The 72,089-nt window shown below is 42.4% G+C and overlaps 2 protein-coding genes across 2 annotated transcripts; both read left to right on the plus strand.

Annotated features, from left to right (window-relative positions):
• Positions 1–22,022: 22,022 nt before the first annotated feature.
• LOC139409635 (nuclear receptor subfamily 6 group A member 1-A-like) lies at positions 22,023–33,244 on the plus strand. Its single transcript, XM_071155056.1, has 9 exons — positions 22,023–22,059; positions 22,899–23,129; positions 26,695–26,750; positions 28,526–28,692; positions 29,459–29,686; positions 29,915–30,169; positions 30,435–30,556; positions 30,838–30,990; positions 31,498–33,244. Exons 1-9 carry the CDS (start codon positions 22,023–22,025, stop codon positions 31,632–31,634), a joined length of 1,386 nt encoding a protein of 461 aa, XP_071011157.1. The 3' UTR covers positions 31,635–33,244.
• Positions 33,245–49,812: 16,568 nt separating this feature from the next.
• LOC139409848 (nuclear receptor subfamily 5, group A, member 1b) lies at positions 49,813–66,341 on the plus strand. Its single transcript, XM_071155234.1, is given in 7 exon segments — positions 49,813–49,834; positions 51,794–51,912; positions 52,126–52,267; positions 53,115–53,797; positions 61,778–61,897; positions 62,084–62,231; positions 66,088–66,341. Coding segments are annotated over 7 exon segments (1,488 nt in total).
• The last annotated feature ends 5,748 nt before the right edge of the window (positions 66,342–72,089 follow it).

A 72,089-nucleotide genomic window follows, 5' to 3' on the forward strand; every position in this document is an offset into this window, starting at 1 on the left:
GACCAACGCTCCTAACCGCTAGGCCACCTGCCGCCCAAAACTCGTTGACGAATGTCAAAAAGATTACCGTTGTTTGACTTTGTGACATGTCCATTAGTCTTTTTGTTTAACATGAAAAACTTTGGTGGGTTGAATGACAGCATCTGTAAATTATTGCATTTTTGGCTTTAAATTACATTCTTGGCTTTACATTACATTACATTTTGGGCATAACATTACATTCTTGGCTTAGCAGCCTTCTAAATATCCATAGTACTGTAGTTTGGAGACATTAACTTACATATTTATGACTAAAGAAATGTTGTGAAAAGGAATCGAACCAAGACTATGCACGTCATGCACAATGGATTATTTTGGGAAATGCAGAATAAGCGGTTGTCTTTGTCACCAGTTCAAAACATTTTAGCCCCTTTCCTTCCCTTTCTTCTTGTTCTCCTCCTGAGCCTCTTTCTCTCTCTCTGCATTTTAATGGAAAGTCTTTCTTTTTCAAGGTTTTAATGTCAAGCACAGGGAAATGCCTTTCTTATCAGTGTGGCTGACTGGTGTATAGAAGTTCAAGACAGTAGGGTTGACAGTAACGTTGGGCTTTACCTACTGGAGAAGTGTCTCTGTGTGTTGATAGTAGTTCAACTCACATTTTATTGGTCACATACACATATTTAGCAGATGTTGTTGCGGGTGTAGTGAAATGCTTGTGTTCCTAGCTCCAGCAGTGCAGTCATGTCTAACCATTACAAGGATAGCTCTTGAATAACACTCTTTGTAGACGTACTTTACAATCTCACTTTGATTGGCCAAATACATTGGCAGGTTTAGTTGATATGTGTTTAGCAGAATTAGTTAATATGTGTTTAGCCGTCATTAAACTTAATTAAAAAGCTTTTTACACCTCATCATTGGATGTTGATCATTGTGTGTTCGCTAATGACTCAATGTGTTGATTGTTGGTCTCTAGTTTGGCCTAAAGTACTCACACATTTCCAAGCCCCCCTCTGAAGGTAAAAAGTGGAGGGTGGGAGGAGGAACGGGGGAAGGGAAAGGGAATTTGGGTGAAGGTGGGGCATTGTTCTAGAGAAAATAAGGTTTTCAATACCACTCAGATAACCAACTCCCCTCCTCTCTCTCTCTCAATTTTTTTAAGGGCTTTATTGGCATGGGAAGCATATGATAACATTGCCAAAGCAAGTGAAGTAGATAATAAACAAAACTGAAATAAACAATACAAATTATCTCTCTCACACACACACACACACACACACACACACGCGCACACACACACACACAAACCCCTCCTCAAAATAAATGCTGGAGTTTTGACCCAAGACATGACCCACTAGGGTCCACTAGGTCACATGACTAACTGGCCTGTAAACCTCCCCCACCACTCCCAACCACACCCCCTCCTCCTTTCGGGGCCGGCCTAGCTGCCGAGGCCAGGGGTGAGAAAGCCACAGAGACCTCAGAGAACTGATCAGAGAAGGACAGAGAGAGGGAAGGAGCAAGAAACAAAAAGAGAAAGCAAACAGAAAGAAATCGAGAGAGAGGAACAGAGAGAGAGGGATAGAGAGAGGGTAAAAGCACCTAGAGGAGTCATGAAGCCGAATCTGCCACGGAGGATGCAGTATCAACAGTGATATAGTGGCTTTATATATATTTCAAATATATTTGATACGGCACTACCAGTGTGGATGGTGGCCAGGAGACTCACTGGCAGACTAGGACCAGTATGAAATGGATACATGGGAAGGTATGTGTGTGTGTGTGTGTGTGTGTGTGTGTATATATGCATGTGTCTGTGTGTGTGTAGAGGGAGGGGGTAGACGTGTTGCTCTTCAGGAGATTGAGACTACAGGACATTAAACAGTAATGATTTAGCTTGTTTTGTGTTTGTATCTGATACCATTGCTGATTTTATCATGGCGTTCAGTGAACTTCGATCTGGTATTAGAGAATGGGCCTATAGTTGTCTGTAGGAAAACTGTGATTTGTTTCTTGTGAACTGTAGATTTGAACCAAATTCTTGGATTTAGATTTTTAGGATGGTCAGTCATTCCATTTTCCTAATCAAATTTGGAAATATAATGTAAAACTGTTGTTGTGGTAAGAGGATTTGTTAGAATTCTGTCAACATACCGGCAGCTTCCTCAGTAGTATTACTTTATCCGTGCGACAGTATGTCAGGATAAGAAAAGCCCCTTAGCGATGACTGTCAAAAGATTTGCAACTGCTGCTGTGGAGATTTTCTGCTGAGCTAAACAAAAGTGTGTGTTTGGGGGGTGGGGTTTGGCGCTGTGGAGATAGGAAGCTTTTGTGATTGTGTCTATAGTACATTTAACATTGGAGTCATTTAACAGATGCTCTTATCCACAGCGACTTACAGTAGTGAGTGCATACGTTTTCGTACTGGTCCACCGTGGGAATCAAACCGACAACCCTGGTGTTGCAAGCACCATGCTCTACCAACTGAGCCACACAGGACCTGCATTAGCTCATATTAACACACATGAATGTCAGACTTTTTTGAGAGCGAGAGAGAGAAGGACGGCAGAATACAGAGGGAGGAGAGAGGGCAGTTTATTTGCGGCCTGTGTCTGTGCAGCCCATCTGGAAAAGGTTTTTGTGCAGGCAACACAGGCAGTATTTACGTGGTGCTACCGTGTGTGTGTGTGCGGGGGTAGCCTGGGGTCATCCCGGCTCCACAGAGCCCTGTAAAATCCCCCGGGCCTTATCTAGGGACTCACAGCTGGGCCAACCTCTCAGTGCCCTCTCCTCAGAATACAGCCTTTCCCCTGTTTCACCACATTTGACCCCATGTTTTACCCTCAGTTGGTAGAGCATGCAGCTTGAAATGACAGGATAGTGGCTTGGTTTTCCTGGGACCACCCATACGTAAATAATATATCACACATGACTGGAATTCGCTTTGGATAAAAGTGTCTCCTAAAAGACATATATTATCAGGAGGAAATCATAAGGTCTTTCCTGTACATGGTGGACTTGCAAAAGTATCCCTGATCAATGCCCTGATTTGAATTTGATCTGGAGAAGAGTGTCCGCTAAATGGCTTCAATGTAAAAGCATAGAAGTACATCATGGATAGAAAATGGTAGCTCACCCATGCGATGCAGGCAGTTTTGGGGATCCTTCTTAGACCAGTGTTGGTCGAGCTTGTTGTGTAGTTTTTCCTTCTATAATATCTGCTGTATATTCCCTGTACCTTTCTTATTGGGTTGTAAGCACCCATGAGCTTATGGATAAGTGAATGACTAGTTTATATTCCTTATTTTTCTCCCTCTTCATCTGGCTGTCTCTTTCTGATGCACAGCTTCAATTTAAGTACTTCCTCTGTAAAGCACTTTGAAACAACGGCTAATTTAAAAATGTCTTTGCGCATACATTTGATTGATTTAATTGATCGATCTCTCTTTCCTCATGAAATACAATAATAATCTATCTCAAAGGAGTCGTATATCAGAATGGATTTGTTATGACAATCTGTTTCCATCGTTGTGTGTTTTAGGAGAGGGCCTCAGTGGCTGTAGTCTGGACGCTTGGTGGTGTTCATTTTCTGATGCAGAGAGCAATCAGTAACATGTTTTGGATTGGTTAAGTGGGTTGTTAGCATGCCACCATTTTGTTTCTGCCTAATGGTTACATCTCTGACTGATAGATAGTGCTTGGGTACATTTATTTCTCCATCCAGCCGTCCATCCATCCGTCCATCCATCCATTCTTTAATTCACTCCCACTCATTATCATAATCTCTTGACTCTTATCCTACCAAAGTGAAGCTCATTGCCTCCCATGCCTTTCTATCTGTTACAATCCCATCTTGTAGGTTCCTTCCTGACAGGGGCTAGCGTTTACAGGAGCTCCCTGTCCTAGAGCTATATTAAACAGAAAGTGAATGTGAGCTAAACTAACAACCATGATGGGGTTGCCATAAAAATAGAATCTAGATTGTAGATTATAATTCTCTGGAGGCATTGTGAAGTATTCTGATATCTCCCTCTCATTCCCCACTTTTTTTTATCTCTCTATTTCGGTCTTTCTCTGCTACTTTCTCTACCATTCTCTTTCTCTTCCTTTTTATTTCTATCTCTCTCCATTACTATCTCTTTCTGCCTTTCTCCTCTGTAGAATACCTTTCTCCCAGCAGCTTGCCAATGCAAGAGCTGCTTTTGTCAATGTGAGTAGGAGGGTTAATACAATGTAGTCTTTCATCTTAATCTTCTCTCTGCTGGGTATGGGAAGGTGCTGGGCTGGCTGACTCGGCTGTGTGTAAAGGGTTTTTTCTTTTGGAATTGGGGGGGGGGGGGGGGGGGGGTGTAATTAGGATTATGTGTAGATCAATAGCAGGGGTGGGGGCGAGGGTGAGGTGTATGGAGAGTTCAGAAGATTTCTAAATGTAGGCTCTAGTAAAATGTGATGTATTAGTGTAGGGTTAGCAGTTGTGGAGGTATTATTTTGGTTTAGCAACCAGCGTGTTTGTGTGTGTAGACAAAACTGTAGACCCAAGCTGTTGAACCAACACACACAAGCGCGCACACACATACACACACACAACCTCCCCCGACCACCACCACCCAACCGTCTTCACACAGAGAGCATCTGTCAACATGACAAAACAAAGGACTTGTTTTTTTAGAAGAAATCCTCACTCATCAATGTAGCCTATTGAACAGACAGTAGCACGAATATCAATGAATCATCCCATTGTCTTTGGCCTTTGAGAACCAATGAAGCAGTGTCCTTCATGCTACTGATAGAACTGTAAAAAACCTTGATCCTGGTGAACGCCTGATTTGACTCACACCTGCTTTGGCATAATCAGTCATAGGAAAGCATAATTATGAACGTTATTGGAACTTTTATCCCGGTGAGCTTTTGCTTTGGCGTAATCAATCAAACAATAGTCTAGTCTTCTACTTCGTGTTTTAAAGCATTAACCAAATGGTTGGGCTAACGTTTGGAGGAAAACCTGGGAATCGGAGCGAGACATGTTCCCTTTTCTCCTGTTGTTTCCTCAAGGACACACTGTCGAGGGAAATTCAATCATATTTCGGAATGTGGAATTTTCCTATTTTCTCAGTGGGAAATGGATGAGTGTGTGTGCATGTGTGATGGGTGCTGTTTCCTTTCCTGCTGGAGAGCAAAGAAGGGAGGATTCTAGAGGAGATAGGAAAGAGAAAATTGGCAACATACAAGAGTGACAATCAGTACTGACAAGATTTTGAATTGTCACATTTACACATTTAGTGCGTAGTACACTTGGAACTTCTACATTCTGGTGTGTGCACTCCCACATGAGGAAGTGTTAACCCTTAAGGGCCCTACACACCCTAGGCAAAACAGAGCGACAGGTGTACGGTCTGTTCCAAAATTTGAGCCGCACAAAAACAACGCTCCATCGCTGCGTTTGAGTAAAGTGTGTAGTGGCCTTTAGTGAGCGCTAACATGACTGTTTTTAAACAGCTTTTTCATGAAATTATTAGTATTTATTTGGGGATTGAGTGCAACTTCAGAAGGGAAAATTAAAGACTTTTCTGATGCTTTCGCAGAAGCGTGACTCGACTTCGGCTAAATACAAAACATAGGTATTATTTTGAGATGCATATTTCCTCTGAGCAACATTATTCTATGAAGTTGCATCTGCAGTACCAGTCAAAAGTTGGGACACACCTACTCATTCAAGGGTTTTTATTTATTTGTACTATTTTCTACATTGTAGAATAATAGTGAACACATAAAAATGATGACATAACACATGGAATCATGTAGTAAACATAAAAAGAGTTAAACAAATCAAAATATATTTTATATTAGAGATTCTTCAAAGTAGTCACCCTTTGCCTTGATGACAGCTTTGCACACTCTTGACATTCTCTCAACCAGCATCATGAGGTAGTTTTTTATGATTTGTTTAACACTTTTTTGGTTACTACGTGATTTCATATGTGTCTTCACTATTATTCTACAATGTCAAAACTAGTAAAAAATAAAGAAAAACCGTTGAATGAGTAGGTGTTCTAAAACCTTCGACTGGTACTGTATGCCTAAATGTATTGATCAAAACATATCTTTATTCACACAGACACATCTGTATTGATCAAAACATATCTTTATTCACACAGACACATCTGTATTGATCAAAACATATCTTTATTCACACAGACACATCTGTATTGATCAAAACATATCTTTATTCACACAGGCACATCTGTATTGATCGAAACATATCTTTATTCACACAGACACATCTGTATTGATCGAAACATATCTTTATTCACACAGACACATCTAATGAACACATTTGCAGCTGACCTATTGCTAATGACGTCAGGCTACAGGGACACACTTGGGATAATGTCTTAAGATCTGGGCTCTGTGGTCTTCCCAGGGGGTCCTGGGAGGGGGGTGGGGGGGGGGGGTCTTTGTTTCAGTGTGAGCTGAGAGCCAGGAGTACACCAGAGAGGATTACAGAGAGAGAAGATCGAGGGAAGAAAGAAAGACGGGCAGGACATTGGGTACTCTGATGTAGGAGGAAGTTAAAATACCTATGCAATGGTACTGTTTAATTACAGTATAAGCAAAAATAGTTAATTATGCATTGTGCACAGATTTTGTGTAATCAGTAATCACACATTATTTCTTTCAATTCACAAGAAATGTATAAACAAACTGAAATTAGTTATAGGAATGTCTTAAATCGGCTTATCTGTTTCACGATATCCAATCACTACTCATATTGGCTATGCGCAAGGCACTTATAGCCAATGAGCTTTGATGTATTGATTCATTGGTTGAACTGGCACAGTGTAGTATTGTTATAGTTCCCCTCATCTGTTTCTATGAAAACAATCCCTTTACAAGGGTGAGACTTTTTTCACAAACCAGAAAGAGAAAATAAAATGGAGGAGGAGAGAGAGAGAAAGACAGCGAGTGAGAGAGGGGCTGTGTTTTTTAAGAGGAACCTGTCCCATTGAGTCCCCCTTTAAAATGCCTGAGTTACATTTCTTGATTTGCTTTAAAGTTTGGAATGGCACCGGGGCTGACCTCGGCGGAAAACAATGTGGCCTTTAACGGAGCTCAAGGGGAGGGATGTGGGGGGGTAACCGTAAAACGACCATGGAGTTCAAGATGAGGTTGAGTGCTGGCCGGGGCATTGTGATCTCTTCTCACACCTCAGTGAAGTGATTTAACACAGCTGACCTCGCGGTGACCCCACCAACAGACCCCACAAACACACACACACACACTGATGCTCTCACATACGCACAAGTCAAATTGAAGAAAGAAAAAAATAGAGAAATAAAACGCACACACCACCCTTAGGCATCTAACGTAACACACCCCAAAGTAGCACAACGCAACGTCCCGCAACTTCCCGCCACATCATACTTCACGTCACAACCTATTTTTGAGTGGCTGTGAAGTGTGAGGACGTAAACTAAAGGCTTGGCATCAGTGGAATGTGAACCGTGCCATCAAAGCAGCCAGTCAGGCCATGTGTTCAGGCAGTAACAAGTAACAATCAATGATGGGAGCTGTTTAGAAGCCACCAAGCAGACATCTTAGGGTTTATACACATCATTGATCACAACCAATGATGTACAGTGCATTCAGACCCCTTGACTTTTTACACATTTTGTTAAGTTACAGCCTTATTCTAAAATGGATTAAATAAATATAAATTCATATCAATCTACACACAATACCCCATAATGACAAAGCGAAAACAGGTTTTTAGAAATGTTTGTTTTTTAATACATTTGCAGAAAAACCTTATTAACATAAGTGTTCAGACCCTTTGCTATGAGACTTGAAATTGAGGTCAGTTGCATCCTGTTTCCATTGATCATCCTTGAGATGTTTCTACAACTTGTTTGGAGTCCACCTGTGGTAAATTCAGTTGATTGGACATGATTTGGAAAGGCATACACCTGTCTATATAAGTTGACAGTGCATGTTAGTGCAAAAAACCAAGCCATGAGGTTGAATGAATTATCCGTAGAGCTCCCAGACAGGATTATGTCAAGGCACAGATCTGGGTAAGAGTACCAAAACATTTTTGAAGCATTGAAGGTCTCCAAGAACACTGTGGCCTCCATCATTCTTAAATGGACGGCATTTGGAACCACAAGACTCTTCCTAGTGCTGGCCGCCCGGCCAAACTGAGCAATCGGGCGAGAAGGGCCTCGGTCAGGGAGGTGGCCAAGAACCCGATGGTCACTCTGGCAGAGCTCCAGAGTTCCTCTGTAGAGATGTGAGAACCTTCCAGAAGGACAGCCATCTCTGCAGCACTCTACCAATCAGGCCTTTTATGGTAGAGTGGTCAGCTGGAAGCCACTCTGCAGTAAAAGGCAAATGACAGCCCTCTTGGGACTCTCAGACCTAGAGAAACAAGATTCTCTGTTCTGATGAAACCAATATTGAACTCTTAGGCCTGAATGCCAAGCGTCACATCTGGAGGAACCCTGGCACCATCCTTACGGTGAAGCATGATGGTGGCAGCATCATGCTGTGGGGATGTTTTTCTGGGACACTAGCCAGGATCGAGGGAAAGATGAACGGCGCAAAGTACAGAGAGATCCTTGTTGAAAACCTGCTCCAGAGTGCTCAGGACCTCAGACTGGGGGCGAAGGTTCACGTTCCAACAGGACAACGACCCTAAGCATACAGCCAAGACAATGCATGAGTGGCTTTGGGACAAGTCTCTGAATGTCCTTGTGTTGCCCAGACAGAGCCCTGACTTGAACCAGATCAAACATCTCTGGAGAGACCTGAAAATAGCTGTGCAGCGACGCTCCCCATCCAACCTGACAGAGCTTGAGAGGATCTGCAGAGAAAAATGGGAGAAACTCCCCAAATACAGGTGTGCCAAGCTTGTAGCATCATACCCAAGACTCAAGGCTGTATCGCTGCCAAAGGTGCTTCAACAAAGTACTGAGTAAAGGGTCTGAATACTTATGTAAATGTATATTTCCGTGTTTTATTTTTCATAAATTTGCAAACATTTCTAAAAACCTGTTTTTGCTTTGTCATTATTGGGTATTGTGTATAGATTGATGAGGGGGAAAAACAAGTAATTCAATTTTAAAATAAGGCTGTAACGTAACAAAATGTGGAATAAGTCAAGGGGTCTGAATACTTTACGAATGCACTGTATATTAACCCTGGATTGCTTATGCTATGTATTGGCCATTGAGAGGCTTTGAAGCTACCGGTCGGCCATGTTGGCACTCCTCAGAAAACAGTCCTCCATAGGAATTCATGGAATTCTACAGTATTTCATTTAAACGTTTCAAAGACAAAATTCATTTTTTAAGTATTTATTTATTTTGGTGGGGACAGTAACATTAGTACTTTCCCAAAAATGACTTTAAGGAAAATGTTGTAGTCTTTTTACATTTTAGATTTTTATGTTTAGCTCACATACTATAATTTAAAAGTATGCATTAAGGTGTCTGTAATATAATTAACAGGGTAAACTAATGTAGACATTAATACTTGCATTTCTATAATATTTTTTTGACATTTTAGAAATAGCCTACAAGTCAATTGGCACCTCTTTGTCAAAATGGAAAGACATTCACTTAACGTCAAAAGATTAAGAAGGAAGGAAAGAAAGACAGACAATTTCAAATCAAATCACATTTTATTGGTCGAATATACATATTTATCAGATGTTATTGCGGGTGTAGCGAAATGCTTGTGTTTCTGGCTCCAACCGTGCAGTTGTATCGAACAATACACACATCTAAAAGTAAAAGAATGGAATTAAGAAATATATGAATATTAGATTGAGCAATGTTGGAGTGGCATTGACTAAAATACAGTAGTATAGAATACAGCATGTGTGTGTGTGTGTGTGTGTATGTATGTATGTATATATATATATATATATATATACACACATACTGTATTCTATACTACTGTATTTTAGTCAATGCCACTCCAACATTGCTCAAGTTAATATTCATATATTTCTTAATTCCATTCTTTTACTTTTAGATGTGTGTATTGTTCGATACAACTGCACTGTTGGAGCCAGAAACACAAGCTCATCATGAGAAACACAAACTCATCATGAGATGAGTAAAGCCGTATTTAAACATTATTTAAACATTATTAAAATGAGAAGTGTTCCATTATTAAAGTGGCCAGTGATTCCAAGTCTATCTATATAGGGCAGCAGCCTCTAAGGTGCAGGATTACATAACCGGGTGGAAGACTGTTAGTGGAGGCTATATAACAGTCTGATGGCCTTGAGATAGAAGCTGTTTTTCAGTCTCTCGGTCCCTGCTTTGATGCACCTGTACTGACCTCGCCTTCTGGATGATAGCGGGGTGAACAGGCAGTGGATCTGATGGTTGTTGTCCTTGATTATCTTTTTGGCCTTCCTTTGATGTCGGGTGCTCTAGGTGTCCTGGAGGGCAGGTAGTTTGCCCCCGGTGATGCGTTAGGCAGACTGCACCACCCTCTGGAGAGCCCTGCGGTTGCGGGCAGTGCAGTTGCCGTACCAGGCGGTGATACAGCCAGACAGGATGCTCTCAATTGTGCATCTGTAAAAGTTTGAGAGGCTTTAGGGGCTACATTTCCTCAGTCTCCTGAGGTTGAAGAGGCACTGTTGCACCTTCTTCACCACACTGTCTGTGTGGGTGGACCATTTCAGATCGTCAGTGCTGTGTACGCCGAGGAACTTGTAGCTTTCCACCTTCTCCACTGCGGTCCTGTCGAAGTGGATAGGAGGGTGCTCCCTCTGCTGTTTCCTGAAGTTCACGATCAGCTCCATTATTTTGTTGATGTTGAGTGAGAGGTTGTTTTCCTGGCACCACACTCCCAGGGCCCTCACCTTCTCCCTGTAGGCTGTCTTGTAATTGTTGGTAATCAAGCCCACTACTGTTGTCGTCTCCAAACTAGATGATTGAGTTGGAGGCGTGCATGGCCACTCCATCATCGGTGAACAGGGAGTACAGGAGCGGGCTAAGCACGCACCCTTGTGGGGTCCCAGTGTTGAGCATCAGCAAAGTGGAGATGTTGTTTCCTACCTTCACCACCTGGGGGCAGCCCATCAGAAAGTTCTGGATCCAATTGCACAGGGTGGGGTTGAGACCCAGGGCCTCAAGCTTAATGATGAGCTTGGAGGGTACTACGCTGTTGAAGGCTGAGCTGTAGTCAATGAACAGCATTCTTACATAGGTATTCCTTTTGTCCAGATAGGATAGGACAAGGTGCAGTGCGATGGCGATTGCATCGACTGTGGATCTTTGGGACGGTATGCAAATTGAAGTGGGTCTAGGAGGGTGTCAGGTATGGGTAGAAGTGATATGATCCTTAATGGGTCTCTAAAAGCACTTTATGATGACAGAAGTGAGTGCTACGGAGCAATATTTAGTTCAGTTACCTTTGCTTTCTTGGGTACAGGAACAATGGTGGACAGCTTCAAGCATGTGGGGACAGCAGACTGGTATAGGGAGAGATTGAAGATGTCCGTAAACACTCCAGTAAGCTGGTCTGCGCATGCTCTGAGGACGCGGCTAGGGATGCCGTCTGGACCGGCAGCTTTGCGAGGGTTAACACGCTTAAATGTGTTATTCACGTTGGCCACGGAGAAGGAAAGCCCTCGGTCCTTGGTAGCGGCCTGCGTCGGTGGCACTGTGTGATCCTCAAAGCGGGCGAAGGTATTTAGCTTGTCCGGATGTAAGATGTTGGTGTCTGCAACGTGGCTGGGTTTCCCTTTGTAGTCTGTGATTGACTGTAGACCCTGCCACATACGTCTTGTATGTGAGCCGTTAAATTGCGACTCCACTTTGTCTCTGTACTGGCTTTTGCCTGTTTGGTTGCCTTACGGAAAGAATAACTACACTGCATGTATTCGGCCATATTCCAGTCACCTTGCCATGGTTCACGCTTTCAGTTTTGAGCGAATGCTGCCATCTATTCACGGTTTCTGGTTTGGGTAGGTTTCAATAGTCACAGTGGGTACAACATCTTCTATACACTTCCTGATGAACTCAGTCACTGTATCTGTGTATTTATCGATGATATTCTCGGAGGCTACCCTGAACAATTTCTCCTAAATAGTTCAACATTGCCTCCAGATGTACTAATCAAGGTCTGGATATGTCCATCCATGTCCAGAAAAGGATACATTAGTTTATTTTTCTATTAACCTTTATTTAACTAGGTCAGTAAAGATAAACATATATTATTTACAATGACACTGGGACAATTGTGCGCCGCCCTATGGGACTCCCAATCACGGCTGGTTGTGATACAGCCTGGAATCGAACCAGGGGGTCTGTAGTGACGCCTCAAGCACTGAGATGCAATGCCTTACACCACTGCACCACTCGAGAGCCCTATAAAACACAATTTATCCAAACCAACCCAATATTTATTTGAAGGATGAAAAATAGTGATATGTGTGTAAATGTAGCAACATCTGGTCAGTAGAAGACGAAAATCCTGGAAACTGGAGCAGGCTTCCTGTCTTATGTCGGGAATAGGACAGACAAGTAAATTATGAAATGTGGCAAGAATCAGTTCACCAAGCCAATGTTCATTGAATGTGCACCAAACATGCTGGGGAAAAATGCGAAGTGTCATGTGCTTGAAAAGTCAAATGCACACGCATTGGTGAAATTCAGTAACCTCTCTGTCCTTATTGTCATCGAAAGGTTAGCCCTGGCAAATCTAGTCCTTGACTTGGACTGCAAAAGGAGCCGGTACTCATTTTGGGTACCGGTACTTTTTATATTTAGGTGCAGGAGCTACACAATACTTTGAGCTAATATTCTGTCAGAGGAACAGGAGCTACACAATACTTTGAGCTAATATTATGTCAGAGGAACAGGAGCTACACAATACTTTGAGCTAATATTCTGTCAGAGGAACAGGAGCTACACAATACTTTGAGCTAATATTCTGTCAGAGGAACAGGAGCTACACAATACTTTGAGCTAATATTCTGTCAGAGGAACAGGAGCTACACAATACTTTGAGCTAATATTCTGTCAGAGGAACAGGAGCTACACAATACTTTGAGCTAATATTCTGTCAGAGGATCAGGAGCTACACAATACTTTGAGCAAATATTCTGTCAGAGGAACAGGAGCTCAAGCAGTAGAAAATTTGACGTGCCGGTACTCGGCTCCGATGAGCTCCTGCCCAAGTCCAGCACTGGACAAATCGGTGTGTGAAACTAACTAGCAAGTATAGCTATTGTTGTCGTACAGTATGGCCGCCCTTGCTCCTCAACCTCGCACCTCCCCCTTCCTCCCCACAAAGGACCAAACCTAAACCCAGTCAATTTAAATGGTAATACCTTTGGGGCTTTCAAAAAGCTCCTCTCTTCACTTTTTTTAACATATCTTTGAGAGGCTTTGCAGTCCACATTCCCACCATGCTAATAGCTTTTGGTACATGAACATAATGCCACTCTGGTGAGTCTCTCACTCTCCAGCTCGCTCCTTTCTCTTACATCCCCCTTTATTTCTCTCCCTCGCTGTCCCTCATTCGCTCGGTCTCTAGAATGTTCTTTTTCTCTTTCACTCTCACTCTCGCTCGCTTTCGCTCTCGCTCTCTCTTTCGCTCAGTCTCTAGAATTTAGAATTCTCTCTATCTATCTGACGTTCTCTCTTTCTCACTCATTCTTTCTATCCACCAGGTCCCAGTTACAATCCTTGGATTGTGGGGTAAAACGGTATGGAGTATATGTTGCCTTTCCTTGAGCATTGCAGCTCCTATTGATTACAATTGATGTAGCATTTGGATTTTGCCTTCCAAGGCCCATTCTCACTGCAAACACATACAACTTGATGGCAGAACAATGTTGCATTAGGCCCCTATACTTAGTGAATGGTGGGGATTGAGACCGAGGTCACAGGCCAGAGATTTCGCTGGGATGCCCTAAAAACACGCCACTTCAATACAAGTAACTTCATAACAGTATAAAAGCACATTTTCCTAATTATCTTAACCTGCTACATCAATTATCCTAACCTGCTACATCAATTCTCCTAACCTGCTACATCAATTCTCCTAACCTGCTGTGAAAAGTCGTAGCTGTATCAAAGTGACGTTTTTAGGGAGTCCCGCCTTCTCTCTCTAGCACCAGCAGTTGTCTTCCATGGTACTAAGGCATGGACCAAATGATGACTGGGGAGGTCATTGCTATCTGATCAGGAAGCTGCATTCCGGTGTAGGGGGCTTCACGCTGACATCCAACGCAAGAGAGATTACCAGAATGTTATAACACTTTATAATAGCATACATTTTTTTCAAGCGGTTTATAATAATAATTTATATACAATTAATTTATAATCCACTTTTCATTTAAAGTGCTACAGTGAGTGCATTTAAAATAATAAAAACAAGAGGAAGACAGAGGACACAACTAGACCGGGCTACTGACACAAAGAACGCATCTGACAAGGGACGGGGACAATAAGGAACGCAGGTAAATCAACTGTAGGCCTTCCTAAAGAGAAGAGTATTTAGACCAGTTTTTAAAGGAGCCCAGAGTCTGTGGTGCCTTCAGGTGGTCCAGGAGTATTTCCCAGAGGCTTATAAATGTTTTTTGTCCTTTGCGTTGGACATTAGCTAAAGAAACCCAGACTGACAGGGCAAACGGGAAAGAGCTATAAAAAAGACCATGATGTCGAAGATAGCTACCAACTTCAGCTTTCACAAAACACACACTTCAGCAAATTGTGTCTTTTTGTGTTTGCATGGGTGGATGTGCGTGTGTGTGCATGCGCTGTTGTGTGTGTGTGTGTGTGTGTGTGTGTAAAGTGGTTTTCCTCCCCATCACTGTGTTTCTATTAAGGCCATGCCATAGGACATAGTTCCGGGTGTGTTGGGCCCTTAGCAGTGCAGCTGAGGCCATGCCCATGTGTGTCTATCTCTACCTCTTTCCCCATCTCTGTCTATCGCTTTCTATCATGCCCCCCTCTGTCTATCTCTACCTCTTTCCCCATCTCTGTCTATCGCTACCTCTTTCACCATCTCTGTCTATCGCTACCTCTTTCACCATCTCTGTCTATCGCTACCTCTTTCACCATCTCTGTCTATCGCTACCTCTTTCACCATCTCTGTCTATCGCTACCTCTTTCACCATCTCTGTCTATCTCTACCTCTTTCCCCATCTCTGTCTATCTCTATCTCTTTCGTTCATTTCAGTTACCAGCCTCAGAAATTGCAGCGCAAATAAATGCTTCACAGAGTTCAAGTAACAGACCCATCACAACATCCACTGTTCAGAGGAGACTTTGTGAATCAGGCCTTCATGGATGAATATCTGCAAAGAAGCCACTACCAAAGGACACCAATAAGAGGAAGAGACTTGCTTGGGCCAAGAAACACGAGAAATGGGCATTAGACCGGTGAAAATCTGTCCTTTGGTCAGTCCAACTTGACCAAGAGTGCTGCATCAGATGACCTGGCCTCCACAATCACCCGACCTCAACCATATTGAAATGGTTTGGGATTAATTGGACCGTAGAGGGAAGGAAAAGCAGCCAACAAGTGCTCAGCATATGTGGGAACTCCAAGACTGTTAGAAAAGCATTCCAGGTGAAGCTGGTTGAGAGAATGCCAAGAGTGTGCAAAGCCGTCATCAAGGCAAAGGGCGGATACTTTGAAGAATCAAAAATATATTTTGAATTTTTGAACACTCTTTTGGTTACTATTTCATAGTTTTGATGTATTCACTACTATTCTACAATGTAGAAAAAAGTAAAAATAAAGAAAAACCCTTGAATGAGTAGGTGTGTCCAAACTTTTCATTGGTACTGTACATGCGTACGTGCGTGTGTGTGTGTGTTTTGGGGGTTGGTACTGTGGTGGATTTTTGACAGAGCTAATACTCCTGCCAGCCTGATGTGCCGGCAGAGAAGAAAGGGGCAGAAGGCCTGTGCTTAATTCCCCAGCCGTGCTCAGAGGATTTAGACGGTGGAGGAAGGTTGGGGGATTATGCCATTTAAGATTTTACAAGCGCATCTATTTCCTCCGCAACGGGCTTCCCCTCTCATCCCGAAGTGTGAACTGCTCCTCTCAGTTAATATGATGTGTGTGGCACAAACACACAGACACACACACACTTCACACATACTGTAGTTCACACAGCTCAGAGAGATCTCTAATATAAGTTGACTGACGCTTGAAGCCAACTAACACAACTATCTTTCCTGTCTATTTTATATTCTCTCAACCTGCTTCTCCTCCGCTTGTACATACAGTACTGTAAAATGGAGATCCATAGCTGGGTATCAGCTACAGATAGCAACAAAAAGTGGTAGGTGTTGAAGCTGATTGCGAATGGAGAGCAGTATATGCACACAAACATACGCACACACTCACACAAACAAAAAAACACACACACAGCCTCTTTGGTGAGTGGAGATTGCCAATGATGATGCGCACTGCAGCTAAATCACCCCTTATTTAGAAGACTAGAGGAGATTATCACAAACAGGCGCTGAATAGGAAAATGGCCCATTTTCAGACTTACAATGGAGCTTGTTTATTGGCGAATAAATATCAATACTTTGTTGTCGGTGTCGAAAAATAGACCCAAAATCAAAGTAACGTTGCTATACATTACGTTGTTTTGTCATCTCCATTGCTGTAGCTAGTAAATCTAGGTCAATGTGTTTACTTGTCCCTAGCATCTTGTAAATGCTTGTCAATGCACCTCATCCCATTACTGAAGCAGTGGGAACTATAATTGAGAAATGACTCCGATATGAAATCCTTCACAGCTGATTTTCAGGAACTTTTAAGTGTCATATTCTGTTTTTTCCCTCAGATCTCCTGATAGGGTGAAATGTCAGGCGATTTCAGGCTCAAACCATTCTATCTGGGTGGATGATGGTACTGAAGTGGTTTTGACCTGGTTGGAGGGACTCATGCTCGCTCTGAAAAACTCCAACAGAGGTTGGCACTGCCAGTGCCCCGTAGGATGCCAATACAGATAGAGGGTAGGGGTTCAAACTCCCAAGGAGCTTGACTCACTTTGTGGTCCCAGAAATATAGCAAAGACTTACTATCAACAGGATACCAGTTACAAACAACTTATCCTTAGGCCATTTATCCAAAGTGTCGGATTTAAATCTTAGTGGGGCGGGGGGGGGGGGGGGGGGGGGTCTGTGACAGATGCAAATACAGAATGGCACCCACTGAGTTTGAGACCCCTTCTGTGAAGAATCCTGTTTGGAGGTCTTTGCGAGGTAGTGTAGTTTAAGTTCGTTAACAGTTGAGACAAAATATTTTATATAGTATGTATAAGCTGGAAGTAGAAGCCTAAGTGGTGTTGTCCATTACTTTACTCCAATTAGGGGAGGGGTGGTAGGGTTAGGGGAAAATATCTAATATATATATATATATATATATATATATATATATATACAGTGAGGGGGAAAAAGTATTTGATCCCCTGCTGATTTTGTACGTTTGCCCACTGACAAAGAAATTATCCATCTATAATTTTAATGGTAGGTTTATTTGAACAGTGAGAGGATAACAACAACAAAATCCAGAAAATTTGTATAAATTCATTTGCATTTTAATGTGGGAAATAAGTATTTGACCCCTCTGCAAAACATGACTTAGTACTTGGTGGCAAAACCCTTGTTGGCAATCAGAGGTCAGACGTTTCTTGTAGTTGGCCACCAGGTTTGCACACATCATTGTCCCACTCTTCTTTGCAGATCTTCTCCAAGTCATTAAGGTTTTGAGGCTGACGTTTGGCAACTCGAACCTTCAGCTCCCTCCACAGATTGTCTATGGGAGTAAGATCTGGAGACTGACTAAGCCACTCCAGGACCTTAATGTGCTTCTTCTTGAGCCACTCCTTTGTTGCCTTGGCCGTGTGTTTTGGGTCATTGTCATGCTGGAATACCCATCCACAACCCATTTTCAATGCCCTGGCTGAGGGAAGGAGGTTCTCACCCAAGATTTGACGGTACATGGCCCTGTCCATCGTCCCTTTGATGTGGTGAAGTTGTCCTGTACCCTTAGCAGAAAAACACCCCCAAAGCCAAATGTTTCCACCTCCATGTTTGACGGTGGGGAAGGTGTTCTTTGGGTCATAGGCAGCATTCCTTCTCCTCGAAACACGGCGAGTTGAGTTGATGCCAAAGAGCTCCATTTTGGTCTCATCTGACCATCTGACTTTCACCCAGTTGTCCTCTGAATCATTCAGATGTTCATTGGCAAACTTCAGACGGGCATGTATATGTGCTTTCTTGAGCAGGAGGACCTTGCGGGCGCTGCAGGATTTCAGTCCTTCACGGCGTAGTGTGTTACCAATTGTTTTCTTGGTGACAATCGTCCCAGCTGCCTTGATCATCGACAAGATCCTCCTGTGTAGTTCTGGGCTGATTCCTCACCGTTCTCATGGCATTGCAACTCCACGAGGTGAGATCTTGCATGGAGCCCCAGGTCGAGGGAGATTGACAGTTCTTTAGTGTTTCTTCCATTTGCGAATAATCGCACCAACTGTTGTCACCTTCTCACCAAGCTGCTTGGCGATGGTCTTGTAGACCATTCCAGCCTTGTGTAGGTCTACAATCTTGTCCCTGACATCCTTGAAGAGCTCTTTGGTCTTGGCCATGATGGAGAGTTTGGAATCTGATTGATTGATTTCTTCTGTGGACAGGTGTCTTTTATACAGGTAACAAACTGAGATTAGGAGCACTCCCTTTAAGAGTGTGCTCCTAATCTCAGCTCGTTACCTGTATAAAAGACACCTGGGAGCCAGAAATCTTTCTGATTGAGAGGGGGTCAAATACTTATTTCCCTCATTAAAATGCAAATTAATTTATAACATTTTTAACATGCGTTTTTCTGGATTTTGTTGTTGTTATTCTGTCTCTTACTGTTCAAATAAACCTACCATTAAAATGATAGACTGATAATTTCTTTGTCAGTGGGCAAACGTACAAAAATCTGCAGGGGATCAAATACTTTTTTCCCTCACTGTATATATACACACACACACACACACACACACACACACACACACACACACACACACTACTGTTCAAAAGTTTGGGTTCACTTAGAAATGTCCTTGTTTTTGAAAGAAAAGCACATTTTTTGTCCATTAAAATAACATTACATTTATCAGAAATACAGTGTAGAGGAGTGGGAGGCACAACTGAGCAAGAGGACAAGTACATTAGAGTGTCTAGTTTGAGAAACAGACGCCTCACAAGTCCTCAACTGGCAGCTTCATTAAATAGTACCCGCAAAACACCCGTCTCAACGTCAACAGTGAAGAGGCTACCCCAGTATGCTGGCCTTCCTCTTGTGCACCGGGGCCTCCCACTCCTCTTTCTATACTGGTTAGAGCTAGTTTGCGCTGTTCTGTGGGAGTAGTCCACAGCATTGTACCAGATCTTCAGTTTAATGGCAATTTCTCGCATAGTGTAGCCTTCATTTCTCAGAAGAAGAATAGACTGACGAGGCCATTTTGAGCCTGTAATCGAACCCAAATGCTGATGCTCCAGATACTCAACTAGTCTAAAGAAGAAGATTCTTTAAATCAGAAGAACAGTTTTCAGCTGTGCTAACATAATTGCAGAAGGGTTTTCTAACGATCAATTAGCCTTCTAAAATTATAAACTTGAATTAGCTAACACAACGTGCCATTGGAACACAGGAGTGATGGTTGCTGAAAATGGGCCTCTGTACGCCTATGTAGATATTCTAATAAAAATCTGCCGTTTTCAGCTACAATAGTCATTTACAACATTAACAATGTCTACACTGTATTTCTGATCAATTTTATTTCAATGGACAAAAAATGTGCCTTTCTTTCAAAAATAAGGAGTATTTCTAAGTGACCCCAAGCTTTTGAATGGTAGTGTATATATTTACAAAAAAAATATATGGGGGATTAGAAATGATGCAGACAATTACATTGATGGAAGACAATTTATCTGCAGTATTACATCTGATCTACCCCCTAAAAAAAAAAAAAAGAAACAGTTTGTCTCGACCAAGCGTCTGTTTTAACATGCGCGCTCATTCGTACAATTCATTCCTGCTCCCACTTCCTCTCCCAATCCTCCTTACCTCATTTCTACACACGGGAGACCAATATGAAAAATGTATGCACTCACTAAGTCGCGCTGGATAAGAGCATCTGCTAAATTACTCAAATGCAAATGTACACACAAAAACCATACCTTGCATGTGTTCCCCATTTACTCTCCTCATGCCCTCCACCAAACCCTCTCCGCCCCTCGCCCTCCACCAAACCCCCTCCGCCCCTCGCCCTCCACCAAACCCCCTCCGCCCCTCTCCCTCCACCAAACCCATCTCCGCCCCCCACCAAACCCATCTCCGCCCCTCGCCCTCCACCAAACCCATTTCCGCCCCTCGCCCTCCACCAAACCCGTTTCCGCCCCTCACCCTCCTCCCCTCACCCATCTCCGCCTCTCGCCCTCCGCCCTCACCCTCCACCAAACCCATTTCTGCCCCTCGCGCTCCACCAAACCCATCTCCGTCCCTCGCCCTCCACCAAACCCCTCCGCTCCTCGCCTATAACATGTTAACCAGCTCCTATTTGCATAATGAGTGTGGCCGCATATATTTTAGTACAGTGGGAATCACAGGCCCTCGGCATACTTGTGTGTGCATGAATAAAGCCTTCAGTGGTCCTGGGCTGGGGAAACTCAATGGTTGCCCTACCCTCAAACAGACATCTTGTATTGTGTGGTAGGGAAAAGGAGGGAAAAATTATAGAAGATAACTTAAATATTTTTTTAGGTCAGCAGTAACTTGTACCTGTATGAAACAACTGGTCTGGTCTGCTCTGGTCCGGTCTCCTCAGGTCCTGTCTGGTCCTGTCCTGTCCTGTCTGGTCTGCTCTGGTCCTGTCTGGTCTGCTCTGGTCCTGTCTGGTCTGTTCCGCTCTGGTCCTGTCTGCTCTGGTCTGGTCCTGTCTGGTCTGTTCCGCTCTGGTCTGGTCTGCTCTGGTCCTGTCTGGTCTGCTCTGGTCTGGTCCTGTCTGGTCTGCTCTGGTCTGGTCCTGTCTGGTCTGTTCCGCTCTGGTCCTGTCTGGTCTGGTCCTGTCTGGTCATGCCTGGTCTGGTCTGGTGTTGTCTGGTCTGGTCCTGTCTGGTCTGCTCTGGTCCTGTCTGGCCTGCTCTAGTCCTGTCTGGTCTGGTCCTGTCGTCTGCTCTGGTCCTGTCGTCTGCTCTGGTCCGGTCGTCTGCTCTGGTCCGGTCTGGTCTGCTCTGGTCTGGTCCTGTCTGGTCTGTTCCGCTCTGGTCCTGTCTGGTCTGGTCCTGTCTGGTCATGCCTGGTCTGGTCTGGTGTTGTCTGGTCTGGTCCTGTCTGGTCTGCTCTGGTCCTGTCTGGTCTGCTCTAGTCCTGTCTGGTCTGGTCCTGTCGTCTGCTCTGGTCCGGTCGTCTGCTCTGGTCCGGTCTGGTCTGCTCTGGTCTGGTCCTGTCTGGTCTGTTCCGCTCTGGTCCTGTCTGGTCTGGTCCTGTCTGGTCATGCCTGGTCTGGTCTGGTGTTGTCTGGTCTGGTCCTGTCTGGTCTGCTCTGGTCCTGTCTGGTCTGCTCTAGTCCTGTCTGGTCTGGTCCTGTCGTCTGCTCTGGTCCGGTCGTCCGCTCTGGTCCGGTCCGCTCTGGTCCGGTCTGCTCTGGTCCGGTCTGCTTTGTTCCTCATACCTATCCTCCTCACTCATGCCTCATGTTCCCAAGCATAACAACCCAAGTCCATGGGCATGGTGAGATCAGATGCCAGGCGGCATGGTGAGATCAGATGCCAGGCGGCATGGTGAGATCAGATGCCAGGCGGCATGGTGAGATCAGATGCCAGGCGGCATGGTGAGATCAGATGCCAGGCGGCATGGTGAGATCAGATGCCTGGCGGCGTGGTGAGATCAGATGCCAGGCGGCGTGGTGAGATCAGATGCCAGGCGGCGTGGTGAGATCAGATGCCAGGCGGCGTGGTGAGATTAGATGCCAGGCGGCGTGGTGAGATCAGATGCCAGGCGGCATGGTGCTCAAGCCGGCCTCTCAGGCTAATTCTGTCGGTATGCAGGAGGCTCCGGACGGCTGCGGTCGCCCTATCTGACATGACAGCTCCCAGCGCTCGCAGCCATTCTGCTACATACGGCTGACACAAAATGGAGGATGTGCGAGCGAGAGCATGTGCAGAGAGGGAAGATGTTGTGCTGGTGTGGCAGGGACAGAATTAGGAATGTCCTACTCACTATAATGAGAGTAATGAGAGAAATTAAAAGGTGGTTTTAATGTTTCTTTTAAAAACTTTTTTTTTTTTTTACTGCGCTAAGGGATGCAAATACTCAGACCATTTATTTGAACCGTAGGCTTTTGACAATATGGTTTTATGTTCAAACAAAGTCTTTGCTTGAAAAGAACAATGGTAGTCATCAAATGTTATTGGTCACATACACATGGTTAGCAGATGTTGTTGGTCACATACACATGGTTAGCAGATGTTATTGCGAGTGTAGTTCTGACAGTGCAGCAATATCTAACAAGTAATCTAACAATTCCCCAACAAATACCTAATACACACAAATCTAAGTAAAGGAATGGAATAAGAATATATGGATGAGCAATCACCAAGAGGGCTTTGTACTGTAATGACTATACATTCATGTCTCAAAGATATGTAACTTTATTTGCTCAGTACAAGATTAGGGATGTGGCAGTGATCCCATGGAGTGAATGATTGACCTTGTATTTACATAATTTACGTTATGCATGACTGATACGGAACTGTGAATAAATCTTCTCCCCTTATGTTTTCTATATCTCTCCTTTTTTCTTCTTTCATCCTTTCTTTTTTAAAAATATTTTCTTTCCTTTTCTTCTTTGCTCTCTTTCGGTCTTTTCTGTCTCTCAGATGATCAGGCTGACCCGCGCTTGTGCCTCATCTGTGGCGACCGTGCGACGGGCCTGCACTATGGCATCATCTCCTGCGAGGGCTGCAAGGGCTTCTTCAAGCGCAGCATCTGCAACAAGCGCGTCTACCGCTGCAGCCGTGACAAGAACTGTGAGATGTCACGCAAGCAACGCAACCGCTGCCAGTACTGCCGCCTGCTCAAGTGCCTACAGATGGGCATGAACCGCAAAGGTACGTGGGGAAGAGTAGGAAAATGGCCAAAAGTTACTGAAGGTTTCAGGAAAGGTGAAATCACTATACGGTGCTAAGCTAGTTTAAACTAGCTGACCTCTGCTAAGGTTATACAGTATTCATACTTATTGTCACTGTGACTGTCATCGAAGTATTGCTCATAACTTCTGAGTAATGACTCCAACTACCTCCAGAACCACTCTGCTTCTGCAATGAATATACCGCATTGAACATCTTTCAGCACAAATCCCTCTCAAATGAGTGTTTAGCCCCACATCCTGAGGGCTTTATCCTTATCCCACGTAGCGCTCTGTCAGCTGTAGTTCAAACGGCCGAGGGCTACAGCTGCTGTGCAGGGAGCAGCTGTAGCCCTCTCGAAACATTCTCCTCATCAAACGCCAAAGAGAAAGACAGCGTGCCGGTATCGATGAGTGACAGGCCCCAAAACCACAGAGAGATTAAGATAAAGAGATCGACGGAGAGGTAGAGGTAAATAGAGAGAGACAGATACAGAGAGGTAACAACAGGGAGGAAAGGAGTTTGGAATTGGACCTCACATGGAGATTACACCTGGGTTCTGTTCATTAGGCACCAAACTAAAGAAAACAGACTGAAACACAGAGGGACGACCTGACTTTCTCCAATAACAAACAATATTTTCGTGTTCCCTTCCGTGTGCACTAATGAATATGACACTGGATACCTTCTCAAAGAGGGAAGATTGGAGGGTTGGAGAGGATGATGATGACGATGATTAAGGTTGGCAGTTACCTCTGATAGATCTAGCCCCAATGCATTCTGGTAGAGCCGTTGTTGTCAGTTCTGGTCAGAGTCTATTTGGGTGATTGGATGGATCTGGACCCCTGTCACCCCATCTTGCCTCACCCTACTGTCTTATCTCCCTTGTAACTTAAGATGACATCACGTTCATAGTTAGACACTGCTTGTCATACCGCCCTCTTTATTCTTCTCTCTCTCTCTCTCTCTCTCTCTCTCTCTCTCTCTCTCTCTCTCTCTCTCTCTCTCTCTCTACCTCTCTCTACCTCTCTCTCTCTCTCTCTACCTCTCTCTACCTCTCTCTCTCTCTCTCTACCTCTCTACCTCTCTCTCTCTCTACCTCTCTCTCTCTCTACCTCTCTCTCTCTCTACCTCTCTCTCTCTCTACCTCTCTCTCTCTCTACTTCTCTCTCTCTCTCTACCTCTCTCTCTCTCTACCTCTCTCTCTCTCTACCTCTCTCTCTCTACCTCTCTCTCTCTACCTCTCTCTCTACCTCTCTCTCTCTACCTCTCTCTCTCTACCTCTCTCTCTCTACCTCTCTCGCTCTACCTCGCTCTACCTCGCTCTCGCTCTACCTCGCTCTCGCTCTACCTCGCTCTACCTCGCTCTCGCTCTACCTCGCTCTCGCTCTACCTCGCTCTCGCTCTACCTCGCTCTCGCTCTACCTCGCTCTACCTCGCTCTCGCTCTACCTCGCTCTACCTCGCTCTCGCTCTACCTCGCTCTCGCTCTACCTCGCTCTATCTCTACCTCGCTCTCTCTCTACCTCGCTCTCTCTCTACCTCGCTCTCTCTCTACCTCGCTCTCTCTCTACCTCTCTCTCTCTCTCTCGTTACGGCACTTCATTTTTATGATACACTTACTGTTCAGATAATGTCAATGCTCCCAAAAAGATGAAACAAGGCAGATTTTCAAGCGGTTGTGAGGGTTCAGTTCGTTGGAGCATGGTGCTTAAAACACCAGGCTTGTGAGTTTGATTTCCATATGGGCCACATGTACTGAATATTAGATTGAACCGTAAGTCGCGTTGGATAAATGTCTACTAAAACTGCATATTATTAAAGAGAATGAACCATACACATGCGTTCCATTCTTCATCCAGAGGACACTGAATAAAGTCACTGGTGTCATTAGCCATCAGTTAGTGTGATGCTCCATTAATATGACAGCGTCGTTAGGGTTTGGCCGGGGTAGGCCGTCACTGTAAATAAGAATTTGTTCTTAACTGACTTGCCTAGTTAAATAAAGGTAATTTTTAAAATAATAATGGGGCAGCAGAGAAGATATGACACACTGCTGTCCCGAATCACAATTTCACCCTCGCCGCGCCATGAAACAACTTACTTTCCCATTCCGATAAGCCCTCTGGGGAAACACGAGTACTCTCTCCCGTTCCATGTTCTACCTCTACTTACACTCTCTGATCCTCGATATTCCAAAAGATAAGAACGTGCTGTGTCGAAACCCGAGAAGAGGAGGAGAAATCCTTTGCTTTGATGTCTCGATATGCAAAGTCATTGATAAATATTGCCTTTCGATTTGCCACACCTAAGTGGAGAAGGAAAGGAGGGAGTACGAGGGAGGCCTGAAACAGCTGGTTAATCAATGGCCCCCAGGCAGTGGCTGGAGAGAAACGAGAAGCGTTATCTGATTCGTAAGACCAGTAGATGTACACTTCCAAGCATGGTGAATGAAGCACCTTAAGCAATATGCAGATAATCCAATTAGAGTGTGTAGTCACTGCCAAATATGTGTCTATGAACTTGAAGTACACAGATGTCATTTTCTCTTGGTCTAACCGTAAACTAATGGGTTTATTTGATGAGGGGTGACGGGTAGCAAGTCCACCCCCTTGTGGTACACCATCCTCGTAGTGCACCCCCCTCGTAGCTGTTCTCTTTAGAGTGTGCACTTTGGCGAAGGAATGGTCCACCATTAATTCTCCAAAGAATGAATTTGAACCAATAGCATGGCTGGTCTCCACAACAGTGTCAAACAACTGCAGCATTCCACGTGCAAAATGCTTAGTGGCTTGAGCTGAACTCGAGAGTGTGCCTCCACTGCCTCCCTGTGGCCGCTTCTGAGATCACACCCACCAATGCTCCATTTCACACAATCAGAATAGTGCTAAGGACCTTAGTCAGATCCACAAAGCCTGACCAGTGGCCACCACATCTACATCACCAAGCGTTTGCAGCCTTATGTATGCGAGTGACTGAAAAAACAGGTTGAAACCTGCTCCTTTACCTTGTCTGTCAGCTGAGATGGACCCTGTCTCTCAGCTGGAAGTAGTCAGTTAGACATGTGTTTATGTGTGACGTGTAGGGAGGAGGGCAACAGAAAGACGGAGAAGAGAGGGCTTCTGTGTTCTATGTTTTTCAAATTCAAATGTTTAGACACATGTACACACACACACACACACACCATTCAACTGTTAATTCATCACGCAACTCAATTGATGTCAATCATATGCTCTTTAGGGTATCCTTCTATTTCTGTTTAATCCAGTTCAGACCAGTTAAAACGCTGATGCCTTTTCTCACCATTAGAGGGTGCCACGTCCCTTCCACAAATCTCACAGCTCAGATTCTACAGCCTTCCACATCTCCCTCAACAGTAAAAAACTTCCAGTCATCCTATGTTGAGTTGCTGAACCCAACTCCAACCCTCCTGTCACCATCTTTTTTCTTTCAACTAGTCTATTTTAAAATGGTTTTGGAAGATGTGAAATGCATTTACAGATTTTCAGAATGGGCTTTCTAAGTTCTGTCTGTGTGTCTTTCCACAGCAATCAGAGAGGATGGAATGCCAGGGGGAAGGAATAAGAGCATTGGACCTGTCGAGGTATGTCACAATTTATTACAATTTATTACTGTTTAAGCAAAAGAAAAGAAGAAATCTGTGTTCTTATTGGACAAGTTCAAGTAGTCCCTCCCTTTTTCTCTCGGTTTCAAAAAGTTTTCTCCATACTGAAAACCGCAGACACTGTTGCCCTCAATGACTTTGGTTGTGCACTGTGGTGTTCGTGTTTTCTATGTTCCTCCCAGTGGAGGCTGCTGAGGGGAGAACGGCTCATAATAATGGTCAGAACAGAGAAAATGGAATGGCATCAAACACCTGGAAACCATGTGTTTCATGTATTTGACACCATTCCACCGATTCCACTACATTCATTACCACGAGCCCGTCCTCCCCAATTAAGGTGCCACCAACCTCCTGTGGTTCCTCCCAGTGTGAGACTGTTTTTTACCTCAATATAATACACTTTTAGTTCCATCATTCTGTTTGTAAAGCGTATTCAGAGAATATATTTCTCACATTACAGGCAACTCGAAAAGGGACATGATTCTCTCTCCAATTGATTCAGAGCCCACATTTGTGTACGACATGGACTTGAAGTGCTTTATTTTCAAACTATTTATTTATTTTATGTTCCATACATTTCAGCCTTTTTATGTTCAGCTACAAAAAGCTACAAAAACTAAAAACTGCTAAAACGTTTTGAGACTCATCACAAAAAAGAGGCTATTTTCCAGGTGTACTTTTAAAGAGAAGCCCCTGGAAGCAGCTGAGTAGCCGAACACAAAGGTTTGATTGATGAGATCTGATTGGTGAAAACCAGACCATTTTAACAGTAGCTTTGCATTTCCAAATCTTTTAACAGGCCACAAAAATGTAGTTGAATATGTTTAAATGTTTAATTGTTGGCTATTGTGGCTTGTTGTGAACCAGTAAGGTAGGCTTTCATTTTCACCTCAAAATGTTTAAAACCACACAATAATGACAGCAAAAGTCAGTCTTTACTAGAACAGTGTACCTGCATGATATTTTGCAATAGTTGAAATACCTCTGTTTTTTTTATTTGCCTGGAAAGTATCTGCAGAATGGTTTTAGATAACATTCTCTGCCTAGCATCTTTCAAGGAGCAAAATCATTCAGTTGATTCCAGCGATTGCCTCAATATCGGTGTCCTTGCTCCAAAGCTGGATTCAGGCCCTGCGAGACAATCAAGTCTGTCCCTCATTATTGCAGATAGGGTTAACTCATTAGGCTTAAATCACCCTTCTGCTCAGATGTGAACGATAGCGCTGCAACTGAGTAATCAGACGCCTTTCAAACACAGATAATGGGAATGCACCGCTTGTGCGGCGGAGAAAAAGTTCACCCGCTTCCCGAGGCAAAGAGTGCAAGAGCGAGTGCGAGATATGTCCGTGGGAGCTTGTTTTCTTCTCCAATCTAAGAAGCTCCTGCCATCTTAAATCCACTCATAGCCACATATTGATTCCACTGTTCACGGGTATACTGATAATATGTGAAAGAAAAGCTGCCCGCCACCGTCTCGGGAACATTCTTAAAATATTTATATGAAACCTTTGTCATTTCTCATGAGCAGGGTTTAGTATGCTACATAGCTGAATAAAGAAGCTTAACAATGACCAATGTGTAACATTTTTCTTATCGTCAGACAAACAGGCTTTTGTTTGTACAGGGACTAATGCATCTGAATCAATAACCCCATGACATACTGAATCTCAAGAGAAAATGAACAGAGGCTTTCTCTTCTCTTACCTCCTTCCTTGTTGCCCTCCCTCCTTTTTTCCCTCGCTTCTCTGCTATAGATTTCGAATGAAGAAATGGAGCGCATTATGACAGGCCAGGAGTTCAAGGAGGATGCTGGTTTACCAGAGCACACCTGGGGAAATAACGGGGACAGCGACCACAGTTCCCCCGACAATGGTGTCTCCGAGGGCAACCAACCCTCGCCGGTCTCCACCCTGTCGTCCAGGTGAGCTGTTGCAGTAGGGGTACAGACCATTACCTCAAAAGTTAAAGGTTGGCGCACTGAACGAGAAACACCACTGACTGAGTAACTATGACTTCCCCCAGGAGTGAAATGCATCCACATTTTGTGGCCAAATTCAATATCTTTAAATTAATTTCTGAATAAAATGACCTATATCTGGCAGTCGTATCTCCTATGAACGAATACAGATACATTTTAGTTTGTCCCCTCAGCTTCATGACACCTTTTGAATTTTCCATTGCATGCCTACCAGTACCAGTAATGCTTTTTGAATGTTGTTGTTATGCGATTGAGTGAAGGTTCCTCTCATGTTAAAATGTAAGGTCACCCACATTTCACTCCTAAGCACATTTATGGGAGAATTTGAAGCTCCACACAACTGGATTCTCCCTGGGTTTGTTGCCGCGGAAACAGAGGACACAGTTTTCATTCCTCTGCCTTTGCTGAAGTCTTGCCATTCCACAATGATAAATACTGTCCTTTAACATGATTGTCTCAGGGTCGATGCTTTCTGTCTGCAACCCAGTCCTCTCTGGCGCTGTCTCCATGATAAAGCGTAGAGTTCTATCATGATTTTTTCATGCTTGACTGTGCCCAGAAAAATATACATTTGGTAGAAAACTCTGTCACGCTTCACATTATGGTGCCATTATTCTTGTGTAATTATTTCTGTAAGCACAGTGTAATAAGTATTTATAGTAGAACAGTTCTTCACTCCGTAATGGTTTCCTGGCTTGTGTCTTTGCAGCAAGTCCCTGGAAATGAATAGCTACACTGCTACCTACCGGGACCAGTACGTGGGCACGCCCGTGTCCTCACACTACAAGTTCCTGCCGCACCTTTTTGGTTATGCCCAGTCAGTCCTTAGGCCCACCCTGGCCCGCAGCCTGTACTCCCAATCACAGACCCTGGTCTCCCAACTGGTGGCAGCTGAGGACCTGGCCCCCCTGGGGACCCCCATGCTCATAGAAGATGGGTGAGTTCCCACGGTGTACACATCTGTGTCGGGAACTGTGCTTTTGACGTTTTCTTTTGGTAGACTTTTAAGGTTTGGAGTCTTGACCCCAGATGTCTTGTTTTGTCTGATCTTTCCTAAAAACGTTCTATCAATCACTCTTTTTATTCATTATCTTTGGTTCTAGAGTGTGAAGAAACTGTGTTATGCCTAACCTTCACACCTCCCTGTCTGCCATGTGTCCCCCAGGTACAGGGTGACCCAGGGGGAGCTGTTTGCCTTGCTCTGTCGGCTGGCAGACGAGCTGCTGTTTCGGCAGATCTCCTGGATCAAGCGGCTGCCCTTCTTCTGCGAGCTGTCCATCGAGGACTACACCCTGCTGCTCAGTGCCACTTGGCAGGAGCTCATCCTGCTCTCCAGCCTCACCATCTACAGTGGCCAGATGTTCGGGGACCTGGCCAACGTCACCACCAAGTACTCACCCTCTGACTACGAGCTGCAAGGGTAAGATAAGCCTGGGATCTTAGGTCTCTAGGTTCTTGAGTCTGGTAACATGGATCTGGGGATGGGTTCCATTGCCATAGCCTTGGCTCAAGGTTGGCCTTTTTGGGAGACTATTAGGAAGGGTGGTTACCCAGAGCCAGATTAGGCCTGTAGCTTAATCTGGCTGAGAAATATCGGTCCTGGGATATATCATTAATTAAGTATTTTAAATGCAACTTAAGCCATTCTTTCAAATGATTTTGATTGATTATCTCTCATCTGCCAGGTTTAGTGAAGATGGAATGGATGTGATGGAGAGACTGATATACCTGTTCCGCAAATTTAATCAGCTGAAGGTTAGCAATGAGGAGTATGCCTGTATGAAAGCCATCAACTTCCTCACCCAAGGTATGTCAATTCTACATACTTTTTAAAATATGTTGGAAAATCCAAAAAAGGCTGGGATGATAAAATGGGTGCTGGGCTAATTTTTACACTGGAAAAAAAAAATGGAACCTATGAAATATAATCTGAAATGTCAGTAGATACTGTGCATATTATTGTGTGTGTGTGTATCTATTTAATTCATATTTTATTAAACCAAGTCTTGGCAATGAAGGCAGCACAACTTTATTGTTTTAAAGGGACGTCTGTATTAGTCATAATCCGTAACCCTCTCCTCTGTGCAGATATCCGAGGGCTTACCAACGTTTCTCAGCTGGAGAAGCTGAACAAGCGCTACTGGTATGTGTGCCAGGACCTAGCTGAGTACAAGTACCCTCACCAGCCCAAACGCTTCCCTGAGATCATGATGTGCCTTCCTGAGATCCGCCACATTGCCGGTGAGTACATACAGTTCATTCAATTTTCACCTTATAATGCAAACCCTTTTCAGCTCCGACTGAGCCATTTTCACTGTAAGGTGTGCAATATGTATTATGCATATGGCTATACGAAACGTGTACAGTGTGTATGACATGGGTAATGTGCAATGTGTGTACTATGTTATGTGCCGTGTTTATTTTGTATACAGCACAGTGTGTCTAAGGTTAAAGTTCATCCTATCCTATTTTAGGATGTCATCAAGGGAAAACATTATACACCCCAATGTATGGTAAATAATGTACTGTAATAGATCTGTGGTTGTGAATACTGTGCACGTCAATGTCCATTGGATTTGCTTGGGGGATAGATGTGGATTAAGAGAGGTTGTTTTCTGTGCTTACTGTCTTTGATGGTGCAGTACAAAAATAAAACAAATTGTATGGAAAATGTATGCACTCTCTGGATAAGAGCATATGCTAAATGACTAATGTGTAAAATGTAATGTAAATGGTCGTTCCTTCCAGGGAAGCTAGTGAACGTTCCGTTGGAACAGCTCCCCCTGCTGTTTAAGGCCGTCCTACACTCCTGCAAGTTCAGCCCCAACACCCTCCGAGCAGGCACCACCACCTGCCTGACAACAGGCCTCATCCCCGGCAACTGAGCCACGCCTCTCAAAACCCACCGTTCACCTGAAGGAGGGGGGGACCCCCTTCTTTCTTTTGTGAATGTGACAGAATTGTTTTTCTAAATGTATTTATTACACGACAGATCTGAATGTATTCTCATCTACGCAGAGCACACGCCTCTGCAATAAGAAATGCACAACCAATGCATTGTTCAGATGTGTAAGTGCAGTTTACAAGTATGTGAAGTGTTAACATGGTAGCTATTTTTCGTATAGATTTCCAGGAAGTGTTTTGTTTGTTTGGGGATCCACTAGAAAACGCTATTGTAACTGAAAGACTACCTCAGGAAGTATTTGTTTTGTTTTCAGTGGACATATGCCTGTGTCAGTGAAAAGATAACTTCAGCAGTCTTTGGTATGTTTGTACTATCCTCAGCTACAGTAAAGTACATGAGATATACTTCCCCAATGTGTTTAAAAAAAATCTATGTGGCGTTAATGATTGTTACCAAAGGTCTCTAAAGATACACTCAGTTACCAAGTGTAGTTGAATTGAGTTTTAATATATACTACATGCTATACATTTAGCTTTTTAAGATTAGTTACATTTATCATGGTGGGGGTGGTGTGGTTTCTCAGCTGGCATTGGTATATCTACTCCAACACGTCTGCCAATAGTGACAGATGAGATGTCCCAAGCTGCCTTCACTGATGCCTTGTTTCTCATCACTAGTAATGTCAACATAAAGTGGCGGCAAATTCAAGCCTCTTTTTCATTTACATTTCTACTCAAGCCCTTTAGCGAGTAGAAATTACATTTAGTCAAAATTGATACGGGTATTTTTAAGGGGAATGGTAAGTGGAAGTGAAGGAGAATCTTTCATGTTTCCAACTACACTTGAAAGATTTTCCGATGGAAGATTGCATTTCTTGATCAATCAATGAATTAACTGAAGGACCACTCTGGGATTGGTGATGATAGGCCAGTAAAGTGTTACTGTCCCAGTCGACCTTCTCCTGAGATGTACCAGTTACTCCAGATACCTGGGAGGACGAGAAGTGCAATATGCACACTGTTGAAAACCCAGGGTGTGGGTGTGTTTTTTTTTTAAATAGATGTGAAATGCTGCCAATAGTGGCAAGCTCAGCCATAGTTCAAGAGTATTGTTGTTGTGCATTCTACTCTTTCAAGAGACATGTTCAAAGCAAAATCCCACCTGTGACCTCTAGGGTCACAGGGATTGTTATGTCTGCATGTGCATCAACAAAAATGTTGCAGCTGCCAGTTAATGTTTTCTGTGATATTTTCTCACTCGAGTTCGTCAGAAGTTGAGTTCTAAACAGGGTAAGGCGGAAGTTTGGTGTACTGCACTCAGAAGTTACTCAGGATCACTTTGTTGAATTGCGCGTTTAGTATTAGTAGTTGTAGGTTTTGGGGGACGTCGTAAGTAGCCGTCTTGTCTTTTGGGGTCTTTTTTTTCTGTAGGGGAGTTGTTGTATTTGTGTGGGTGTTTGGACTATATGGAATAGAATACGATTTTAATGGACTAATAAGGACACAATTTGGGTTCTGAATTGATGTAAGGCTCTGTGGTTATTCTCATATTCACTTGTATTCTCAGGTGTGTTACAAACAAGGCAAAAAAGGACAATATGTTTTTTGAGCAAAGTGCAGCATTGACCAGACTCAGTCAGTTAGAAGTGTTACATCAGAACTGTAAAGAAATAAATGTTGTTGTAAGGGCAAACTGGCATCAGATCCACGGAGTGCACCCCTCCCCTTCAAAGCATTCCAAATCCAACTGAATATATGTGTTATATCTATTGAATGTTTACATATTTGCACCAGACAATGATTTAAGTGAAGGGACTGTGCCAGAGTTGATGGTTTTGCTGTAGGTCCTCAGTCGGAGCCAGTTTTGGCATTTTGACTAGAAGTGCCTCTCGTAGCCATTCTGTCAACATCTTGGATACACACGTCTTTGAACAAACTGGGAATTGATGCGTATTCGTAAATGAATTAATCACATCTATTCAATGTCCCGCTTTTGTCTGTTTTTATTCAACTTTTAACATTTGTAATTTACTTGGAATGTATTTTGTTGTTTTCTAAGAATGTTTTGCATATCAATTAGATTTGATTGTTTGAAGTGAAGGTGACTAGGATTTTTCTTTTTTTTTAAGTCAGTGGCTGAATCTCAAATCACTCCCTTTACCGCACCCCCCTGGCCAGCCATTTGCACATACACGTGTGCCTCTGCCATATGCATAAGTGTCCCAAAACTGAGGGAGTGGAAATGATCAAGGGTGTTGGGGCTAATTAGACCCTTCTATAGCCACTTCGACCAAGCCAGAAAGGCTGCAGGCTCCAGAGGGAAGTGCTATCCGGGGAGGGGGACAGGAGTCTATCACCGGCTGGGCTGAATGCGTCGACACCTAGAGGTAATATGACGTCAGGAAGAACTACGCCCTCTAGTGGTCTAGGCGCCAACTTGAAGCACCGCGAAATGTTAGGAGTTTGCATAATTTCATACAAAAGAGTGGACAAGTGTTCCTAATTATATATGTGCATTTGTTTGTGTCTGTTTCTGATGCTTGACACGTAAAATATGAAACATCTCCCAAATTAAATGTTTGACTGTTGTGGTCATTATATTGTAAAACAACGAGGAATTGTATCATTTTGAATTTCATGCCCGTTTTATTATTTAAATGTTGATCTGGAATTGCATCGTTCAAGCTAACGCCGAGACCCTTAGTAGTTCTTCCTGACGTCGTATTACCTCTAGGTGTCGACGCAGTCAGCCCAGCCGGTGATACACTCGTGTCACCCCGCGATGAGCAGCTACATAAAGCATCTTCCAGTCATGCTGCAAAGGCGTCGGTTTCCTCCTTAACTAAACTTAACTTAACTAAACTTAACTTAACTTTAATGGCGAGCAGCCCTAAAATACCTGGGAAAATATGCATACTGTCTTAATAAAACACCATTTTCTACCACCATGATGCTACTTCCGGACGTTGCATGCAGCCTTCAGACAGGGGCAAACAACAGACTGGTGCAACCTAGCATGGTGGAGGAAAATTGTTTAATTAAGACGGTACGCATATATTCCCAGTTTTCTTTAAGGCTGCTCGCCATTAAAGTTAGTCTAGGAGGAAATCGTCACATTTGCAGCCTAAACGGAGGATGTTTTATGTCGTTTCTAGTCAAGGGGGGACACAAGCATATCTGGGCAGATCACCCTGGGACGTCAGAGGGCAAACGACGTCAAAAATAATATTGCCCTCTGACAGACCTTGGGGCTGCATTCAAGTCACGAGTGTGTCCCAAAGTTGATGGGTTTATTGAGCCCCTCTTTACTCTCGTTTCGTCAAGTGACGAGGGTCCTCCGAGTGAGTTGGTAGGGAAAAAGTGAGAGCCGGTTTGGGATATAACTAGTATTCTGTCCCAGTCATTTACCAGAAACAAGGTAGACATCTTGGAGATGCATGGTTTGCGATGCATGTGTTGGCCTGTAGGTAGGTGCTATCTGTCAGTGGTGCCCAGTTTTCAAGGGGCATCCTGCAGCTCAGGGATTCAAATTGACAGGGAAGCTCTGCTTTGGTTCATGGTTGACATGTTTGATATTTGTTGACCGGTGTGTGTTTTAATGGATGTTGGCTTTATAATTGAGGAACATATATTTTAATCTTGCTCAATTGGAGAAGATACCTTTTAATCTTGCTCAATTGGGGAAGATATCTTTTAATCTTGCTCAATTGGAGAAGATATATTTTAATCTTGCTCAATTGGGGAAGATATCTTTTAATCTTGCTCAATTGGGGAAGATATCTTTTAATCTTGCTCAATTGGAGAAGATATCTTTTAATCTTGCTCAATTGGAGAAGATACCTTTTAATCTTGCTCAATTGGGGAAGATACCTTTTAATCTTGCTCAATTGGAGAAGATACCTTTTAATCTTGCTCAATTGGGGAAGATACCTTTTAATCTTGCTCAATTGGAGAAGATATCTTTTAATCTTGCTCAATTGGAGAAGATACCTTTTAATCTTGCTCAATTGGGGAAGATACCTTTTAATCTTGCTCAATTGGAGAAGATACCTTTTAATCTTGCTCAATTGGAGAAGATACCTTTTAATCTTGCTCAATTGGAGAAGATACCTTTTAATCTGGCTCAATTGGAGAAGATACCTTTTAATCTTGCTCAATTGCATCCTGCAGCTCAGGGATTAAAATTGACAGGGAAACTCATCTTTGGTTCATGGTTGACATGTTAGATTTTTGTTGACCTGCGTGTGTGTGTGCCTTTTTAATCTTGCTCAATTTAAGTGGTAACGGTCCCTAACCACTAAGTGTCAAAAAGAATAGGGCCAGATCATCACAACACCTTTGCCTCTGACACAAACAATTACATTTACGCTCATAACTCTTTACTCTGCTGTGCTGTGTTACAATCAACACTTTATTTTATTTGAGGGAACACTATTGGGGTCTTATGCATAAAGCCATTATACACTTTATTGAAGTGGTGACTAACAACCTCTCGCTTATTTTCAATACGTATTTGTCAACATCGTTTTTCTCATTCTCTTTGCTAGAATGTATCAATCAAAAGAAAGGCTTTTGAATTGCAGTGATATCAGGTGTCATATCATGTTTTAGGGGGGCACAATGCTTTGTTTGTTTATGTTGTTCTGGGTTTAAAAAAGTTGCAGGCAGAGAAATTAAAAAGTTAAGATGTGATGTTCTACTGTAACATGTTGTTTCTTAAAGCTACAATCCTTTGAAATAATAACAAAGGGTCACCCCACCTCTGTTTTGGGATGGGATGGGCCTGGAGAAGTGTTACCACTCTCAAATTCATAGACAGAGCTATGGATGCAAGGACTGACCATCCCATGATATAAACATTCTAGTTTTTGCCATGTTTTGAGGCTATAAAGTGTTTTTTAAATATATTTTCTTTGTTTACAAACATCTGAGCAAAACAAGCTACGTTATATTTTGGATTCTGATGGGGTACAACAATTGAACTCATGATGCGTTTATAAGTACAAATGTTCAAGAATCAATGGCCTATGTATCATTAATTCGTGAGTCCAAACATTTATGTTGCAACTAAGGATTCTAGCTTTAACCTCCAACATGGGTTTATATACTTTGTGTCCATGTGTCTGCCCTGACTGTAACTTTGACTACCTGTGGCTATCAGAGCAATACGTGTTCAAAGCATGCATAGAATGTCAGGACTTGAAACTAAATAAACATGAACCTTATGCAACTGAGAGACCACGGCCTCAATGTTTTTATTTCTCTCCCTTTGCCCAAAAATGTATAATTGACCAAAAGTAAAATTTCAGATGAATGACCCCAGCTTATCCATTTAGGATGCGCTCTCAGAATGAATGTCTGTGACCCTCCACTCCCCGTTTGTTCTCCACGCCTTTGACATGGCAATCGACGGGCACAAATGAAAATAGCCACTGATCACCCAGCATATAGGGTGCCTATTTTAAGAGGCATGATCCTTGCAAATACAGATGATAGCCCGGGTTACAGAGGCTATATTAGTCTAAACATGGTGGGGTATTTACCCAATGATAGCGGTGCCTCATTACACTAGAGACCTTAAAATAAAAGAGCTGAGTCGTCGTAATAAATTACGGGGAGCCCGTTTGCTGTGTGACAGTCACATCCTGTTGCTGGCTCCTCCCCTTCTTGTGGACAGGGCAGAGAAAATGGTGTCGTTTTTAGCATGTGCCTCTTGTCTTGTCAATCTGAACCAAGGAGAAATAATGGCTTCCCATACGGTGCCAAATCGAGCTCCTTTGCCAGGGCCACTGACAGCGTCACTGCCCACCACAGCTCTGGGGAATTTACGTAGCTGGCCACATTTCAAAATGGGCCAGAGGAAGCCAAGGCCTCCACTGCTATTTTAATGATGAAAAACGCTTCACTAATGTCAGATCTATCAACAGTCTTTACTGTGTGTATGGTAGAGGAATTAAAACGATAGTTCAAGAGGAATTTTCTCACCTCTAGAAGATTAGTTGACTCCAAACACTGATGCATTATTGGTCACTTTTCAGAGCATGCTCTTTATTAAAAACACAATCTATAAGTTTCCAACAAATCTCCTTTATGGTTTTAGTAATACTGTACTTGCTATACATCATGTCAAATCTTCCCACGTTTTCCCGACTCCATACCCATTCTCAAGGAGGATCCTGGATCCTCTTCCTCTTCTGCCAATGTCAAGTGGCTGCAGAATTGCTTCACTATTTATGGAGTTCCCCACAAATTGTTATTGGAAGTGACAGTGTTTTTTTTGGGCCTAATCATTCCTCTCTTCCTGTCAAATTTTCCTGGAAGGGCTACCAGGTCATTCCCACCTTTATCTGCACATCACATATATGTAGACCTCCCTTTAACTGATTCAGTTGGACTCTTCCACCTGAAGAGAGCATACATTATAAAGGATGTGAAAAGTGTAATGCATTTTTGGGCTTTACCAAAATGACATATATAAATATGTATAAAGCTCATTCTTGCAGTTTCTGTGACCGTGAGATGTTCTAAAGGGACATTTTGTCTGCTCCATCAAAATCTGAGCAAGATGTCAAATGAAAATCAGGAGATGTAACAGAAAATACTTGAGCTTGGCTGTACAAAGATGGACACGTGGTTTGTTGTGTGCTGTTATGGGGACCTTGAGGAAGCTCCGGTGGGCCACCTGGTGTTCAGTAGTTTGCTGAAGAAGCCACATACCGGCCTTCACAATGAGTTAGGCCCTTCACAATGAGTTAGACCCTTCGCAATGAGTTAGACCCTTCACAATGAGTTAGGCCTTTCACAATGAGTTAGGCCTACACAAAGAGTTAGGCCTACACAATGAGTTAGGCCTAACTTTAGGCCTTAACACTGAGTTAGGCCTACACACCGAGTTAGGCCTACACAATGAGTTAGGCCTAACTTTAGGCCTTCACACTGAGTTAAGCCTACACAATGAGTTAGGTTTTATCACTGAGTTTGGCCTACACACCGAGTTAGGCCTAACTTTAGGCCTTAACACCGAGTTAGGCCTTAACACCGAGTTAGGTCTTCATACTGAGTAAGGCCTACACACTGAGCTAGGCCTACACAATGAGTTAGGCCTACACAATGAGTTAGGCTTTCACAATGAGTTAGGCCTAATTTTAGGCCATCACAATGAGTTAGGCCTAACTTTAGACCTTCACACTGAGTTAGGCCTACACAATGAGTTAGGTCCTACACAATGAGTTAGGCCAACACAATGAGTTAGGTCCTACACAATGAGTTAGGTCCTACACAATGAGTTAGGTCCTACACACTGAGTTAGGCCTACACACTGGGTTAGGAGTTTCACACAGAGTTAGGTCTTTCACACAGAGTTAGGTCCTTCACACTGAGTTAGGTCTTTCACACTGAGTTAGGCCTTCACACTGAGTTAGGCCAACACAATGAGTTAGGCCTACACAATGACTTAGCTCCCTCACACTGAGTTAGGCCTACACAATGAGTTAGGCCTAATTTTAGGCCTACACACTGAGTTAGGTCCTACACACTGAGTTAGGCCTACACAATGAGTTAGGCCAACACAATGAGTTAGGTCCTACACAATGAGTTAGGTCCTACACACTGAGTTAGGCCTACACACTGAGTTAGGCCTACACAATGAGTTAGGCCTTCACACAGAGTTAGGCCTACACAATGAGTTAGGCTTTCACACTGAGTTAGGCCTACACACCGAGTTAGGCCTAACTTTAGGCCTTAACACTGAGTTAGGCCTACACAATGAGTTAGGCCTTCACACAGAGTTAGGCTTACACAATGAGTTAGGCTTTCACACTGAGTTAGGTCTACACAATGAGCTAGGCCTACACAATGAGTTAGGTCTTTAACACTGAGTTAGGTCTTTAATAGGACTACACAATGAGTTAGGCCTAACTTTAGGCCTTCACACTGAGTTAGGCCTACACAATGAGTTAGGCCTTAACACCGAGTTAGGTCTTAACACCGAGTTAGGCTTACACAATGAGTTAGGCTTTCACACTGAGTTAGGCCAACACAATGAGTTAGGTCCTACACAATGAGTTAGGTCCTACACAATGAGTTAGGTCCTACACAATAAGTTAGGACTACATAATGAGTTAGGCTTACACAATGAGTTAGGCTTTCACACTGAGTTACAGTGCCTTGCGAAAGTATTCGGCCCCCTTGAACTTTGCGACCTTTTGCCACATTTCAGGCTTCAAACATAAAGATATAAAACTGTATTTTTTTGTGAAGAATCAACAACAAGTGGGACACAATCACGAAGTGGAACGACATTTATTGGATAATTCAAACTTTTTTAACAAATCAAAAACTGAAAAATTGGGCGTGCAAAATTATTCAGCCCCCTTAAGTTAATACTTTGTAGCGCCACCTTTTGCTGCGATTACAGCTGTAAGTCGCTTGGGGTATGTCTCTATCAGTTTTGCACATCGAGAGACTGAAATTTTTTCACATTCCTCCTTGCAAAACAGCTCGAGCTCAGTGAGGTTGGATGGAGAGCATTTGTGAACAGCAGTTTTCAGTTCTTTCCACAGATTCTCGATTGGATTCAGGTCTGGACTTTGACTTGGCCATTCTAACACCTGGATATGTTTATTTTTGTACCATTCCATTGTAGATTTTGCTTTATGTTTTGGATCATTGTCTTGTTGGAAGACAAATCTCCGTCCCAGTCTCAGGTCTTTTGCAGACTCCATCAGGTTCTTCCAGAATGGTCCTGTATTTGGCTCCATCCATCTTCCCATCAATTTTAACCATCTTCCCTGTCCCTGCTGAAGAAAAGCAGGCCCAAACCATGATGCTGCCACCACCATGTTTGACAGTGGGGATGGTGTGTTCAGCTGTGTTGCTTTTACGCCAAACATAACGTTTTGCATTGTTGCCAAAAAGTTCAATTTTGGTTTCATCTGACCAGAGCACCTTCTTCCACATGTTTGGTGTGTCTCCCAGGTGGCTTGTGGCAAACTTTAAATGACACTTTTTATGGATATCTTTAAGAAATGGCTTTCTTCTTGCCACTCTTCCATAAAGGCCAGATTTGTGCAATTTTCGACTGATTGTTGTCCTATGGACAGAGTCTCCCACCTCAGCTGTAGATCTCTGCAGTTCATCCAGAGTGATCATGGGCCTCTTGGCTGCATCTCTGATCAGTCTTCTCCTTGTATGAGCTGAAAGTTTAGAGGGACGGCCAGGTCTTGGTAGATTTGCAGTGGTCTGATACTCCTTCCATTTCAATATTATCGCTTGCACAGTGCTCCTTGGGATGTTTAAAGCTTGGGAAATCTTTTTGTATCCAATTCCGGCTTTAAACTTCTTCAAAACAGTATCTCGGACCTGCCTGGTGTGTTCCTTGTTCTTCATGATGCTCTCTGCGCTTTTAACGGACCTCTGAGACTATCACAGTGCAGGTGCATTTATACGGAGACTTGATTACACACAGGTGGATTGTATTTATCATCATTAGTCATTTAGGTCAACATTGGATCATTCAGAGATCCTCACTGAACTTCTGGAGAGAGTTTGCTGCACTGAAAGTAAAGGGGCTGAATAATTTTGCACGCCCAATTTTTCAGTTTTTCATTTGTTAAAAAAGTTTGAAATATCCAATAAATGTTGTTCCACTTCATGATTGTGTCCCACTTGTTGTTGATTCTTCACAAAAAAAATACAGTTTTATATCTTTATGTTTGAAGCCTGAAATGTGGCAAAAGGTCACAAAGTTCAAGGGGGCCGAATACTTTCGCAAGGCACTGTAGGTCTACACAATGAGTTAGGCTTTCACAATGAGTTAGGCCTAATTTTAGGCCATCACAATGAGTTAGGCCTAACTTTAGGCCTTCACACTGAGTTAGGGCTACACACTGAGTTAGGCCTACACAATGAGTTAGGCAATGAGTTAGGCCAACACAATGAGTTAGGCCAACACAATGAGTTAGGTCCTACACAATGAGTTAGGTCCTATACAATGAGTTAGGCCTACACACTGAGTTAGGCCTTCACACTGAGTTAGGCCAACACACTGAGTTAGGCCTACACAATGACTTAGCTCCCTCACACTGAGTTAGGTCCTTCACACTGAGTTAGGACTTCACACTGAGTTAGGCTTTCACCCTGAGTTAGGCTTTCACCCTGAGTTAGGCCGACACACTGAGTTAGGACTTCACACTGAGTTAGGCCTAACTTTAGCTCTTCACACTGAGTTAGGACTTCACACTGAGTTAGGACTTCACACTGAGTTAGGACTTCACACTGAGTTAGGTCTTCACGCTGAGTTAGGACTTCACACTGAGTTAGGACTTCACACTGAGTTAGGTCTTCACGCTGAGTGAGGCCTAACTTTAGCTCTTCACACTGAGTTAGGACTTCACACTGAGTTAGCTCTTCACACTGAGTTAGCTCTTCACACTGAGTTAGGACTTCACACTGAGTTAGCTCTTCACACTGAGTTAGCTCTTCACACTGAGTTAGCTCTTCACACTGAGTTAGGACTTCACACTGAGTTAGCTCTTCACACTGAGTTAGCTCTTCACACTGAGTTAGCTCTTCACACTGAGTTAGGACTTCACACTGAGTTAGGACTTCACACTGAGTTAGGACTTCACACTGAGTTAGGACTTCACACTGAGTTAGCTCTTCACACTGAGTTAGCTCTTCACACTGAGTTAGGACTTCACACTGAGTTAGGACTTCACACTGAGTTAGCTCTTCACACTGAGTTAGCTCTTCACACTGAGTTAGGACTTCACACTGAGTTAGGACTTCACACTGAGTTAGGCCTACACAGCCTTTATTTTGTTTTTAACTGGTGAACAATCACTACCCTTTGTGTCCATGTGCTATTTTGTTTTCCACTGTTACTCCTGGGCTAGGAGGTGCTCAGTGCTGGCTTAATCAGTGCATGTGTGTGGTATTGCAGTCATTTTCTTGAATGTGACTAAGCGTTTGTTCAGGAGCTGAAATAAGGAATTACACCAAGGACATGTTATATCGCATGTATACTCCACTGAAACCAGTCCAATGTGTTTTTAGCTTATGACAAACTTGCTTCAAAGTTTTCAGCCAGGAGAGGTGACAGAAGTTATAAACATTTTAACACAGTCAAAACCAATGTATCCTGTTCCAAGGCTCTATGAGGTGCCAGAGGTGAATCCTACTTACGTCAAACCTCAACCATCTCAGGGCCAGCACCAGTGTTTCCTTGCCACAGGGTAACCCTGGCGTACCACCATCAGCGGCACCCAATCACAGGGCTGGCGAGGTGGGCCCGAGGGAAGCTGAGAGTCGCGTGCCAGGAATGCAGGGGGACAAGGGTACATCCATCAGGAAGCTCAGCAGCATGGATTAAAGAAGGAAGGGGGGAGAGTTGGATTTTTGATCAGTGATATTGTTATTGTTCAGGGTGGGGGGGAAGAAGGGAAGTGGAGGGGGGGGGGGGGGGTTTGATCAGTGATATCGTTATTGTTCAGGGTGGGGGGAGGGGGGAAGGGTTGTATTTTTGACCAGTGTTATTGTTTGGGGGAGGGGGGGGGGGGTCATAAAGTGTGTGTCTATCAAATCAAAGTTTATTGGTTGCGTATTCAGTTTAACACATGTTATAGCAGGTGCAACAGTATAATGTCAAACAAGTTCACAAATAATCAAATATTTTCATTAAAAAAGCAACAAGAAATGTCAGAATGAACCAATTAAATAGACAGTACCAAACCCCATGGAAAAATGGATAGAATTGCAGGAAATTAGCTTCCAGACAAGAGTCCGTAAAATAAATCTATACGTATGTGAATGGTGTGTATAGACAGTATGTGAATAGAAAAGGTGTGTATTCAGTAGTTATATAGGATGAGACATGACTAGAATACAGTATATACATGTACAAGTGGGTAAAACACCATTTAAACATTATTAAAATGAGGAGTGTTCCATCTCTATGTACATACTGTAGGGCAGCAGTCTCTAAGGTGCAGCAGGGTATAGTACCGAGTGGTAGCCGGCTAGTGACAGTGTCTGAGGTTCAGGGCACCATGCGGAGGCCAGCTAGTGGTGACTGTTTAACAGTCTGATGGCCTGGAGATAGAAGCTGTTTTTCAGTCTCTCTTTACCACAAGTGTCCCACCCCCCAGCTTTGAGTCTCCACCTTCTAGATGGCAGCGGGGTGAACAGGTTGTGGCTCGGGTGGCTGAGGTCCTTGATGATCTTCCTGGCCTTCCTGTGACACCGGGTGTTGTAGATGTCCTGGAGGGCAGGCAGTGTGCCCCCAATGATGCGTTGGGCTGACCACTACGGTTGCAGGCGGTTCAATCGCCATGCCAGGCTGTAATGCAACCCGACAGGATGCTCTCAATCAGTGGAAGTTGGTGAGGGTCTTAGGTGCCAAGCTGGATTTTTACAGCCTCCTGAGGTTGAAGAGGCACTGTTGCGCCTTCTTCACCACGTTGTCCGTGTGAAAGGATCATTTTAGGTCCTCACTGATGTACATGCCGAGGAATTTAAAGCTTTTGACCCACTGCCTGTCGTCATGGATGGAGGCGTGTTCTCTCTGCACTCCGTTAGTCCACGATCAGCTCCTTTGTTTTGTTGACGTTGAGGGAGAGGTTATTTTCCAGGTGCCACTCCGCCAGGGCTCTCACCTCCTCCCTGTGGGCTGTCTCGTTGTTGTTGTAATCAGGCCTACCACTATTGTGTCGTCAGCAAACTTGATGATTGAGTTTGACACCTGCATGGCCACAGTCACATGGGTGAACAGGGAGTACAGGAGAGGGCTGTGCACGCACCCCTTGTAGGGCCCCTGTGGTGAGGGTCAGGGTGTTGCTGCCTACCTTCACCACCTGGGCTCGGCCCGTCAGGAAGTTTAGGACCCATTTGCACAGTGAGGGGGGTTCAGACACAGGGCCCTGAGCTTAGTGATGAGCTTGGAGGGGCACTATGGTGTTGAAGACTGAGCTGTAGTCGATGAACGGCATTCTTTCATAGGTATTTCTCTTGTCCAGGTGGGATAGGGCAGTGCAACGGCGATAGCGTCCATGGATCTATTGGGGCGGTGATGCAAATTGGAGTGAGTCTAGGGTGTTAGGTAAGGTGGAGGTGATATGATCCTTAACTAGCCTCTCAAAGGACTTCATGATGACAGAAGTGAGTGCTACGGGGTAATAGTACATTAGTTCAGTTACCTTCCCTTTCTTGGGAACAGGAACAATGGTGGACATTTTGAAGCAAGTGGGGACTATAGACTGGGATATGCGGAGATTGAATATGCCCGTAAACACTCCATCCAGCTGGTCTGCACATGTTGAAAGGAATCCTGCAATCCAAACTGAATTGCTCTGTTTCACTGTTGGAAGGCCAGACTGAAATCGTGACGTGAAAAAATCGTGAAATAGAACCCTTCAGTTTGGATCCCAGGTTAGAAGAAAAGCCCATACACTGAAATAACATTTCCGTCCACATATGATAAACTGCATGTAGCCAAGATGGCCTGACCTTGGATTCTGCAGAAGAAGGGTTTTTATTTTGGCCACGTTTCTGCACATCTGTTCATGTGGGAGATACTGTGGTTGAGGTTAAAGTAGGCCAGCATGATAGTGTATTTACCACCACACACTACATTGTTAGGGACTACTCCTTCCAATCAGTGTTCTTGTGAGTGTGATAGTGGTAACACTTCCTATGAATACCCTCTTCATAATGCATTATACAGATGTAGGATGTTAATTTGATCACTCTTTTGTTGATGAGAATTTTCCAGCACTGCAGGAAATGCAGATGAGCTTTCTGATTTACTGAAAACCCACACTAACACACGGTCATATTAACAGTTGCACTTTTCATGTAGCCTACTTTTGGCTAGCTAATAGCCTAACCCCCAATCAAGCAGCATTATGGACTAAACATTCAAATCCTTTGCTGCAGGATTTATTTTGCTGTGACAATATTGGTCAAATTAAGATCCTAGATCTGTAAGTGTATCTATTTAACCCTAACCACTGGTTAGCATGCCGCACTGCATGTAAATATCAGTCATTTTGCGATTCCGACAATGTAAGCATTTCTCAGGCTGTCTTAGGGCTCGATTCAGTCTGTGTTGTGGAAGTTCAGTGCGAAAGCTATTGAAATGTTAACGTCATTTCCCATTGAGCCTTATCGTGAATGCGGGAACATTGCCTTTAAATTTAAATCATGCTATAGCGCTGAACTTCCACGATACAGATTTACTGTATGCAAAACCTGATTGACCAAAACGCTAACTTCTCGTCTGGGAAAACAATTAACTTTCTAGATCAGGCATGTTTCTTATCACATAAGACAACGACTTATCCCATTTTCTCCATTGCATTCACCCCCTTTGACATTATCGCAAGAGTAGGGGTGTTAACACAGGTGTCCTGGCTAAATTGCCAATCTGGCCTCATTTCCATCATGGCCACCGAATCATCCCCCTCATTCCTAATTGGGATATATCACTCCTCACCTTTTCACCATGCTATCTAATGTGTGGTGAGCATTCTGGCACAAAATGGTTGCCGTGCATCACTTTGGTGGTGGATGAGGTGTGTTTTGTAAAGCGCTTTGAGTACCTCAGTTGGTAGAAAGGCCCTATACAAATCCAATCCATTATTATTAATATTAACATATTTGTTATTAACCATATATCCAAATAGAAATATACTAAGCTGGTAACAGGTGTCCAGAAATGGCGGGAAAATCGAGTGAAAGTCAGCAGTGCAAGCCCTTCTGTTTTTCAAAAGACCAGTTAACCAAGTCAAAATTGATAGTTACCTTAAACACGCGGCCTCAGTCTCACCTTCTTTGCCCACCTTGAGAGGGTGAATGAGGGCGCACTCAATATGACCAAAATACTTTATTTGAGAGATCCTCAGCAATTTGGAGAGAGGACATGTTGGTTAAAGTTCTTGAAACTTTCAGCAAATTGGTTTGCGGTAGCGCTGTCTGCATCACAGGCTTCAGAGTTCTACAAAACCCAAAAGGTTCTATGTTGTTGAGCCAATTTATAATTGATTTGGAGAATGCATTAAGTGAACTATTTTGTCATTCACTCTTCATACATTGAAAGAGTGTCCATAGCCTGTAGGCCTAAACATTTTCTCTGACAGTGAAAAGTGACATTTTTTTCAGGAATGTAAATTGAATTCTAAAAACGTAATGTTTCTATTGTTTGTATGATATACAGTACATTCGGAAAGTATTCAGACCCCTTGACTTTTTCCACATTTTGTTATATTACAGCCTTATTCTAAAAACAATGAAATGTTTTTTCCCGTCAGCAATCTACGCACAATACCCCACAATGACAAAGCAAAAACAGGTTTTCATATATTTTTGCAAATGTATAAAAGATAAAACACTGAAATATCACATTTCACATATCACCTTTACTTGGGGAGTTTCGCCCATTCTTCTCTACAGATCCTCTCAAAGTCTGTCAAGTTGGATGGGGACCGTTGCTGCACAGCTATTTTCAGGTCTCTCCAGAGATGTTCGATCAGGTTCAAGTCCGGGCTCTGGCTTGGCCACTCAAGGACATTCAGAGACTTATCCCGAAGCCACTCATGCGTTACCTTGGCTGTCTGTTTAGGGGTCGTTGTCCTGTTGGAAGGTGAACCTTCGCCCCAGTCTAAGGTTATTTTAATCGATTTTGAAAGATTCTTGTTACCTTAAGGCAGTAAGGTGACAAAATGTGGAAAAAGACGAGAGGTCTGAATACTTTCCGATTGCACTGTACAGTACAAACACAGGACAGGCCTATAGGCCACCCCACTGGGCACACACAGGTTGAATCAACGTGATTTCCACGCCATTTCAATTAAATTATGTTGAACCAAAGTGGAATAGACATTTATTTGACCTATGTGTCATATTTCTCAACTCTTATGTAAGCTAGTCCTGGATAGATTGATCAATCAGAATAACCACAGGGCCTAGCCTACTCAAGAGAGAAGAAAATCGAAGTAGCTTATTCAAAGGTGTACAATAGAGGTTGACCTTGTCAAAACCTCAATTTATCTCTCTGTTGCTGGGCACAAAGCGAAGTTCACTGAAGAAACATTATGCCGTAGGCGGCTGTTTAATTTCCCTATTACCTTGCATGGCATAGAGGACTAACAATAACGGCAGTGTTGCTCTTCAGACAGTCATGGCACAAATTGACTGACGTGATTTTAGGACGAGACTGTCAGTTAAGGCGTCGGCTGTAGCTTCGACGTCTTTTGTTAGTTTCACCTCAGAATAATTTTTGAATTACACAAACGTATTGAATATGCAAATGACTAGGCTTTAGGATTTATGCAATGTTTGGTTTGCAATTTACTTCAATATCCAGATAACTATTATGCCTACACTCATTAAGGTAGCCTATTCGTCAGCATCTATGCTATAATAATACATGTTACGGTGCTCCCCTTTTTTCGACAGTGACACGAAAAAAAAAGCTGAGGATGGCATAAAAACAAAAAAATACGAAGTCTAAACATTGGCCCAGCCACAAATCTCTTCTTTATTTATTTTACAAATACGTCTCTGGCAGAGAGACAGAGCGTGTCTTCGGCCCGTCCGGCCCTAGCTGTAGCCACAGCACAGTCACAAAACAAAATCCATCCCAAAATATAAACACCAGATTATCTATTTTCTCTGATTTATAGATAGGGAGGGTCGTTCAAATGGCTATATGTCTTGCTCCACCCTTCTACACTCACAATGCGTGCACATGTGTTTTTGCAGACCCCCCTCTAATCCTCAGAGGTTAAGGTCCATGCCATTTCCGATAGATTTGATTTCCTCTTTGAGGACAATAAATATGAACAACGTTAATAAAGACAGTGTAAATAATTAATTTACAATAATAGCCCTAATATTATTATTACATAAATAAAATATAGTATAATATATTCAATATATAATGTATTATTATTTACCAATAACCAATAATCACTTTCACGGCTCTTAATATTGCTTTAAGAAATAATGAACATCAATGAGGAACAACAATAATCCTAAAATAACCCCAAAAATATTAGGGACAATCTGTTAGGCTGATTGTTTTATGCACATGATTCTACACTTTGTGTGTGTGTGTGTGTGTGTGTGTGTGTGTGTGTGTGTGTGTGTGTGTGTGTGTGTGTGTGTGTGTGTGTGTGTGTGTGTGTGTGTGTGTGTGTGTGTGTGTGTGTGTGTGTGTGTGTGTGTGGTGCACGCCTCTGTTGGTGATGTACAAAGAGCTGGGAATACTACCATATGGAGCCTCTTCGTATTGTCTGAATGCATCTGTGCAGCAACAGATTGAGATGCGCATACCGTTCCATCACTAAAATGTGGCATTGTATGGTGCACTTTGCTGCTTGAGATGTTTAGGCTGTTGTTATAAGCCTATCTATTTTAAATTATCGTTTAACTTATAATAAATGTATTATAGTATTCTTATAGTTAGTGACTTGAGAAATCCATGTAACAAGTTGACGCTAGACAGCGCTAAGAAATCACTGTTCAAGTCTCATCTATTTCGTCATTATATGTTTCATTATTCACGAAATCATTTTGTGCTCCTCGGCAAAGAGATATCGGCCACATAGGCTATACTAATGGATTAGTGTCTTTAGGCCTAGTGGGCTATGCACAATGGTTGAATGTGGATTCGATTTTACACAAGGACATTATTAAGCTCATCCACGACGCTGATTTCCAGTTTACGAGGACTATATTTAACACAATAAAAAAAAACGTCACCATTAATATGAGAAATATTCTAAAATTACAATTTCCAGGTGAGGAGGCTGTACATAATATTGCTGGCAAATATTTCGTGAATGTAATTTCTCAAATGTTCCAGTTTCCAAGGACTTAGTCAGGCATGCTCAAGTTATGACAAAAGACACAATAAATACATGATAAGTAGCTAGTATCTCTACGTAGACTATTGATTAAAGCCAGAGTCAGACATAATATGTGCAGTCAACCGTTTATTAGCCTGTATTAAATGTACTCATATATGCAACAACAATAAAATAATATAATTAGGCCTACTATCACTCAACATTCTGGGGTATAGGCTAACATTAATTGTAATTCAAGACTGAAGATTATGGAATTAATTTATGGAAAGTTAAAAAAATAAATTACACTTATATGTTGAGTTGAAAAGCACAAGGCAGGTCAATCTGATATCTTATTTTCTCGTTGATTAGTGTGTGTGCCCTTGACAGAAAGTCCTTTGAATTTAATAGGATTTAGGCTATTTAGCCATGTAATATTTTACATCACAGTTAAAATAATAGGCTATAGAGAAAGTTGAAGTTGTGAAAACAGTTTTTAACAGCATTTGAAAGATTATCCGTGAGGTCACCGTAAGAAGAAAAAACAAAGCGTTATCCAAAGTCAATGTCACATGAGCACGGAGTCCAATCAAAACGTATCCACGCTGAACCCGAGAAGCAGGAGAAGCGTAGTTATCGAGTCTTGAGCGCCCGCTCATTTTTAATCCAACTCTAAACCAAAAGTTGCTGCTTTGTTTGTTTTGTTCATGTCTGAGCAGCACATATATCATGCTTATTGAATAAATCTAAACAACATCAGTAAATATACCATCTGAAGTTCCCAAGTAAGTATTTTCAGCTATTAATCATGTGCAAGGTGAATACATTTTAATAATAGTTCCGTTTCGGATCGCTTTTCCAATGATGGGTTAGGTAGGACTGCACGGTGTGATCTGGCTCCATTGCTTCTTCCCCCATTATGTTCAGTGCCAGCCCATAGTCTTCCCTTCATGTTGTTATTTACATTTTACATTTTATTTAATCAAAGACGGATGATAAGTGATTATGTATTCATATTGTAGGCCTATAGTATTCGATAGTAATACAACGGTATATATTGTATTGGTTTGGCATGCAAAATATGAGGCCACAAAAGACAGTAGGCCTATTACCAAATAGCGGTATATAATTAGGCCTATTTTGGTTATGCTAGTTTTAGTAATTTTAGTGGCAAAATCAATAAGTAGCCTACGGTTCTTGTGATATTGGTTAGCTCACGATTAAAGTATAATATAAAATCATCATAATTTTTATTAAGGCACTAATACTTATCTATAGAGTGTCATCCCTCCACATGTCAGTCACTCTAAAGACCTACTTTAGCCAAGCAGATAGGAGGTGTCTCCCGTCGCTTACCTCACCAGCGTGACATGCCTTCCAATCAGATCCACCCTCACAATCTGTAAATATGAGGAGGGTATGTCTGTCCGTGGGCATGCACATGGTAGGTCTCGATCAGGCAAAGTCAGTTATTGTAGGGAGCTGCTCACTGCTCCTTCCTCCATCATCATTCCTGCGGGGTGGGCCTATTCATTTCATAAAGTTAGAACCACAGCGCGTGTTTCGAAGTCGTTTCTCCGTGGATGCATATCCAAACTGACACTGAATAGCCTACTACCGTTCTAGCCAAGAGGAGAACGGACACCGAATACTACCGTTCTAGCCAATATAACGCTGGGGATCCAACAGGTATGGCCTGCTTACGTAGACTACTTTTGCGGCTTTCCGAATGTCATCATTCAACAATTAACTTTGAATTTAGTGCGGTGATTTAAAATAATTATGTAAATGCTGGTAAAGTATTTGTTTTGATGCTCATTTGAAAATATGCATGTTCATAAATGATGTAGCTTTGCTACATGTGCGTAATTTCGGTGCATAATTTCGTAGGCCTAGGGTCAAAATCTGATGGATCAGATTATTGGGGATACAAAATCATTCTTACAATATTAGATTGCTATCGAATATGCGTACATGCGCTTTGATTTATTAAAGATTGTAATCAGGTTTTAATTAGCCTTTTCTCCTGAAATAGGACAGGCTACATGTTTGCCGATAATTTTGTTTATGCACATAGGCTACACACATCCAAAATACAAGCAAAGAAATGCCGTTAATTGTTATGAAATATGACAATGTTTCCAATATTTAGGCCTATTAGTGGAAATACACACACTTGATAGGCCTACATATAAGACAGAATACTGGTGATACAGATAAAGTTTATATATTTTTTTTAAATACAGTGATTTATTTGTAAACTACCTGTTGCTCACCGGCATGTGCATTCCCAGGTGTTCCGTTGACCGGAATGGAGTACACTTATGATGTCGATTTGGAAGAGCTATGTCCTGTTTGTGGCGATAAGGTGTCGGGATACCACTATGGACTACTGACGTGTGAAAGCTGTAAGGTAGGCTGCAAAAGACGCAATCATTTATTTTTATACAAGTATTTTTTATTTACGTCAAGATGATATCTCTCAAGAAATTCGTTATCGTTTTTATTCATTCAAATGTATTAATATTATTTTCGTTTTTGTATTAATTTTATTGCAGCATTGATGATGATCTTACCTTTGCTATTTTGTTAATAGGCGTGTCTATATGAACTCTCTCTCACACAGGGTTTCTTCAAAAGAACGGTTCAAAATAATAAGAGGTATACATGTGCAGAAAACCAGGATTGTAAAATTGACAAAACTCAGAGGAAACGGTGTCCATTTTGTCGGTTTCAGAAATGCCTGAATGTTGGAATGCGATTAGAAGGTAAGATCCTTTTTATTTGATTAATTTAGTTCATATTTTAGTTTAACATGGCATGCAGTCAGAAATTAAAATTCATATATTTAAACGTCTACTTGTTGTATATTTTTTGGGGGCTATAAATCAGATTTGATATCTGATGAAATTGCATATCTATCTCTTTGTGTTGGTGATATATTTTATTTTACAACAGTAGGCTTCAATAGGCTGCATTATAGTCTGTCTGTTGGTAGGCTTATTATCAAATAGGTTTCGTTAAATATTCGTCTCTAATTAATGAAACGTAAGAAAAATGAGCTATATTATAAGTATAGTTTGTCAGTTGTTGCATATATATTTTTGCCAATGTTTGGGTTTTAATTGCTGTATCAACATTGGCATATTAGCTATGGAATTATATATGTTTTAAATCTACCTCCGGGTAAACTATTTCAGTAGCCTTTGATAAAACGTGTATGAAGAGTACGTTTTCCAATATAACTGAATAATTAGAAGAGCTTTGGGTGAGGTTATTCTTCATATGTCAGTAAATCATTATGAAACAACAAGCTTGAATGCAAGCTTCGTAAATGCACTTTAAAGTTATTTTGGGATTCAGAATAATAACAAAATGAGAACTAACATTTTTGTTTATCCCTGGAAATTAAATGTACTTTACAATGGATTTAATCCATATCTTCAAATATATACATTCAATCTACAAAAAGATTGCTCTATTAGTGTATTTTTGGTTCACATTTTGCTTGCTACACCAAGAACTCTCACACACGAACATAAACCTCTGCATAGTGAATGCTAGCAATGAGTGGAATAACAGTAATGGCGTTCGATCTTGCTCTCATTCCATCAGCTGTCCGAGCCGATCGCATGCGAGGAGGCCGGAATAAGTTTGGCCCCATGTACAAGCGCGACCGAGCCCTCAAGCAGCAGAAGAAAGCGTTGATTCGAGCCACTGGCCTCAAGATGGAGACCACCCCTCCGATGCTGTCCCCTGACACTCAGACAGACTACACCTTCACCGGCAGTCTCCCGGGCCTCCACCCGCTCCCCAAGGGCATCCTCCACACCACCACGACCCCCATCGCCCCCACAGACTACGACCGCAGCCTCTACGGACCCCCCTCACTGGGCATGGCTATGCCTGGACTCCCCCCCCATGCACCCTTACCCCCCCAGTACCAGTACGCCTCCTTCCCCAGCAGGGCGATCAAGTCCGAGTACCCGGACCACTACACAAGCTCCCCAGACTCGGTAGTGGGCAGCTACACCTACCCGGAGCAGGTATACTCTGGACCGGGCTCTCCGCAGGTCCCCGGGGTGCCTCAGCTGGTGCTGGAGTTTCTGCGATGTGACCCGGACGAGCTGCAGGTGCAGAGTAAGATCGCTGCTCACCTTCAGCAGGAGCAGAGTGGCCAGGGGGGCAAGGGTCAGGAGAGACTCAGCCCCTTCAGCCTAATGTGTCACATGGCTGACCAGACGCTCTTCTCCATCGTGGAGTGGGCCCGAAGCTGCATCTTCTTCAAGGAGCTCAAGGTAGGGAACCAAGAGTCAATCGTTTGTTGTCATACCAAGCAAAGTTGTTAATCATTTGGAAACCTCCATTTTTCTCAGAGATGGTTTAGACTGTAGATGATATGCTGTCCTTATACTTTTTTCAGGAAAAAATTATCTATTAGTTCAAAAGTGCTGTACACATCCAACAAACCTCCACAGGGTACAAAATGACGTGAAAATAAGACAAAACAACCTTCCCACTGGTTTGATGCTCCTGACGTTTTATTAGCAATGTTTCAACCACAAAGGTCTTCGTCAGGCTTACAGGTAAGACCTTTTGTACAGTTAAGGCTGACAAAAGCCCTTTCTGGTTTAAAGGTTTCAAATTGACCCCGTAGTCTAATATTTATTATTTGCCTGAGTGGGGCCTGTGAGAATCACAACATGGAGGATACATAATGTTATATTTTCCCAAGGCACATGACATATGTTATTGTATCAGTTTTTGTTTATTGCGTTGAGTTCCCTATATCAGGATGTGAATTGAAATTCAAGTGATGAATTGGGAAAAACTCAACAATGAAAATGATAACCGATTCCTGAACTGAGTGGAAATCGCCAATGCAATAACATTGGGATACACACAAGCGCACCCACATTTGCACATACACACACATACACACACATACACTGTCAACATTTACCATTTTACGCATGGACAGCCATGCACACATCTCTCACACATTATTCTGCTGTTTATTTGGGACTTCCTACTGCAGAAGTGTCCACCATGATGAAAAGACGATGACAGGTGGAATCAAGGAAGCACATCCGTATCCATGACAATTGAGAGAGCAGAGTGATGGCTTTTTTTTCAACACACACAGCCCAGGGGGTATTCCACCAAGCAGCATCAACAAGTTAGCCTTAGCATTACAGTAGCCACCTACATGTAACTGTGTAACACGGTCTCCAATGAACATGTAAAAAAATAGTGACTTTTAACCATTGTAGTGACTTTTAATTAGTGACTTTTAATGGTGACTTTTAATCATTGTAGTGACTTTTAATAGTGACTTTTAACCATTTTAACCATTGTACCATTGTACCATTGACATATTAGTTATATGCAGTGGTGTAAAAATACTTTAAAGTACTACTTAAGTAGTTTTTGGGTTATCTGCACATTACTATTTATATTTTTGACAACACTTACTTCACTACATTCCTAAATATTTTAAAAAAACCTTTTACTCCATACATTTTCCCTGACACCCAAAAGTACTCATTACATTTTCAATGCCTAGCAGGACAGGAACATGGTCCAATTCACGCACATACCAAGAGAACATCCCTGATCATCCCTACTACCTCTGTTCTGGCGGGCTCTAAACACACATGTAAATGATGTCTGAGTGTTGGAGCACGCCCCTGGCTATCTGTAATTTAAAATAACAAGAAAATTATGAAGTTTGCACAATATATGAAATTGGACTTTTGAAACCAAATACTTTTAGACTGGCCTTCTAGGCAGAGTTCCTCTGTCCAGTGTCTGTGTTCTTTTGTCCATCTTAATCTTTTCTTTTTATTGGCCGGTCTGAGAGACGGCTTTTTCTTTGCAACTACCTAGAAGGCCAGCATCCCGGAGTCGCCTCTTCACTGTTGACATTGACGCTGGTGTTTTGCATGCACTATTTAATGAAGCTGCCAGTTGAGGACTTGTGAGGTGTCTGTTTCTCAAACGAGACACTCTAATGTACTTGTCCTCTTGCTCAGTTGTGCACCGGGGCCTCCCACTCCTCTGTCTATTCTGGTCAGAGCCAGTTTGCGCTGTTCTGTGAAGGGAGTAGTACACAGCGTTGTACGAGATCTTCAGTTTCTTGGCAATCTTTCAAATGGAATAGCCTTAATTTCTCAGAACAAGAATAGACTGACGAGTTTCAGAAAAAAGATCTTTGTTTCTGGACATTTTGGGCCTGTAATCGAACCCACAAAATGCTGATGCTCCAGATACTCAACTGTTCTAAAGAAGGATAGTTTTAATGCTTCTTTAATCAGACAACAGTTTTCAGCTGTGCTAACATAATTGCAAAAGGGTTTTCTAATGATCAATTAGCCTTTTAAAATTATGAACTTAAATTAGCTAACACAACGTACCATTGGAACACAGGAGTGATGGTTGCTGATAATGGGCCTCTGTACGCCTATGTAGATATTCCATAATATGCCGTTTCCAGCTACAATAGTCATTTACAACGTTAACAATGTCTACACTGTATTGCTGATCAATTTGATGTTATTTTTTAATGGAAAAAAAATTGAATTTCTTTCAAAAACAAGGACATTTCTAAGTGACCCCAAACTTTTGAATGGTAGCGTATGTCACTATGGTGACATAGAGTAGTGACATTATGAGAGAGGTCTGAACTTTACTATATATTCTGAAATAACTCCACACAACCTCATAATGGGCATGCTATAATTGACCTTAATAAGTCATATCCCACTTTAGAATTCTTTACACACCATTGAATTGTAGCACACTACTTGTGAGTGTTTATTCAAGCTAACTGGCTAATCCATCGATTTTTGCTCTGTGTAATGCTACCATGAGGTGAACGGCTAATTGACTTAGCTTCAACCGCTGCCCTCCCGCAATGCTCTCCTCAAGACCCATTCTGGTCAGGCGTGACTCGGGCTACCGACTATCAGCGGTGAACAAACAGATGCTCTGACACGTTGTAGCTACTTGAGCACCGGGTGCATGCTAGTTGCAGCAGGGACTGTGTGGGCGCACATCGCTGCCATTCGGTTCACACATTGAGGAGAGGAGCCAGGAAAGGGCAATCTCTTCACTGTGGTTCCGTATGTCACCCAACGCTATTCATTTCAGTCTGACCTTCATCCATTCCTATCTGGAAGAGATTTTATGAAGTCGACCCTTCTTGGCCATCCTGAGAGGCAGAATGGAACAGTGTTGTCAGGAGAAGAGATCTTTGAGAGATCTTTTATAAAGCAGCATTTTATTTAAAATGATTGAATTATGCCTCAATCTGCTTATTATCCTTCTCCCAAGGTTCACGGTGATGTTGACTGAACTAATTTAGAGTGAGTTAGGGAGGATATTTTATTTGTGTGTGTGTGAGTGCCAGTGTGTGGGAGCGTGTGTGTGTGTGTGTGTGTGTGTGTGATAGTGATGAATGGTAATAGCGTACTTGCAGTGATTTAACCTGGTTAGGTCGAGGTCGGCGTTCATCTCTCCTAAAATAAAACACTTGAGTTTTATGCTGATGTAAAGGAAATGGACCCTCTTAAAGTGCTGTATAAAGCAATACCATGTCCCTACTCTCAATATTTTCACCACAATGGAAGCATTGTTTGGTTTGATAAGGTTTTGAGCAGTACAAAGGCTGATGGATGAAATGTTTTATTTTTCAGGGTCTGGGTGTTTATTAATACTTGAATAGTTAACAGTTTAGTGTGGCTTATTGTTCTTAAGGTCAGTTAAACATTTTGGTATGGTGTGGCTTTCCTTTCATGGCTGAAGCAGACAATAGCAATTATATTACTGTATTCAATTTACAACACATTACATTGTTTTAGATTAATTTATATATAATACCCTTTGCCTTTGTTGTCCTGTATCATATAGTAGATACAGTATATACAGAGTAAATAACACTAAATAAGAGGTGTAGCACAAACTACCTTCATGTAATGTGAAAAGCTTCACCACAAGAACCTACGAGCCAAAGTCAACTTTCACTTTCTGTAGGAGGAGCAGTAAGACATAAAACCAGTTGACTATGAATAACAGGACTATTTGCCAAGAAGTCCCCAGTTATTTTTGCCGGTACTGAAGGCATTCCTTGCAGTAGATAAGAGTGGAATGTGTACTCCAGAGTGTTTAGTTAATGTGTTTGGGTTTTCCATGTGGAGGGATAGACAGTATTTCTAAAAGATCAAGTTTTATTTGAGATTTTTACAGCTTTCTGCGTAGTCAAATCGTTACAAAATCTATTTCAGTGTTTTTAAAAGTGATCATTAATTGGCGTCTTCTTCTTATCAGTCTACAGCTAGACTTCTGAAAGTTTGTTTGATCTAAGATGAGAGAAAGCTACTAAATAAGCTGTGTGATATACATATTATCTGATTGTTATCATATATGTCTAATAAATCATTTTAACTGTGATATTTGTTATCCATTCACTATACTATATAATACATAATCACTATTTAATATACTGAACAAAACTATAAATTCAACATGCAACAATTTCTAAGATTTTACTGAGTTACAGTTTATATAAGGAAATCAGTAAATTTAAATAAATTCATTAGGCCCTAATCTATTGATTTCACATGACTGGGCAGGGTTGCAGGCCTGGGAAGGCATAGGCCCACCCACTGGGGAGCCAGGCCCAGCCAATCTGAATGAGTTTTCCCCCACAAAAGGGCTTCATTACAGACAGAAATACGCCTTCTCTAAAACGACGTTGGAGGCAGGTTATGGTAGAGCAATTAACATAAAATGATCTGGCAACAGCTCCAGTAGCTTTACACATGCACACACACAAAAGGAGATATTTTAAATGATTGAAATTGCAATTATCATACTAAAATGCATTGAAATACATTATATTCCTTCCAGTCAATAAGTATGTTTACATGCACATTTTTTAAACCTTTATTTAACTAGATAAGTCAGTTAAGAACAAATTCTTATTTTCGACGACGGCTTAGGAACAGTGGGTTAACTGCCTTGTTCAGGGGCAGAGCGACAGATTTTTACCTTGTCAGCTCTGGGATTAGATCTTGCAACCTTCCGGTTACTAGTCCAACACTCTAACCACTAGGCTACCTGCCGCCCCATTTTACTATGATTATTGTGGATAGTAAGATTAATATAATAATTTGATTTAAACATTTACATGTTTCGCAATAAGAAACATTTCCCGAATAATCCTGTTTACGTGGACACATTTGAAATCAGGCTACCTGATAGGACTTTGATAAATGCCAAAAATGCCAATCAAAATAAACGTTCTACCACATATTATTATATTCATATTTAACCATATTATAATAGTATTATAAATATGAAGCCTATTTGAATCTGAGTTCAGACATATAGAGTTTAAATGTGAAAACTATTTCTAAGATGCATACCTTTCCATTTTCCGAACTCACTTCACTAAAGCGAGAGGCTCGCGCTGCTCATGCTAGAACAAATACACTGCTGTTTACATGTCCTAATAAATCGAAATATTGCTAAAAAATCTAGGTGTTTTAGTCGACGTATGCTTACTTCGATTAAGACCTTAACGACCATTAAGATAATCAGAGTAAGGTGTTTACATGACTAATGCCATACTTACCCTACTCCCATAATCAGTTTAATATAGAATTATTAGTGTGCATGCGAATTTACTCAACAGTGCTATGCTGGTGCTTCGCCGGTACGCTGGTGCTATGCTGGTGCTACGCCGGTACGCTGGTGCTATGCTGGTGCTACGCCGGTACGCTGGTGCTACGCCGGTACGCTGGTGCTACGCCGGTATGCTGGTGCTACGCCGGTATGCTGGTGCTACGCCGGTATGCTGGTGCTACGCCGGTATGCTGGTGCTATGCTGGTGCTACGCCGGTATGCTGGTGCTACGCCGGTATGCTGGTGCTATGCTGGTGCTACGCCGGTATGCTGGTGCTATGCTGGTGCTATGCCGGTATGCTGGTGCTACGCCGGTACGCTGGTGCTACGCCGGTACGCTGGTGCTATGCTGGTGCTATGCTGGTGCTACGCCGGTACGCTGGTGCTATGCTGGTGCTATGCTGGTGCTATGCTGGTGCTATGCTGGTGCTACGCCGGTACGCTGGTGCTACGCCGGTACGCTGGTGCTACGCCGGTACGCTGGTGCTACGCCGGTACGCTGGTGCTATGCTGGTGCTACGCCGGTACGCTGGTGCTATGCTGGTGCTATGCTGGTGCTATGCTGGTGCTATGCTGGTGCTACGCCGGTACGCTGGTGCTACGCCGGTACGCTGGTGCTACGCCGGTATGCTGGTGCTATGCTGGTGCTACGCCGGTATGCTGGTGCTATGCTGGTGCTACGCCGGTACGCTGGTGCTACGCCGGTATGCTGGTGCTATGCTGGTGCTACGCCGGTATGCTGGTGCTATGCTGGTGGTACGCCGGTATGCTGGTGCTACGCCGGTATGCTGGTGCTATGCTGGTGCTACGCCGGTACGCTGGTGCTACGCCGGTATGCTGGTGCTACGCCGGTACGCTGGTGCTACGCCGGTAACAAATGGCAATATCTGGAGATGGGTTACCATGTGTTTTTCACTAAGCTGGGCTGTGTGGTATGTGTGTGTTTGTGTGGGATGGTGGATGTGGCATACATTAGCTTATTGACTCTCTTCACCACGTGTTGATGGGTAGTTTCCAGGTCTTTGTGTCTACGTCTGTGTTGGACAGGTGTGTGTCAATCCCCTCACAGTAGAATGGCTTCCGGAAGGAACTTCTACCTCATTTACCAGGTGTAATGACTTGCTAGCATGGCATGCTATAGCAATAGAATGAGCCAGGTGGACATTAGCATTGCACTATATGCACTCATAACAGCTGCTCTAGTTTAGCTGTGTATCAAGACAAAAATATAAAACATGTTGTTCAGTATGTTGGTTAATAGTACAAAATAATCACTTTCATGAATTCAGACTATCTTTTTTTCCACACTCACAATAATTTTACCTAAACCGGCACCTCAATGGTTGTACAATAGGCAGTATACACTTCATATTAAATGCTAGAGTGGTATTCACCATTGACTGTTAGAAATAGTTCACGGACTCACCCATGGGCGAGTGAGAGCTGGGATATGGAGAGAGAAGAAAGAAAATCCATCAAAATTCTGAGGTACTTGACATTTTCAATAGGTGCAGATGGGGGAATAGCAGTAGGATGGCACAGTCTTTATGGTGTGCACTGTATTCCCAATGAAAAAACCCAACATATTATGTTGCATTCACATTGCTGTGTGTCAATGGTTTGTTGTGCAATTCCTGAAGTGTGTATTGAATCCGGTCTGGTATTTGTGTTAAAGAACTCGCTGTGCTACAGCAAATACATGAAAAACTGACCTCATGGTGACAGAGCTCGACTTGGTGGTTAATAGCATCCATTTGCCATGGCAACAGAAAATCCAGACTAAATGGGGCCATGTCTTGATGGGTCTCTGTTCATATACTATATCTATGTATCTTTGGTGATGTTGACATGCTTTTGTCCCTGGTTTGTGAATTTCCATAAAATGGTTGACAACTGATATTCAAAGAATGTCGACGTTTGTCAAACAAGCATGCTCGCACTCACGTCATGTGATGAGATAGGCTGGTTGTTAAGCTGTATTGCAATGAATATTGATTTTGTCTTTACAGTGGGTTTGTAGTTGTTTGTGACATTTACCCAAAATGCAACTTCTACACAGGAAATGGATAGTGGATAACGGATAATGGATAATTCATAATCCATAGCTTGACTATGCCACAAAAAGCAGACTACAATAATCTTTTGTCATATCAGAAAGGTTTTCTGGATTGTACTGTATACATTGTATTTTATAAAGTGACACTGCCCCCATGTTTACTGTGAATGCACCCACCATTGTTTGGTTAACCATTTTATGTAGCCTGGGAACTAATCTGAATTTTCTCTGTTTCACTTCACAACATCAGTCTGGCCATGGACTTTCATTACAACTGTTTGCCCCTATCTGTAATGGTGCATTACTACTACTTCTGGTTAACCACATTAAGTTCATTTATAGTTAAAGGGATGGTTCACTTTAGTTTAGCAAATGTTTTTACTTACCCTGGGTGTTGTCATTTTAACCAAACCATTTTAAGTCTGTTACCTTGTTATGTAGCAAAGCCATGGGGATTCAAAAGCATGGGAATCTGTGTATTTGGAACACACCCCAAATATGTGTGTTTGAATGGATTCCTTCTGTCTTCTATCAGGTAGGAGATCAGATGAAGCTGCTTCACAACTGCTGGAGCGAGCTGCTGGTGTTGGACTTCATCTCCAGGCAAGTCCAACACGGCAAGGAGGGCAGCGTGCTACTGGTCACAGGGCAGGAGGTGAGTGCAATGATCACCAAGCATCATCATCACACATGCACGCACACAAGCACAGAAGTTGGAAGTCAGTCACACTTATCCTCATGGTAAACGCATATCACTGAGTACCTTTAATGAGACCAGAGCTAAAACAAATTGAGGAAAGTTCCTATGTTGAAACTCATGCATTTGTATGTTGTGGTCTAGGTGGAGCTGGCGTCCATAGCGTCCCAGGCAGGAGCCACTCTCACAAGCCTGGTGCAGAGAGGACAGGAGCTAGTTGAGAAACTACAGACCCTACAGGCGGACCGCAGAGAAATTGCCTGCTTCAAGTTCCTCATCCTCTTCAACCCCGGTGAGTGGGAGATTCAATTGCATGTACAGGGGACCACCATGGGGAGCTGGATATCCCCATAACAAATAATTCTCTCCTAATTAAGGGTTGAAAATATGGTTGAAAATGTTAACTTTATATTAAGGTCTGTGGACCAATCGCCATTAAGTTCCTTGTCCTTTTCGACCCCTGCGAGTGGGAGATCAGCCATGGGTTCTCCATAGGTTGGTTCTATCGGGGATCCTTGGGACATCCCAACTCTAAAACCTAACCTTAACCCTTACCTTAACCATTTTAAATGTAATCTTCAATGGGGTAACGTCAGTGTTGGGAAGTCCCAAGGAATGTGGATAGCATGAACCATTCTCCATATATATTTATTAAAAAAGAAATACAGAAATAACTCATTCACACCCCTTTCTGGGTAGGTCTCTAAGAGCTTTCCACACCTGGATTGCAATATTTGCACATTATTCTTTTAACATTTTTTCAAGCTGTGTCAAATTGGTTGTTGATAATTGCTACGCAACCATTTTCAGGTCTTGCCATATATTTTCAAGTATATTTAAGTCAAAACTGTAACTCAGCCACTCAGGAACATTTATTGTGTTCTTGGTAAGCAACTCCAGTGTAGATTTTGCTTTGCGTTTTAGTTAATTGTCCTGCTGAAAGGTGAATTCATCTCCCAGTGGCTGGTGGAAAGCAGACTGAACCAGGTTTTCTTCTTGGATTTTGCCTGTGCTTAGCTCCATTCCGTTTATTTTTTTATCCTGAAAACCTCCCCAGACCTGAACAATTACAAGCATACCCACAACATGTTGCAGCCACCACTATGCTTGAAAATATGGAGAGTCGTACTCAGTAATGTGTTGTATTGGATTTACCCCAAACAGAACACTATATTCAGGACAAAAAGTGAATTGCTTTGCCACATTTTTTTGCAGTATTAATTTAGTGACTTGTTGCAAACAGGATGCATGTTTTGGAATATTCTTTATTCTGTACAGGCTTCCTTCTTTTCACTCTGTCATTTAGGTGAGTAATTGTTGATTAATAACAATGTTGATGATCCACCCTGTTTTCTGCTATTAGAGACATTCAACTTTGTAACTGTTTTAAAGTCAACATTGGCCTCGTGGTGAAATCCCTGAGCGTTTTCCTTTTTCTCTGGCAACTGAGTTAAGAAGGACGCCTGTATCTTTGTATTGACTGGGTGTTTTGATACACCATCCAAAGTATAATTAATACCTTACTCATTATCAAACGGATATTCAATGCCTGCCTTTTTAAAATTACATCTACAAATAGGTGCCCTTTGCGAGTCATTGGAAAAACCTCCATGTTCTTTGTGGTTGAATCTGTGTTTGAAATTCACTGCTCTACTGAGGGACCTTACAGATAATTGTATGTTTGGGGTACAGCGATGAGATAGTCATTCATAAATCATGTTAAACACTATTATTGCACACAGAGTCCATGCAATTTATGTCTCTTGTTAAGCACATTTTGACCCCTGAACTTATTTAGCCATAACAAAGGGATTGAATATTTATTGACCCAAGACATTTCAGCTTTTCATTTTTAATTAACTAAATAAACTATTATAATAACACAATTCCACTTTGACATTCTGGGGTGTCGTGTGTAAGTAAGCCAGTGACAAAAAATCTCAATCCATTTCAAATTCAGGCTGTAACACAACAAAATGTGGGAAAAGTCCAGAGGTGTGAAAACTTTCTGAAGACATATTAACTCAATATTCGCCATCCGTGGACCAATAAGGAATGTCAAGTCCAACCTGGTTTAAAGTGCATCTTCACAAAGTTTCAATACACTTTGAAACAATAATAAGCAATTCTCTGGGATTCCCATGGTGGCTCTTGTTTACTGTATGTCTCTTGGCACAGTCATATTGATCCTTTTCTGTGTTTGCAAACATTGCCGCATGAGGGCGATGCGCGCAAGTTGGTGGCAGAACACGAAGGAGTTCTTACAGAACGCAAGCAAAAAAAGCCTGTATTTACATGTTGCTTATGAGTGCATTTCATACTACTTTTGGATTACAATGGGATTTTAAGGCTCGTATGAAAGTCCAGCTTAATATGATGCTAGTCCTCTTCGCATATCAACTGCATTACACTTAAAAAAGCACTTATATTTCAACCAGTAAAATGGCTCTTTGGCTAGCTTTTGCTACTGCCTATATCAATGAGCGTTAGCATTCTAGCTACCAACTGCTGCATCCAAAATAGTTATTTTGCAAATATTCCAACCAAATATAATCTTAACAACTGTTAAAGCAAGAATCAAAATATCATTGTAAGCGTATGAGAGTTAAATATTTTTCTTTTGTTTAGAAGTTATAAAACCGTAAATCTAGGCTATGTTGAATGGGTGCAGATGGTGATTGCTTTCTTATTGCCGCCAAGAGTCGTGGACATCTGTGCGTGACGTCAGTGTGTCGTGTACTGGAAAAGGGTCTATTAAATGTGAAATTCATACAATATTTTTTTGTTCTCTCATTTGGTATAATTGTTAGGTGTAATTGAGTTACAGATGTTTTTAATGAGCACTGTTGGAGAATTAGTGAAATCATGTGCTTAAATGACATTGAATCAGTGAAATCAAATGGTCATGTGCTTAAATTAGGTTGAATTAGTGAAATCAAATGGTCATGTGCTTAAATGAAAGTAATTGGTGTTGTAAATTAAATGCCCCACAACGGCTTCTCAACCTCACCTCATTTATCACATTTTGAAACATAACTGGCAATTCCTTCGATTTGAGTTTGATCCAAAGCAATTCATTTGTCAAAAGAAGGATGGCGCGCTAATATGTAGGTATATATTTTGGGGATTTGAGCATATTGGCAGTTTGTCCCCTTTATGGCTCTAAGAGGCTAAATGATTCGTCTCAATGGAGTGGCGCTTTGCACAGGTTATGGGCTTAATTCGAATTAGGCTGCACTGAATAGGCTATGTTTACAAAGGCAACGAGCGTCGCCCTTGTTGCGCACCACGCTCAAAGAAGGCTTAATGGATTGACCCCCACATCGGTTTTTCTCCAGACAGACACTAGGCCAGAATCCGCTGTGCTCGGTAGATGGGAAAATGGCCTTTTATCATCTACATTCCCCTAAGCGGTAGCAATTTAGAGCTAGCCCACCGTGAACAAAAGCTGCTTTTAATAATAAGAGTGCTTGAGAGGGCCCCGGCGTTTGCGCAGAGTGTGGATCTTTGTGTGGGTTCTGAGTGGCTTATGTCTGTTTTCTGCCTCCCTCTCTCTCTCTCCATCTCCCTCGCTCGCTCACTCTCTCATCTCTCTCTGTGTGTCGTCATTCGTTCATCTCTTTCTTCCTCAGGCAATTCGGTAATATTTGTAGGGGCAATTTTTGCTTCACCTTTGAGCCGTATTGAAAATATTATCGACAACATTTGATTCAATTGTGAGGGGCTCCCCCCAAGGTGCTCTCATGCTGAACCCCAGGAAAGGAGCCTCATCTGGGAAGACGACAAGCTGTTGTCCCTCTCTTAGCCAAGCTAGTGCTGGAGCTATGCTCGTGTGTGCTTCTATACATAACAGCCCACGTAAACAGACTTATGTTAGCTAGTATCTCTATAGTACAACATATCCTTGTGCTGGGTGCACATCGTCATGGAAATGCTTGAGATACTCTCGAGCATGCACAGAAACAAAGAAAGACTGACAGGCAGACATGCACAGTTGGATCCATGTTTTCACTAAGATAATGGCTGGGTCCACATGCCACCTCAAGTCACAATATGTCATTTTCAAACACGTTCAAGAGCACCACTTAAAGTTACAAATTGTGCGTTTAGGGTAAAAAAAAGTAACTTTCTGTCTCTTCTCCCCTCAGATGTGAAGCTACTGGAGAGCCAGGCATTCGTGGAGGGCGTCCAGGAGCAGGTGAACGGGGCTCTGCTGGAGTACACCATGTGTGCTTACCCCCAGCACCTGGACAAGTTCAGCCGGCTGCTGATGCGCCTGCCTGAGCTCAAGGCCTTGTCGGCACAGGCCGAGGACTACCTCTGCTACAAGCACCTGAGCGGAGAGGTGCCCTGCAACAACCTGCTCATCGAGATGCTGCACGCCAAGAGGGCGTGCGCTTGAGGAGGGCACACGTTTGTGTGTGTGTGTGTGTGTGTGTTAGTGTTTTTGACAAGATGGAAGAGAGGAGGTGTGTGTGGGTGTCCACATTTTAGAGAGATAAAGTGTGAGAAAGGCAGAGGGAAGCAAGAGAGAGAGAGAGAGAGATCACCCTTCTTGCCCCCAAAGTGCCAATTACTGAGGTCCCGGTCTCAGCCATTCCAGACCTCAGATCTAACTACAGTATGCCCGAAACCTGGACTGGATTAATTCAATTCACCACCAAGAGTGATTCAGTGGTAGAGAAATGCACTGAGTTGATTCACTCACCCTTCAGAGATTGAAATGTGATTTACATTTGAAGATGATGATTCACTGTGCAGGAGGTAGTCATTCTAAGAGTCATTCAAGGATTGTCAGAGACCTGATTCATCTGCAGTTCATATTCAGGCAATGATGCACTAGAGTTGTTGAACAGAGATGCACTGTATTGATTTACAGTGCATACAGAGAACTGATTCATTCTGAATAATTCCATATCAAGTTCCAAAAAACGATCTTATGCTAAAGACATGCTAATTAGTTACTTGTTAATTAACTTGTAATTAAAATGCATACTGGTTTACTCATTATGTAATATCACAGTTAATTAACTAATGACAATCACTAAACAACTAAAGACATACATTTCAGCTGGGTATAACCTACCTGAAGGGATCCTAAAAGAGGAATACCACATCTAAAGTTAGCTGTATGCTAATGTTGCATAGATGCTAATGCTACTAGCTAGGTTGACACAACCACAATGACAGCATTTTGTTTAAAGAGAGAAGAAAAAACGCTCCCGATGCGTGTCTACGACGAGCAGTCTCTCTGAACCTTACTACTGTGCTCACATAGCCTTACACATTCAGACCCCTGTTATATAGACTAATATTTATATTCTAAGTTGACAATTCTCCGTTTCCAATGCTTTTTCTTCTACTTTACTTCGGATGAGTCTGTATTTTAAACATTTCGTAAGTCAAATTTTCTCGTGTGGTTGCTTTTGAATTCTGATCTTTGTGTTTCCTAAAAAAAAATATGAAAAATGTAAAAGCCACAGGGAGATATTGTAATAGAAATATAGCTGTCACAGACTTGGTGTGTATCAGTACACTAGTGAATAGGGTAGAGAGCTGAGAACAGGGAAAGAGAGAGAGAGATGGGAGGAGGGCAGAGAGAAAGCAATTTCATTCTCAATAGAAGTGACTTGCACTGTAGTTTCCCATTTGCCAACAAGGTCCCTGCTACCCCCGGTTATGAAGTCAGATCAACAGAAAGGTCAAAGGGCACATGTAGATGTGCATGGACACATGAGTACACATGTAAATAGTGTGGTTGTGTGGTACACGACAGGGAGTTTCTGTAAGGCGCGTAATGAAAGAGATATGCAGCGTAGTACACCTACGCCCTCGCCACTTCCTGGCTGCACACAAACAAACACACACACACACTGAGGACAATGACACACACTCATCCAGGTGACGAAAAGCTATGAAGAGAGAATCGTTCTGAATAGACAGCTACTATACGAAATGTACAAATACGATGTTGACTACTGTAAATTGAAAGTGGAACTGAATACTGAATGTCGTTGGAGACATTCTGAACATTTTTATCTCTTTCTCTCGCTCTCTCTCTCTTTCTCTCACTCTCTTTCTCTCTCTTTCTCTCTGTAGATACATGCTCAATGTAAGTGATAAATTAACTGGAGAAATGTATATACTATACAGTATGTAATGAATGTATATGACATGAAATCGTACCCATTAATGAATGGTTAACGTTTTGGATGCAGCCCTGAAACTCATAACATACATTTGATATCAATGGTATAAGTTATGGCATGTGTGTGCACGCATGTGCGTGTGTGTGTGTTTACACACCTGTGCCGTTGAGTGGGTAAGAGTTCTTAGAATATAGTACCTTAATGACGTGGCAAGGACCTCTACTAAAATGGACTTAATCTTTGCCTGATAGAAAATAACCATTTACAGTTTATCCATACCAGAAGACAATCACCACAACTACATATTGAATGTGTATTTTCCCAATAAAAGTTGCCTCTGCAATGCTTTTACTGTTTTGGGAATTGAAATTCAGTCTTTCACTAACTTGCACTCCCACTCCCCAATAAATGCTTTCTGTTTGGGCCTTGCCCCTGGACGCTGGACCCTGGCCCCTGGACCAACACTCTATATTCCCTTGCTGAACTTTCCTCTATTATGTTAAAGTTGCTACATCCATTTTCGGACATAAACATTCATGATATGACCCATTGATTCTTGAAGAATGTAACTTATAAATGCCTCTTCAGCTTAGTTCCACTGTCATACCCCATCAAAACCCCCAAAATAAGTTTGCTTTATGCCAACAAATGTAAACAAACACTGCGTAGCCTCAAAACATGGTTAACACTTTTATTTTCATATCATGGATGGCTAGTCCTTGCATCCATAGCTTTGTCTATGAATTTGAGAGTGGTAACAATTTCTCCAGCCCCTCCCTCAGCTTTTTGCCAAAACAGTGGCATGGAGTGTTTTGTTATTGTTTCAACTGCTGATTGCTCCTTTAAGTGGAGCAGACATTTACTGCCTTGCACTGTGTGATCTGGACATATGTAATCATGTGACCTCATTTGTCTGATACTTGTTTATATAGCTTGATTCAATCACATGATGTGTTTATTTTGGTTAATCCTTCTGACTGTGCTTAATTGTAATTGTTTAAAATCAATAAAAGCTAATTATTTAAAACTGGATGCAAGAATGTCAACTGATTTGGATTAAGTGGATTGTGTATTGGTTTCTTCAGCCTCATTTATACCTGAGGTGCGTTTAGTTTGCTTGAACGTTTGCTACTTTGTGGAACGGTTTGTACTGAAGACATGTTTTCCCAAAACCTTCTTGTACGTTTCTGAAAATACTGTGAGGTATGTGTGCTGTCATTTGGTGGGTGTGGCGAGGTGTGGCTTGAAGCAGTGAGTGACGTATTTAAAGGACATTGGCCATGCTGACAGCGTTCCCCAGCCCACAACCTAATCTCTCCCCATTTTTCAACTGGTCGATCAGTACAGCACCGTTTCCATTCAATTGGACGTTCCAGAACGTAAAAACATACTAAATGCAGCTTTGGTTCTAATTTACGTCCTTTGTCCTGATCTTGTCCACATTAATTTGTGCTCAGATTAAAAGACGCATTGTGATCTGATTGTGCTCAGATTAAAAGACGCATTGTGATCTGATTGTGATCAGATTTTCCTGACCACTTCTGGAGGTAGTCTGGGACTTGTGTAGACGAATCTGGACAATGTGAAACCATTTAAATCATCATTATACTGCCACTATCATTGACAAGTGGCACCATTGACTTGTGTCAAAACATGTGTGTACACGGAGGGACCAGGAAATCTGGTCACAATGTAGACACAGTGAAAGGCACATTTAAAAGAAAATCTGTGGTGAGTTGCCAAAAACCATAAGGTCATGTAATAGATTTGAGTACCCATGCAGAATCACAACACTCATAGAATAATTTGTAAAATGTTCTAATTTTTTAATTGGTTCTCTTGTTCATAGCAAACATTCCCATCTAAAAAAGTACTGGTACAACAGAAATCTGGCTTTATATGTACTGCATAGGGGTTGTCTGAAAAGTACTCTGGATTGAAAAGATGGAAGCGTGATGCTTAATTTCCCGGCTATCTGCTACTTTGTCCTCTTTTTGTTTTTCTGAAAGGTGTTGTAACATTGTCTTGGAAAGAAAAGGAGAGCCTCACACTCTTGGAGCTCAGATGCAATAATTTAATAGCCAATGTTTCGACAGACAAGCTGTCTTCATGAGGGTATAATGACTAACACTGCAGGTCACTAGTTTATATCATTTGAAAGGACAGGTGTCTGTACTTATGGCCGGCTGTGGCTTGATTTCATTGGTGGATTTACAGATATAAATAGATATAAATAGAACATATAAAACATATAAAAAAAGCATGAATAACATAATAATAATAATAATACATAAGATATTAGATACAATGTGGCTACATGGACTTACAAACATTTATAATGAAAGAAACATCACAACAATCACAAGAATGGCTTCAGATCAAAGTCTAGGTTGAGACCGAAGGGATCAAGGGTTTTAAAATTAAAGAACCAGGTGGCCTCTCGTTTTAACAGTAAATTGTCAGGTGTCTGACAGGAAATAAATCTTCCCCAAAACACTGTGGACCTCTGGGAACATTGGCTTCCCAAACAAAAGGTGATCCCAGACTCATGTCTAGTAGTGTGTTGTGCCGTACATATGTGTTTGTGTGTGCATATGTGTGTGTGAAAATAAGGTAAAATACAACATATTGCATACCTCCCTCCAAACAAACACACGACACAAGTGCATTGACAAGAATCGGCACAGATGGGGCCCTTTTAGAAAAACACAAAATTAAAAGGTAGAAGAACCTGGGTGAGAAGAAAAAAAAGAGAAACGTATTTCTCTTTGAGCCAACCTTCAAATATTGTACCTGAAAGAGTGAGCGAGAGAGAGAGGGAAAGAGAGAGAGTGACTCAGTAGGCAATTAAGAAGAGAGTGTCCTTTATCACTCTGTAATTGTGTCTGTGTGAACTGGAGGGAGAGAGAGAACGAGGGAGAGAACGAGGGAGGGAGGGGGAGGGAGGCGAGGAAGAGGAGTAGGGGGGGGGACGCTGTGCTGGGAGCAGGTGTTTAAGTGGCTGATGTTCCGGGGCTCTGAAAACAGCATTACCTCCGTCAGAGAGAATGGGGCCTTTTCACTGCGGCCCCCTCCCGGTCCACACAACAACATGGCCAAACAACATGGCCGCCTGAAAGGACCCACTTCAAAGTCATTAATTGGCAGTTTGACATGAAAGGGGAGGCGTGTGCCGCCATGTAATGATGTGTGTCGGAAAAAGCTCAGAAAAACTTGATTTTCTAAACTTCTGCACTTTTCTAAAGGCTGTAAGCAGTGAATGGACATCCTTGTCGATTTCATTACCGCTTAGTATTGGCTTTTTATTGTTGACTTTTTCAATTTGTGGAAGGTTTTTGTTGGAGTTTTTAAAACTATTTTGGAATCTTTTTCAATGTCTGTTATCATTATATATAGCTTTAAGATTCAGAATTGCTTGCTAACAGTTGGACAATATGAAGGCCATTAAAAACTCATTAGATATACACTAGCGTTCAAAAGTTTGGGGTCACTTAGAAATGTCCTTGTTTTTGAAAGAAAAGCTATTTTTTTGTCCATTAAAATAACATTAAATTGATTAGAAATACAGTGTAGACATTGTTAATGTTGTAAATGACTATTGTAGCTGGAAAACGCTGAATTTTAATGGAATATCTACATAGGCGTACAATGGCACGTTGTGTTAGCTAATCCAAGTTTATAATTTTAAAAGGCTAATTGATCATTAGAAAACCCCTTTGCAATTATGTTAGCACAGCTGAAAACTGTTGTCCTTGATTAAAGAAGCAATAAAACTGGCCTTCAGCATTTGTGGGTTCGATTACAGGCTCAAAATGGCCAGGAACAAAGACCTTTCTTCTGAAACTCATCAGTCTATTCTTGTTCTGAGAAATTAAGGCTATTCCATGCGAGAAATTGCCAAGAAACTGGAGATCTCGTACAACGCGGTGTAATACTCCTTTCACAGAACAGCGCAAACTGGCTATAACCAGAATAGAAAGAGGAGTGGGAGGCCCCGGTGC

Source organism: Oncorhynchus clarkii, chromosome 5 (genome assembly GCF_045791955.1).
Source record: "Oncorhynchus clarkii lewisi isolate Uvic-CL-2024 chromosome 5, UVic_Ocla_1.0, whole genome shotgun sequence".
Lineage (NCBI taxonomy): Eukaryota > Metazoa > Chordata > Actinopteri > Salmoniformes > Salmonidae > Oncorhynchus > Oncorhynchus clarkii.

Excerpts from the sequence above, each read along its gene's own strand:
- LOC139409635 (XM_071155056.1), top strand. The coding sequence starts at position 22,023 with ATGGTGCTCAAGCCGGCCTCTCAGGCTAATTCTGTCG. Across the intron at positions 28,693-29,458 it reads GTCTCCACCCTGTCGTCCAG|CAAGTCCCTGGAAATGAATA; the intron begins GTGAGCTGTTGC and ends GTGTCTTTGCAG. Across the intron at positions 30,991-31,497 it reads TGAGATCCGCCACATTGCCG|GGAAGCTAGTGAACGTTCCG; the intron begins GTGAGTACATAC and ends CGTTCCTTCCAG.